Here is a 69,862-nt window from a genome sequence, read left to right as displayed (position 1 = left end):
CTGAGGCCGAGAGTCACCTTCAGCAGCCTCGACGCTCGCTCAGTTGCTTCATTTATCACCTTATTTCACACTGAAGGAGGCGCGCAGGTCGGTGGGAAATGTTCCCTTTAGGAAGTCGTTGCGTGGTGGATATGACATCACTTCCTGTGCAGCAGAGGAAGTTCTCCGGTAACACCTGGTTAAATCGGAGCCAGAGAATGTTTAAACGTGGCGGATTATATTCCACAACATGTGTTCTAAAAGGAACATGCTGGCTAGATTAAGCACTTGGTCCTTCCTGGGGCTGGGCTCTGCTCTTCAAGCATCCTGCCGTCCTGTGGCGCCAAGGCTCGGCCCGGTGACGTGCGTGCGCGCTCTGTCTGATGCGCCCGCTGTTGGGACTGAGCCATCTGACGGGGAGTGACTGCCAACAAGAGCAGAATGTCATTATGAGCGGAGGCTGCTGCGGGCCTGCCACCATCAGAGGGAATTCATCACCACAAGTGATGATGATAATGGACTTTGCTGCAAATGACTTTGGATGAGCAGCGATTTTGGCATGCTTTTGGGGGGGGGGGGGTCTGTACCTCAGGAACAGGGAAGGAGGCTTGTCCCAGCTGTTCTGTGGACAACCCTGCTGGAGCAGCCTGTGGTTGAACCACTGACAGCGTGTAAATATGTCTGTTGCAGCTACTCGGGGTGCATGAGGCACTTCCTCCACTTTTGGCCTGACAAGAAGAAGCAGTTAATCAGAATTCTTCTGCCGCTAAGTTTGGTTTCAGTCGCTGAGTGTGTGATGAGGTCAGCGCAAAACGGTCCAGCGATAATTAGCCGGAAGGGTCGTCTCCACTTAGTCGCCAGTGAATCGATTCCTCTGCCTGTGTGTGTGTGTGTGTGTGTGTGCACGGACAAGGACAGCAGCGTGATGGAGGGGTCCAAACGAGCTCGTCTAAATGAGAAGCTCGTCTGGACGCTGTGTTGACCTGTCAGTCAGACGCGGGTGAATAAATTGCGCGTATGCGTTACTGTAGCAAACTGTTTCTGTGACCTTAACTACATCAGTGCTCGCGCATTCATAAACATTCTGTGTTTGCACTAATGACATTTCCGACACCGTTTTTACATTTTAATAACACCTCCATAATTGGCTGCTACCCTCTTGTGTACTCCTCTGAAAGCCCAAGGGCTACGACATAATTGTTCAACTTTGAGGGAGCAAATTTCGCCCAGCGCTAACTTTAGCTCGTTTCGTAGCACCGCTGCAGACGCGCAAACCCTGGACACGTGTGATAACAAGGTGCTCATTATGCAGACAAAGTTTAGTCCGATTCATTAAGGCAGCTCCCTTAAAAGCTCAACAAAAAGATCTGAATGCAGGTTTCCGACGTGAGGAGTTACTGTTGACCACGTAATTAGAAGCTGTAACTCCTTTTTAGTTCCATAAACGCAGCATTCTGTCATGCTTATTCAGATTACGTGCCCCGCCATTTTAATTAGCTTCAACTGACGAGAGAGAGGAGAGAGACGGCGGCTCTTTTTGTTGACTCCCTGGCCGCGCTTGAAAGAGCCGTCAGTCTGCCTGTCATGCAGAACATCTTTGGGGTTTGTTTACCAGGCAGGGGAGCGAGCGCTCTCTGGCAGCTAATGTGACAGTTGCACTCTGGCTTTCAGTTCAGTGGACATGTTGTTTTGGAGAGAAAGCAGGAGGATGGTACCCAACTTATCTGATTACCGATGATGTACATCACACATCCGCGACCCGACTCTGCTGCGAGACAGCCGGGCGGAAGCGAGAGGATGTTGGTTATCCGTAAACAGGGCTTGACTGACGTGATGGCAGACAATTTGTGAGGCTCAGCTGAAGAGCCATGCCACATGCATGCCGCTGAGCAGGAAAACATTACAGTCCTGGTCATCGCAGTTTCTTTATTTATTAAAGCATTAAAAACCCAAATGATGCTTCATCTTCTGTCGCAGGTAAACACAATATCCTCAGTCACCTGAATCCCTCTTGTTTTTCTCATATCGCAGATTTGCTGCCTTTTCCTGCGATGTTGAGCCGGAAGCTTCTCCTCCCTGTTGTCCTTTCATCCACGACACACACTCCTATTTTTGCTCTGGCTAAATAAAGCCACGGGGACCGACGCTAACTGTAACCAGCCACAATCTCAATTTGCAATGCATATGTTCCGGAATAGAGCCCCTGAGTTTGTACACAACCCCCCCCCCCCCCTCCCCCCATGAGCACAGAGGCGGTGACGGGTGTTGCAGAGGTCCATTAATATGCATAACTCTGCTAAAAGCTCCAAAGTGACCTACATGACAAGGTTCAGTATACACTCCGACTGTGTGCTACTCTTTTGGGACACGCCACACGTGTTACCTTAATTAGCGTCTCCTCGCCGCAGATGACATTTTTCTGGAAGGGCTATTGAACTTACCTCCATACAAGTATGCTGGGGTCACCGAAGGTCACGCCGAGTGGTTGGCCCTCGACAGTTAGGGCGGCTCTTCACAGCCAACAAAATGGTTGCTATTAACCTTTGGAGGACGGTTGCTAAGATGCTAAGGTGCACTCGATACTCCTCCAGTGGTGCCCAGCCATTAGGCGACAGCCCTCCCGCTCTTTCAGGTAGTCCTGAGGGCCTCCAGCAGCAGGAACTATCACTTAACAGATTTGTTTGCTTTCCTCTCCCTCACCTCATTTGCATTAGCAGCAGCTAATGCGTTGCTCAAGTTCAAGAGCGCTGTTGACACCATATTTATATTTTTCCTCCACACTCAAAAACAGGCAGCAGGCGAGCAAAAAAAGGAAAAAGCTTCCACACTCTTTCCAACTCAGCTGCTGTGTTGATCTAAAAGTATCCCAGAGAAGCGGTTCACACAGAAAGTTACAAGATGTTAGCAACCACTTCAGGGCAAAGCGTTGTTGACACTCATTCCCGTTCAGTCTTTGTCAAAGGGGAACTTAGCATTTGCGATGCTAAAGGACAGCTGTTGCTGGCAGGGCTCTGCCTCACTGGCGGAGGCATCACTGTTTAGGGCAGTAATCTGTCGGGGCGGTGGCACAGCCAATGTGCTCTAGCCCTAAGTGGAGGCAGAGAAATGTGGCTCAGAGCTCTTTGCATAGCAATGAGGCCAGACAGATGTAAAAATCCACTGTGGTTTTACAGCCCCGGCGCTCGCCTGGATCCTGTCCAACCACATTCATTCCCATCATGCAACAGCAGTGCAAGGACACAGCCCCTCGGTGTTCTGCAGAATTTTCCCGACAATGTTTTCGGTTGTTTGAACAATGAAAAAAAATCCAGATTCTATTGACTTTACCTCCGATTTTTTTCTTTTTCGATCATTACTGCTGCTGTCACACCGATTTTAAACCATCTAAACATTTGAAGGGCTTCCTTTAGACGCCTGCTACATGTTTGATGGTTATGGAAAGAAAAAACAAGCTCTTAAAACATGAATACATCCAAACGCACTGCTCAGAAATACAAATCAACACTCCCTGCCTGTAAGGTGCATCCTCATGATTACACTGTGATATTAAAGCAGACAAACTATATTTATTTAGCCTCCGTCTGTGCATTTTAAATGTTTTATTAGCAAGTAATAGGACTATAAGGTGACCACAACAAATAGATCGCAGCAGCAGATTATGAGATTAATTTCTACAACCATTAATACCCCCGTTATAAAGTGTTTAACTGTATCTATTAACACATTGTTTATAGCTACACTTTAATTACATACTGTCGATGCTCTTAAAGATGTCGATAGGAATAATTGTTGTAATTACTTTCAGAATAAAAGCACATCTCTGGCTCCCCCAGATAATTATCAGGCCCATTTTCCTACTGTTTTCATGATTGGCTGTTAAAGTTCAGCCCTGGTTAATGAGCCTCCCACACACACACACACACACACCACACACACACACACACACACACACTTGCTTCCTTGCTGCAGTCAGCAGGGAACCAGAGCGCTCAGGTCCTATAGATGTAGATCCGTCAATCAAACTGAAGGAGCAGCCTGATTAATGTAAAGAAAAGAGAGAGAGGGAGCGAGAGACCACTAACCCATCAGGCAAAGCTGCAACCATGGGGGCTCTTTGATGGCTTAATTTGGCTAAATATGCTAAGGTCCTCTTAATTATTACCACCTTAATTACTATAAATTCTTCCGCGTCCAGAAAATCAGTCAATTGTACAAGTTTCCTGTGTTTTACTAATCAGAGAAAGCAGACTGAATTCACAATAAAGTTCCCATTTAATATCCAAAATCCACGATATACGCCCAGATCTCTGCATTTTAGGGGACCTGAATGTCGCTCAATGTTTGATTTTTCAGTTCCTCGAGGTTCTGGCTTCATCCCGAGTCAACTCCGAGATTTGGTGAAAGTCACACGTGGTATGTTTTCATGCCTCTTATCAACACTTCGGATTAGCAGGCCTGCAGTTCACACGTTTTAGGACTCGGCCTGTTAGGATGCGCTCAAACATGGTCCTTTGGACGTGGTCACACTGCCAACAGATGGTGGGAGCATCTTAAGGCTCAGTGGTTGGAGAAAGACGCTCGATCGAACGCTGCTTCAAGACGGGCAACATAAACTTGCACTCCCCAGAGATGTAATTAAAGGTCCTAAACTTATGAGAGCACTGAGTGGCGCCTTCGAGGCTGATAAAAGTGAAACTTTAATAGTCGACTTTGACCTCTCACCAGAAGTTACTGCGGAACATTGCTGCAGCTAACACGTAGCTACTGTTAACAAACATAGTTTGTCACCCCAACCTAAAGGTCCTCGTGCCTGTGTGCAAAGCTCCGCCCCCCCGTTTTGTAGTGGAAGTTAGCTGAAGACGAGCGGCTCGCGTTGTGTCTAATGAGGCGTCGGGATGAAGAAGTTTGTTGTCTCTCCTAAGCAGATGGATGTAGGCTGTGATTAAAACCAATTAGCTCTCCCCCAGATCTAAATAACTTTTCTGTCATTAATGCACATATTTTACACCTCATTAGAGGCACAGTGATTGGAGGGAGGGAAAGAACACGGTAAGGAGCCGGGAAATGGTGCAATTTGCATTTTAGAGTCACAATATGCTCGGGATGAGAAAAACAGACACTCGGAGGGAGAAGAGAGAAAGACAAGTCGCTTTAAACACTCCAGGCCACATCTGTGTGTCCTGAACAGGCTTCAGGAGGCGACTTCCTTTAATTAACTATAAGCTTTTATAGCTGCAAATATACGCGAAGGGCTGCCGCGGTCACCCCCCCCCCCATCCCCCACAAACTGAACTGTGCATCGTGTGGTGAGACGGGCAAGATGTTGACTAATTTTATTTTTAATCTTGCCTTTGCCGCCGAGCGTGTCGTTCGGGCATCGTGTCTTCTGAAATTTCCTCGCCTCTTTCATGGAAACATATTGGGGCAGAATTCGCCAGCTGTCGGCCTCCTCTCCCTTCTGCTGCCATTATCCTCAGGCCCCACCCTGCCTTATGGCCGGCCAGCCTGCCAGGATCAGGGCCCGTCCAAAATCAAAAGGTGTCTCTTTTCAATCCAGGCCATTGTCACCCAGCCCTGCACCCCCACCACCCCCACCCCTAGATACACACCCTATCATCCACCCTTGACATCTCACATACATGCGTTGCGTGTTTGTTGCCACATTACATATCATACACAGGGCGGGGCCGTGGCTCGAGCTCCTGGTCGTGCCTCACATGTGACCATATGCCAGCACCCCCGCCCCACCCCCCAACCCCAACCACCCCGGCCCTTCCCCTCCTATACACTCTCTCTGCATTAGGATGCAGACAAGCTGAAGAAGGTTTAGGTGAAGCCCCACATGTCCGACTTTAAACATAAATGACGGCAGGAGGAGGAAGATTTTCCTCCTCTTCATCAATTTCTTTACAATCAATCAATTATTGCTGCCCTGATTATTGCTGCTGGCTAGTTAAAGGTTAGCAGTGCAGTCCCAGCACTCTCATTAACACACACATCGCCATATTACTAGCTTTGTGGGGACTTTTATAGATATACTGCATTAACCCCCCACACACACACACAATGAGCCCTGGCCCTAATCTAACCTTAACCTTAAAACCAATAATGTCCTCACTTTGCTTGTAGAAGAAGGATTTGGGTACTTAATCTATAGCACTAAATAGACCCTCTCCTCACTACAAGTGTGTCTCATGTGCTGCATGTCCAGTGGATTATGTAAGGCTGAGTTACCTCCTCTGCCCCGAGGCTGTGTGTCATATGCTGCTTTAGGACCGAGGGGACCCTCCGTCCCCGTTGTTCTCTAATGGAATCCACCTCTCAGAGTCGTCTGCGTCTTGCCCCGTCTCCCTGCAGGACTGGCTGATGTCAAAGACAAGCATCTCCGAGGGTCTCTGGGGTGTTCACTCATTCACCCAACATGAATGTGAATGACAAGCTTGTTCCAGATGAGCATCCATCGATGGTGAGAATCCTGCCCCAACTGCACGACAGCTGTCTCAGGTCGTAGTTTGTCCCAGAAAATGTCAGGAACAACCTCAAACATCTGAATATGCTAACATCAGTGTGGGGCAGGTCGGTTTTCCGCGGGTTGGGAGCCTTTTTGCAGCCGTGCGATGTGGCAGGAATGAGGGAACATGGCTGGCGTTTCCTCATTAGGGCGTCGGTTAGCCTCATTTTGCCGCTGTCACAGCTAATCTTCATGATCTCTCCGCGCCTCCTACATAAACCCACCTGAACATCTCAATAAATGCTTTCTCCTCTGTTAAAGGGGTCATGAGCAGAATGGGACTGTAGAAAAGAGGCTCAGATGGGGGTTTTAGCACGCGTGAATGAATTACTCCACCAAAACATTTATTTCCACTTGTGACAATGCTTCAGTTACAATCTAAACTGGAAAGCTTTCTGGACGTAGGTGTGTGGGTTAAAAACAATGCATTCATGCGTGCCGACATATGTTATAAAAACACGGTGAGGTTTGCGCACGTGTGTGTCTTTTAACTGGGCTGCTTATTTATTGACGTGCATGCGTCCAGCAGCCTCTGGAAGGTACTCATTAGGTCTGATGACTCCTCAGACTTGTTCCGCTGGACCCTGACCTTTCTCCGTGCGCGGCCCCCGCCAGGACCGTCGCTGTTTGATGCCTCTGTTAATTGGGCTGATTTGAGCTGTTTCTTCTGCTTTTGTCGGCGGTCCGTTTCAGCACGGAGAGAGCGGCAAATGTCACGGCTACGTTGGCGTGTCATGTTTTTTGCTTCCCCATCGCAAATTATGTATGAACATCGCTGGAGTGGATCTTCCTCATTAATGGGGTGGCATCCTTAGAGCAGGGTTAGGGTTAGCATCATGCGGAAGTGTCCCAGTCACCAAACAGGAGTATTTCAGTCATTAGCCTTTAGCCTCCATCCTTAAACATTGCTAATGGATAATAGCGATTTGTGGGGGAGGTGAAAATTAGAAAGTAACAGGACGATCAGATCTAATTAAGCTTGTCCACCTCAAACAGCATGACATTTGGCTGAAAGGTCAAGAGAAATCCCCTGTGTTAATCCTGTGAACCTCTTGGACGGTAGAAGAATGGCAGCCGCCCAGAAAGGAAACCGAGCCTTAACCTCGGAGAGGAAGGAGCAATACTTTGCTTTGTCTGACTGAAGGCAGCAGCTTCATTAAAAATCTCTGTCATCTCAAGCGTTTCGTTAATTTGGCACCTGTGATGTGCGGAACGCTTTTCTCTTGGGGCTTTTATTGCGGCCTAATCGGCTGTGTTGACAAAATTACAGGTATTTGAAGACGCATGAATGCTTAAATCCACGTTTAAATGATCTAATAATAATTATCTGCGTCCTCTCGGCCTCCTCATCAGCTTCTCTCCTAATCTGTTGCATCCAATTGTGTTTTGCTCACAAACATGAAGAACAACAGGCATCAGATTGCAGCCGTTCATTGGCGCACACACACGCACACACACACACACACACGGCTGATCTTGCTCTCCGTTCACTCTGTTTGGAGGATGGAGTCAGACCATTTTCCAAATGCTATATTCACCCATCATGTGCTAAAAACACAGTCTGTCATAAAACTGATTATGTTTTTGCTCCTAATGTGCATTGTGGGGGGAGGAAGGTTGTGCAGCCAGCGAGTTGGAGGGGCTGACGGGGAGAAGCTTGATTAAAAGTAGGATGCGTGCGGCCCTGTGAATCAGAAAACATAAATCAAGGGTTAATGTAGCAGTATGGATGTCAGCAGGCAGCCAGTAAACAGCCCATTAGATTTTCCTGAGCTTCATCACCCTCCAGAGCTTCGCGCTTCCTCCTGCAGAAGCTTCTTTTTCTGCAGCCGCGCTCCTTAATGCTTCACCAAACTGATGTCTGCTTTTAGAAATATGTAACCCTAATTATGCTGCGTTACTGAGTTTCCTGGGGGGGAAGCAAAATGTGCGTTTGGGTGGTGTAAACAGTCTGACAGCCTGTGCAGAGGCCCCCTCTGTGTTGGGTGTCTCTTAGTGACTCGTCTCCTTCAACGTGATTCACCAGAATAATAATGGGGCACTTAGGCCTCCAGTTTCCGCTTCCTCCCTCAACATCACGTATGGACTTTGTCGTTCCTGTCACGCGTCGGGCGGCGGAGGTCCGGCCAAGATGCAGCAGCTGGATGATAGCAGATGCGCTTCTTTAATCGTGGAAAAAAAAAATCGGAGGAGGCGCGGTCAGGGCCGGGACAGTCTCCACCGCTCCGGCCTGCGTGCCACCCTCTCTGCTCCTCACAGGCAGCAGCTGAGCCAGTCACACTGGGCTCTGTGCACCACCCGCTCCACTCAGCCTGGCGTCCGCCGGCTCGGGGGTTGACATTTCCAGAGGTGCAAAGTCACTCGGCATCTTGTTACTCCCTCTGACAAGTCAGGCCGCATCATCGCCAGGCGCCGGCGGACTTGATCCGAGGCCAGGAGGAGAGGCCTCTTTCACACAAGTCACTGATCTTCCCTGCTGGAGGTGCTGAGATCCCAAGGTGTTTACAGAAGATCGGACGAGGCGTCAATCATTCCTTTGGTTCAGCACGCCGCCGCCGGTGCCAGTCAGGTGTGAGGAGCAGTGTGAGGGCAGCGCGGGGGATCGGTTGATGGAGGGGAAGGGCATCGCAGTGACAGCTCCGTGGTGTCAGCGGTCAGATTGCCCAAAACCAAACTTCATGGCTGATTTTCTTGGGCGCAGCGGTGGAGAGTGACACAAGTTCTCCGCCCTGAGGTCAGAACAGAAGCCGGATCCGCAGAGTGCGGCGGCAGCGCACCATGAAGGCGTCCAGCCGCCGCTCCGCCTGTCAACCGCAGACTTATCGGAGTGTTTAGGGGAAAAAAGGTCACCGTGCTGCCGCAATAGCTGTTCAGAGTCTTTGCGTTGCTGCTCTACATCACACGTGGAGCTCGTTCCTGCCATTACTGCTGAGACAGGATGTAAATGTCACATCCTAAAGTTTATTATTATTAAAGATTCAGTCTGGGTCACATGATTAATGTGACTGTACCAGAACAACTGTAACAAGGTAAGAGAACAGATGTAATTTGATGGCTCCCTCTTTAATTCCTCTTAAGTGAGCCAGCCTGGGGAGGGGGGGGCAGAGAACCAGTTCTATTATGCATGTCTCGCCATTACCCGGTGAAGAGCTCGGACCTGACAAGGTGGCGTAGCCCTCCGTGAATTAATCACACTGCATTATTCATCAGAGGTGACTTTGAAATTCGGAACAAGCAGACAGGGTTTTTTTTGAGGCCGCGTTTATTTACCCCGGCTCACAGGCAGAGATTCTCCCGGCCGACACGCCTCCTTTTGGAAACTACTCAAGGATTTTGTGGGGATGCTCCACTCAGATCGCCGTGGTGGTGCCTGAAGGTTGCGCACGCAGGCATCAAACTGAACCTGCAGCTTCAGTTTTGCCTCTTTTCCCCATAAAGACGGTTTATTGTTGCCTTTCTGGTCCGGCCGGTGCTGCTGCGCTTTGCTGCTGTGCTCAGGCGTGGCGTCCACCACTATGGAGAAAGTTTAGAGGAACAAAAGGGTCCAGCAGCCCTCCCTGCTGCCCTCTGTTGTCTCCCGACGTTCGCCTCGTCTTCGTCTCTCTCCTCACATCCACTCTGCCTGGTAAAGGGGTTCAGCCGTTTGGGGAGGACGTGAGGAACAGCTGGGCTCCATCACTTCTCATCGTGGGCCTGGGAGAGACGTCGCTGACAGAGTGATGCACAGAGCCCGTCCTTGCTAATGACTGCGCCATTCTCCATCATTATCACCATCATTAGAAAATTAGGGGGACAGAAGGTATTTACTGTAAACCTGCCACCTCCCAAGGAGAGATAAATAGAAACTGATAAATGCGACCGTGTGACGCCGCCTGTCTATTAACCTTCCCATTTTCCAGCTCAAACATATGCACCGTTAACCGTCATCAATATCGTCTAAGTGGGACACCGTTGTATTGAGAAAAATGCTCCCGTCATAAATACTCTGCTGTTACTGTTGGAGCAGGGGGGCGGTGAGACTGTGGCAAGAATGAGCCGCAGTAGGAGACTCACATCTGTAGTTCCTCCGCACATCTGGTGACATGATGTCACAATGCTACCTGGTCGAATCCCAAACATCCGACATTTTAACTGCAATTTCAACAAATAACGAAATTCAACCTAAAAATAAAAATTAAACACTAGAAACATGTTAATGATTTTTGTGGAGTGTCCAAGTGACCTTCTTCCTGTCCCAAAGCGAGCTGTTCTGTGTCACGCTGCCATGATGTCACGCTGCTATGATGTCACGCTGCTATGATGTCATGCATATGTAGCTGATCCTGGTTTAGGTTAAAATTGACAGTTCTAACCAGATTTATGAGATGTAATTTATCTGCTTGATTCCTGATGACGATTCATTTCTGATTTGGGTGAAATAATAGAGGTTCAAAAATGCGGCCAAGGACTCATCCTTTAAACATGCATGTATGCAAACAATTTCTATTAGTCTGAGGGACGTTTTGCTGGTTCAGCATGTACAGAGTGTGCGTGTGTGTATCTGAGTGGTTGTATGACACACGCTCACACGCGGAGTGACATAGACACAACCCCAGATTTGGCTGGGGGGAAGGTTTCTCTGTCAGTTGTAGGATAACGTAGACTCACAACAGTTTAGCTTCTGTGTTTGCAGAATGACAGCTAACCTGTTTTTCCTCTTGTGACTCCACAACAGACAGAAAACGGAATGTTTCAGGAACACTTGTCACAGCCTTGTTTCTTTTTTTATTATTGTGTCACAGTTTGTGTGGCAGCTTCAATGGAAAACACCGAGTTGCAGGTGTTGGCCCTGAACGGTCGATATTGCCACTAAATGTCTGTAAAGTGACACAGAGGATCGACTAAATGCGCGAAAACTTCGCTCCAAATCCCCTGACGTGGCCTTCGTGGACGCCGCCGTCGCAGCTGATTGAATTAGATAATGGAAGTGTAATTTTATAATGAAAAGCAGAAACCTTGATGTGCATTTGATGCAGCAATTAGAGGAGTTGCTAATGATGATAATTTGAGCTTTAATTCTGAACCCAGTAGTGGCTGGCAGAGTCTATCAATTACTGCATTAGAATAGACCCCAGCTGCAGCCGCCTCCTAAATTGGCGTCTAAACTGCTGTTTCCGCTCCCATCGCTCACTGGCGTAATTGCAGCTTAACCAGTTCATCATAATCACAGAACACTTTCCCTCCTGGTGCAGGGATTGGATTTTCTTTTCACTTCAGAGGACATACAAGTGGGTTTGTGTGTACAGATGGCTGTTTGAAGACTTATAAAAGCGTGTTTGTGTGCGGCTAACGCTGTATTGAATCAAAATGATCGTGTTTATATTCTACATTTAAAGAGGAATTAGACAACTTTTATGCTTTAATATAACATTACAAAGTCAATAACATTGGTTATGTGTAAGCCCAACACTCTCACAGCTACTCCTGCCACAAAATGGTTGCTTTTGTCACAGAAAATACTACCAGAACCCAGAAGGGGACGCCTCCATGACCCTCCGGATGGTGATATTAAGTGTTAAAAAGCACTCTGGCTATATACACACCCCAAACCTGTTAAAAAAGGACAAAATATGAGTCACATCCTTCACACATGATTTAAATATCAGTTCATCATTATAGACACATTCACAACGCACATATCATTCAAATATAGAACATCATATCTGGTTTCCATTCGTTTGGATTCTCCCCCCCCCACCCCCCCGTTCACTTGTCTGATTTTTCTATCTGAAAAAGCACATTTTTTCAGGTCGATCTGCTGTAGCGTGTTCGTCTGCAGAAGATTCACGTGATCATTGGTGAGCTGTGAGATGAAGCTCATTCTGCTGAATGCTGTGCTGCTCATCGGGGGGGGCAAAGGTACTGCTGCAGTGTTCCTGTGAGGAGGGACAGCAGTAGTGCTGCCTGGATCACCCTGCTGCTAACAGTTAGCATGGCTGCTTTTGAGATACTTTTATTTCTAAGGCATCCATCTATCTCTTCTCACCCAGCTCAACACACACGCCTCTTTGTCTTCCCCGCAGGCCCGAGAGGCTCGACTGACGATGTTGAGCTCTGGTCCAAATCTTTCCAGAAGAACAGATGAAGAAAGAAGAGGCTGGATCAGCTGGCTTGTGATCTCCAGTGCGAGCCAAGCTGTCTCATTGGCTGGAGGGCTGGAGGGCCATCTTGCCTCCCTGGCAGGCAAGTGGCTCAAGCAATTTGGTGGTGGAGGTGTGTGTGTGTGTGTGTGTGTGTGTGTGTGTGTGTGTGTGTGTGTGTGTGTGTGTGTGTGTGTGGGCGGGCAGGCGATTGGGGAGTCAGATCTTGGAGAAGCAGAGGGTGAAACTGTGTGGGTGTTGGAGTGTTGGGAGACGAGGGCCTATAACTAACAACTGTGTGAAGATGTCAGAGAGACATTTTTTCATTACCAGTGCGTTGTAGCATATGTGTGTGTGTGTGTGTGTGTGTGTGTGTGTGTGTGTGTGTTTTATGTCAGTCATTTTACTCTTCTGGGCCTGAGGTAACGAGGTGATGGTGACATGCTGAAAACACACATGTGTGTTTGTATTTTCCGACCAAGATGCACTTAAAGCTAACGTTAGCTTGTCTTTAATGGTGTAGTCGCCCCACCCACACTTCCCAGTGAACCCATTCAGAGGTCTGACACCAACATTCTCCTGCGGCTGAAACTGATAAAGTTATCTGTTGTTCCCTTGGCAACAGCGTGTTTTAGCGGTATCCAGATCAGAACCCCCCACCCCCCACGTCTGCCTTTAACAGTTGTTTCCAGGTTTATTCCCTGAGTGTGGTTTGGCATCATGCAGTTTGGGACTTTGTTGCCCTGACACCCGTGGCCTTCTGAAGCCCAGACGCCCCCCGTGGAGACCAGAGAGACGTGTCACCTTGATCACGGTGTAGCCAGGAGACTGTCACGCTACACACGCACTCACCAGAGAATTCCTACTACAGAACTACAGTTGTTGTGAGGATTTGTACTACCTGAATGAAATACCACGTCTGTGAGGAACTGGCAGTTAAATGAACGTGTTGGCGGTCTTTCCCACACACGCACGTCGAGCTGGTCAAGATGATTTCGCAGCCCTCAAATCAATTAGGAGCCAGGAGACCGTGTGGATGCCGGCTGGCCGGCGGCTACAGCCTCCTGCTGGGAAAACCTTCATCTTCTCTCCGAGCACGACTTCCAAGGACGGTGTAATGTCTGGCGAGCGGAGGGGTGACGGATGCGGGGGTGTAGGTGGCAGCGATGGGTGCTCTCCAGAGCGGCCAGCGTCTCTCTGGTGACAGGTGATAAAGTTTGAAATGCCAGCCTGGCACTCTGCAGCCGCAGGTGTGGAGCCAACGTCCAGGATTTGCCAAGTCCTCCATTCACAGGTCTCAAGGCACCCCCCCCCCCCATCCCCCTGGAGACTGGAGACAATGATACGTGTCACCTTGGTTTCTGTCTTCTCCTCCTGCACTACTACTCGTTTCAGCTTCCGTCTCAGGGTACCAGGTTAACCAGTCCCTGCTGGTACGGCTGGGGCTCGACGGTGCTGACGGGGGGGGTGCAGGGAGGCCGGGCGCGGCTGCAGCTGTTGGCCCGTGTAACTCTGCCCCACTTCTTTGTTTTCCTCTCCCGGTTCGGGCCCGTCTGTCCTGACTCTCACATTAGCCCTCTGACCACGGTCTCTCCGCGGCCGCGGAGCTTCAAGATGTTTTCAAATCTTCGCTGCTAATGTCTTGCTGGGGGTGGCCATCTGTTTCTGCATCTCCCACCAAAGCTGCGTCGGGGTCGGGCTCCCCGCTCCCCCCCGTCACCGGGGTTTCTTCAGGGGGTAATAATGTGCGGCGGTTCTGGCGTCCGTGAGTTCGTCCTTTACGGCCGCTCATCCTTGTCCCAGTCACGGCGCTGGGGGCGCGGAGCCGTGCCGTGATGGAGTGGACTTGTGGGGGCTGCTTTTCACGGCTGGGAGCAGATTCTAGATGGCCGAAGTGGAGCTCTGCTCTCCACGTCCAGCCGTGACCTCGGCCCGGCGTCTCATCGTGAACAGTTATGCTCAGATGTGACTTAAATCACATTTGTTGGATTTTTAACTTTAAATATTTGTCCCCTCTCAGTTAGGTGTAACATTCTGAATCATTCCAAACTGGATGGATGTAGGAAAACGTTCATCTTTACTTTGTTTTATGGCTTTATCAACCTCTATTATTCTAATAGACCGGCCCATTATGACAAAAGTTATGGTGTTATTAAATGACTGCACCATTTTTATTCCGCTCTTTATTGAACTTTACCAGGATTAACTATTTGATTTGTCCTTAACTTTCAGCTTTGTCAGACATTCATAAAACAAAGTATTTTTCAAGTCAATCCGAGGAGCAAAGTCGGGCCCCCCTCTCGGGCCCTCGCCTGCTGAAATGTGCTGATTTTGACGGTGGGCCATTAAAGGGGTGACTCCAGCCATAGATCAGGGTAATTGTGGCATTAGGCTGCAAATTGGAACTAAAATAACCAGATGCGGGGTCAGATCGCCACGTCCCCACTCCACTGACACTCTGGCCAAGTTCAAGGAGAGTTCAAGCATAGAGGAGCCACTTTAACCCGGCCGGGCCCCAGCACGCGCTCTCCGGCAGGAATTATCCTCACAAATATACGATTTCCAAAGGGTGTAATTGTCTTCATGCTTATGGTCATTCGTGCCTCATTTCATTTTCCATAAGTCTAGATTTTCCTTGGACTATTACAAGGGTATGTCGCACCTAAGGCCTGACCGTCCTCCTCCTCCTCTGGCTTTGGGAAGCCTTCCTCTAAAAACTCCTGCCTGTGTGGATTGTGAGCAATGGCGCTCGTGTGTTCTTTTATGATGGCCATAAAGAACGGCAGCGCCGCTCAGCACCGCTCAGCACCCCGCCTGACCCCGGTTTTCCCTCCAATTCCACGTCCTTGCTCTCCAGCCAAGAGATGAAAACATGCGATCTGACACTGGCCATTAGGGTTCCAGCCGTTTTCCTCCATAGCACCAGTTTACACTGTTGATTTCCAAGGCTGGGTCATGTGACCACATCAGAACACGCCAGGCACAGACGATAGACGTAGGCTGGATTATTGTTAGCTTGTGGCACGACGTAAATTCCGTTTTATTTAACTGAGAGCTGCAACCTGCTGAATTACTTTAAAGATGGGAAGAATCATCATGACTCCATTAATGTCTACAACGGGACCATGAGCGTAATTACCCAGAGGCCTCGTTTCTCTTTATCTCCCCATGACTGCGGGGGCTGGACTCCCGCCAGAACGCATCGGCGTGCTGATTGGCTACCGTCCTGATCTTCGTTGGTCCGGTGAGGTGGCAGAGTGGTCGGAAAAACATTTGTTTTTGCCAATTAAATTAAATTTGAGCATAAAATGTTGATTAGAGGTTAAAGGTCACAGAATAATCTTTCGAAATTTAGTGCAAGGAGCTGGAAAAGAATTCAAATAGAAATCAACAGAAAATAAGAAGAAAGAAGAAAAGGAAGACCAGGAGAAATGAACAAGGGAAAACCACCTTTAAAGCTTTCCACAAAGCGAAGGGTAAATCAGGAGCCAAAGCCGACAAATATAAACAACAATCCAAAAAGAGAAGAACAACAGGGAATGAAAGATAAACAGAGGAGCAATGATGGACTGATGAGAGGAAGATGATCAGGAGCAAACACTCATCAAGCAGCCTGTGTTTGGTCATTTGGAAACTCTTCCTCTTCTTGGATAACGTTCCCTTGAACCCAGTGTGACAGCACGCACACACACGCACACACACACACACACACACACACACACACACACACACACACACACACACACACTGGTGTGCGTCTCGCCTGCCAACATCAGAAATGAAGTGGTCAGCAGACAGCTTGGCTTGTCACAGGAAGCAGTAGGCAGCCGTGCCACATGTAGCTCAAAGGACAGGCCAAGGAGGGGTAGGCGGGGCAGGGAGGATAAAGGGGGTGGTGGGGGGGCATCTTCAGACACCCCCTAACCTGATCTCATCACGCCACATCTGTTCAGCAGTGAACCCTTGTGGTGCAGGTGCTGGCGGTGGCTAGTTGTTATCCATATTTGATGAGGGATTCAGGTTTTCAGGTTTTGCTTTTTACAACACTCTCACACACACTCAAACACAGACACACACACTGCACACACACACAAACACTTTGTTCCGACCTTTGTTAACTTTGACTGTAGTTGTTTGAAACCATTCTTATGCTAATGGCTGCCGCCATTTGTAGCATTCGAGCAGTTGAAGCAGATTGAATTTAAACCGAAAGCCAAACTTGAGCTCCATGCTTTATTATGTAACAGCAGCAGGCGATCAATGAGGTAATCTGCACTGATTATTGATGGGATTATTGATTTAGCGGCTGATCTTAGAGCGGCGTAGCAGCCGGTCCTGGCCGGGCACCTGAGGTGGCGTTTTGGCTCCTGATAAAGAAGAACAAGGGAGAGTTTTACAGTCCCACATCAGCAGGGCTCCATCAGCCATGAAGCATAACGGGCCCAGTGATTTTTTTTCCAGCAGAAGGATGGGGGGTGGGGGGGATGGGGGGTGGGGTGGGGGGGATGGGGGGGGTGGGGGGGCTGCCAGAGACGGGGAGGAATCATCCAGAAAGGTCATCCTCAATTTCTGTCCAGAAATGATCTTTTCCCTCTCCGCAATAAACATTTATCTGATCCCTTTATTGGCTTTATTAGATGTGACAGTTTAGTTAAGCCATTTCCATCCGCCGCCGCTGCCGCCGCCGCTGCAGGTCGTGACAGTTAACGTGGCACAGAAAAGTTCCATTGGCGGGGACTGGAGGGGAGGACGGCGGGTCCGGGCCTGGAGCCGCTCAGGCGTGGTTGAATGGAAGCGTGCAGCCGCCGCATTTTTCATTTCCATAAAAATCTGCAGCTATAAAAAGACGTGTAAAACAATCAGTCCGGGTTCTTCTGCCTGCCCTTTGCTTCTGAAGTCCTTTGTTACGGCGCATTAGAGCGCAGATTTCAACAGAGGCAAAAAGAGCATGAAAAGCGGGCTACAAATCCTTCCTAAACGCTGATAAATGTTGCTTTAAGACTCTCTGCTGTCCTTTCGTGATGACAGCCAATCCTGCTGTTGATGCCTCCATCAGTATGCGGCGATAATGGCGCCGTTGCGGAAGCAGTTGGGGTTGTAAACAACGTCTGTCATTCAGTTTAATAGACTTGGGGGCGTCCTAATGGCTTCTGCACCGCGCTCACATCCGCCGCACCAAATGTGTGAAATAAAAAGCCCTGAGATCATTTTACCTTGAGACTAGATTAAATAAACCTTTCATCTCTTTCATAACTCCATCTTCAAGGACAACCCCACCCCGATGACACCCCCCCCCCCCCCCCGTACCTTCCTCGTTGCAGCTGATGTAAATTTCATCTCTGTTTCCATCATTTGCGTGGCTGAATGACAAAAAGGCTTTCAAATCCATTCTTATTTGTCTGCTTGGATGTTCCTGTTTCCGCAGCTGTCAGTGGAGGAAGTGCTGCCCCCCCCCATTTGATAAGGACACCGAATACAGTAAATTCAATTGTCTTCCACATAATGACCAGCCTGTGTGCTCGTGTCCCTCCTATTTGATAAGTGCTTCTTATTAGTGAGATTTATGAGGCCCCCACGTCCGGGCTCTGGTGGTGGCCCCACCACCTCAGAATTAGTCATCGGCATCCCAAGGTTAATTAGGTTGATCGTGTCTTTAAATAGCAGGATCATCATTGCTCTTCCTCTTTCGCCTGCCCCCCCCCCCCCCCCCCCCACCCCCGCCCCGGTTTGATCTGCTGGATTGCAACAAGACTGCTCATCGGCTGGGCTCCCATTCAGGACCTGTCGGGTTTCTGGGGGGGGGGTTAACGAAAAGCTGGCTCCCAACGCGGGGCAGGCGGGCTAAGTTAGCGCGAAAGTGAAGTTGTCACTCAGAGACAGAGGAGGTGCGGTGTGGTGTGGGCCGGAGGAGCTAACGGTTTGCCTGCGCCTCGCCTCCAATCCAGACCATCTGTGGCCCCAGCTGGAGTGCCAGCGATGGTCTGGCACTTGTACCGCGCCATATTTACAGATCTAAACACAAATGGCTACTGCCTGATTGTTTCACGATTCATTAGTCAGACAAGCTCGGCTCTCGCGCCAGCCCAGCTGTTACAGAGTAAACCTTTGTCACTTAATAGGGCTGCTTATAGCCTCGCCATCAAATGTATTGATCTGTGGCCTCCTCCTTAAAGGCGAGAGGACGGCGGGCATAGGGGGAGGCGGGAGGAGGAGCGTTCCACCTGGAGGGGGAGCGAGCGGTTCGCTGTAGCGGCCCCCGCTAGAATCAAAGCTGTCTTTGGACGTATTGAGCCACGAGGGGGTGAAAACTCCCAAAAGGCAGTTCAGAGGTCAAGTGTTCAACACTGCTTAGTGGAGGGGGGCGTATTGATTTCACATTAGGAGCGGCATCCAGCCGAGCTCCCTGCCATCAAAGTTATTCACTGATCCGGGACCAGGGGGAAAAGCTCCACTATCGGCTTTCTGCCATTCCCCATGAACAACCGCTGTTCCCACTAAACGCCGGCATCCATTACTGTGGAGAAACGCCTCGATCTTGAGAAAGGAAGGGCGCTCGTGCGGGGGTGGGGTAGGTGGGGGTCAGAAGTCGGCAATGATGAGCGCTGCGTTTGTGGACCTCAAACGCCAGATTAAGTCAACGTGTTATTAGCCAATTAACTGATGCTGATTAATGCTCTGTTAATTCTCCTCTGACCCAAATTAATTCTTGACACTGAAGCAGTAAATGGTGAGTTAACGGTGTCGGTTCTGGAGGAGTGATCAGCACTCTGGAATTAAGAGCTGTTGTTTGTTTTTTTTTAATTATTGTAATGAGCCTCCGGTCGTTAAGGAATACTGGTGTTTTAATGCAGTTGCAGTAAAAGAGTGCTCCTAGAACACAGATCATTTAAATCTGTGTTCTGGTGAATAATACAGCCAAATAACAACCTGTGTTAGCTCGACGGAGGCTAATCTCGGGAATTTAGGACCAAAATCTACTGTTTGATCTGTCTCTAATCTGCCAGGATATTGATTACAAAGCACTATAAACGCTATATTTGTACTCCCAACCCTGGGACGCACAGGTGTGTGTGTGTGTGTGTGTGTGTGTGAGAGTTGCACGCGCACACACAGTCAGTTCAGACTATGTGCAGCTGCTGCCCCTCAGAGAGGCGTGTTGGGGGCAGCGCGAGCCTCCAGTGCATCGATCATGGCGCTGACAGCGCCGCCGTCCCCACACACTGTTCAGACTGAGATCTTCAGTATGGCTGCTTAGCAAATAATTGATGGGGTGCTTCCCGCTTTTCACGCAGGGTGGCGGATCGATGGCGGGCTGGCGAAGAGCGCTTTTTAAGTGGCGTGTGAGTCATTCCATTTCACGACCCATAAAGTCACCTGGAACAACAACGTACCAGGCTGCTTTTTGGGTCTCTGCTCTGTTTTGGACAGTTGAGGGAGTTTTTCTTGTTTAAATGCTAATGCTAATGCTGTTAGCCACTTATTTTATCTGATTTGTACTCTACTCTCCTTTTACCCTGGCTTGAACAATGACGCGTGATGCCTTCAATGTCACATCGTCCTGCACCTTCTCAGCAGATGGACAGCAAATATGGCCTCTGAGTTATCTGGCCACCAAATAACTGCGAGAAAACAACACTCCGCCAAACGTGGCGGCGGCGGATGATGCTAATATATTGGTGAAAATGTATTCGTAAGCGACGATGATTGGGATGGAAACCCCCCGGTGTCTGGAAGGACAAGTAGATAAAAACTGACAGTCATCTGTTATGTGGACAGCACTGGTGGGAACAGATGGGGGGGCAGAGGCGCTGATTGATCACACCAAAGTGGGTGAGCGTTAAAATGTTACGCAATAAGCTTTTATTTGCTTCGCTTCCGCCATCACGTTGCACAGGACGGCTCCGTTGTGCGACGAGGACTTTGTGGAGTCTATTTTTGGACGCCGCAGCTCGGATCCTGAAACCTTGCGGGTCTTTTTGGGTGCCTCTGGCGTGGTTCCTCAGCTGCACCAGCATCAACCGCCACGTTGGGGCGAGACTCAGCCAGGGACAAATGTCAGCCAGGTCTGCGGGTAGATGTTTGTGCTGGTGCTTTCCTCCCCGGAGGCTTTCCTCCAGGCCGGCTTCACTAGTTTCACTAACTTTGTTGTCGGCGCCTCCACAGCTTCCTGTCTGTCGGACGGAGTCTGGCAGCAGGTTTTAGTGCTGTTGTAGGCTTGATATCAGCAGCGTTTGGCCCGGTCAGCACCCCTGCTGCTCGGCGCCGGTGTTGGCAGGCCCACCTGGACGCAGCACCTGCTTCTGTCACCGGACGTGGCAGGGTGACGAGTCGCCTCCCCCCAAGAGCTTTGCGGGGACCGCTGAAGCCAATAACACCAACTTTTATCGAGCCGGTCTGAGAGAAACCATCTTTTTGAAGGGGTGGAGCTGTTTTTAGCTTTTTCTCCTGAGTTTTCTACTTTATTTTACTGTGGCTAATTTAAACACCCGGCAGACGAAGAACGAGGCTCATTTGGAATTGTATTTCTGGCCACCTGGTGTATTTAAATCCAATAATCACTATTTTCTCCCCTCTATTTCAGTCTCTGCGAACACAACATTGATGTTTGTGGTGCCTTGACTTTGCCAATTCAGCACTTTTCACCGTGTGAACAAACACTAGCTGCTTCAAGTGCACGGGCCAACATCTTAGTTTATATTTATTCAGAAAATTCTTTTGTTTTATAGTTAAACAAAGGCGATGGGTTTAATTTGTGCCATCCCAAATGGGCCTCAGGATGTGTTCTTATCTCTGCATTATATCACGCCGCACCTTCTGTGCTTTGGTGCGAGAAAAGATCTCAAATATTGATGCATTTGGGTCACTGATTGATGCTTTTGTTCCATTTTACTTCCACAGAGGAAAAAGAGTTTAAGCAAACTGTGCTGGAGTGTGATGGGGGGGTGGGGGGGTTGGCAGCGCTGTCTGAGCCCTTCAGTAAGGTCAGCTCACTCGGCCCGCTCCAAAATATGCCTGAAAGTGACAAAGAAAAAGAGAGAGAGAGAGACAGAAAACGAGAGAGAGAGAGAGAGAGAGAGAGAGAGAGAGAGAGAGAGGAGAGAGAGAGAGACATCACAGCTAGTGTCAGGGAGAACTGGGGGGGTCCAGCCAGGAATTGGGGGGGCAGGAGTAGATGGAGAACCTGATAATGAAGCTGGTTTGTCTGACAGGCTACATTTAGATGCACACACACACACACACCACACACCTTAAGAGGAATGATGGGAACTTTTACAACTCGCTCTCTTGTCATCCACCTGTTGGCAGCCGGCTGTTGTTGTGTCAGCAGCAGGACGGTGTTGTTACACTCGTATTAACATCCCCGCCGTAGAGCAACATGAACAAAGATGAATATTTAATTTTCAAGTGTTGGCATTCATTATTCATAAAACCAGCACTTTGCAATGTGATTAAATTATTTATGTTGATAGGATTAGATTAGATTTGGGGGTTAATATAATAATGTTTGTATTATATCAGCCATAATAAATTCTGAGCCATCTTCTATTAATTGGATTGATGACAGTTCAAAGCCCCGGGGTCGTTTGTGCATCATGGAGGGTTTACATTAGTCAGGTTGGATGAAGTGTGTGCATGACTTTTATAAAGCAGGCGCCTGAGAGAGAAGGCCCGACTCTGACTGGGGGGGGCATCAAAAGCACACAGCAGCAGCAGCAGCCATAAAACAAATTCTCCTTCATTTGTTGATTTAACAGATTAATTGGGGACTTTCACTGATGTGCACAGTTGAATTAATGGATCACTTTGTCCTCCGAGCGTCTCGGTTGTGGCAGCAGAGAACATCTAAAACCTTGAACAACCAGATCACTGCTCACAATCGGACTCATTATTTAGGATTTCTCTGGTTTTTCCCTCTTCAGTGAGCCAGGAAACCCTCATCAGTCTCTCTTGTTTCCAGTGGTCTCTCTCTCCTTCCTCAACAACTTCCTCGCCTTTAAAAGGGTATTAAATTTGCTGGGTATCATCAGAGGCCCCCCCTCGCTCAGTATGGCCTCTCCTCTGACTGATATTGGCTCATCATACTTAATCTAGGGTGAAATTTCCTAGTCTGTGCTAAATGACTTGCAGCCTTCAGGAGAGAGCAGATATTTATTTTTCTCAGGGCTAATGACCTGTCCCTCGGACCCACCCACTGATGGTTATTTACTAGGGCCCAGATGCTTGGGCTCAAAATGACTGGTAATGTCAGCGGGCGCCATCCTTCATCGGACCGCCTCTGATTGAATCCGAGTGATCCCATTGACATTGACTCTGTGACTTTTAAGGCCATTACCTTCCACCGCCCACGATGATCACCTCATCATCGTTTCTGAGCTGACAGCTGATTAGCAACAAATTACTGACAGGAGAAGGCTCTGACACCGGCGCCAGAGGTTGGTGTGTGTATGTGTGCAGGCGGAAGCTGGGCGAGAGGCGGTGGCTGAGGAGTCGCGGCCCCCTCCCCCTCCTCATGGGCTCTCAAAGCAGCGGCCACGTCCATTCCGCGGCGGTTCAGGTGGTTGCCCTCACGAGCAGCTGCTCCTCATCGGTGGACGAGGTTTGTTCTGAGATCAGCTGCTGTGAAACCTCAGATGAGGACGAAGATTATGGTGGTTTCACTGAGTTCTTGAGTCGCGAAAGCCACGAAACTGTCGCAGTGATGCTACAACATCCACACAATATCTGCTTATATTCGTTAGCATTAGCCACCACGTATGCATCATTGCTTATAATAAACAAAAAGATAATGTTGCTTTTACCTTATCGATCTTTCAAATTCAAAATCAGGCTCAAGGAGCAGCCTTGAGTCCTTCGCTCACTTTGCCACTAACATGATCTGGTTGGAATACTTCAGGGCTATAAAGACCCCTGTAAATTCCACCTTCGTCCCAGCGTAAAAGGACTCATCCCGATACTGGGAATGACCTGGGCCCTTCACAGACATAGAGAGGTGAGGGTCGACGGTCTGATCTGAAGGCTTTGCTCTGTAAATATACACTTTATGCTTTATATAATGAGGTCATGTTTTCAGTTGACCTCCTGGTCAGGGTCACACACACACACACACATACACACACATACACAGGGCATCTCTGGTCTCCAATTAACCTAATGTGCATGTTGTTGGCAAACAGCCAACTACATAAGCAGGAGTTAAACATGGAAGCGTGTTGCTATGAACCGCCGCACTGTTCCTGGACACTTGTCCGTGAGTGGGACTGGACCACGGGAGCCCCGTGGCGGTCAGGGAAGCCAGTCCATTGGTGTGTGTGGTGTTGCTGAGTGTGTGTTCAGCAGCACACATCATCCTCCGTCTTCCTCTTTGTCTGCCTCCTCCCTCACGCCCGCCGTAACCGATGCTTCACGGCCGCTGTTTGATCCACTACGGTGGGGTGCGTCCCTCCCCAGCTTCATTCTCTGGTTTGACAGCATCAGAACGTTGAAGACAGTGATGGAACCTTCCCTCTGGTGGATTGGGTCACACTGGAGTGTCTGTCACTTAGCCCGCCTGACTCTCCTCTCTCTCCCTCTCAGTCTGCCTGTCAGGATAGCAGATGACAGCGGGGGCCGCTGGGGGATCACTGGCTCCCAGTGAAGCTCCATTTGCTACCCTCCATGGAGAACACCCCCCCCACACACACACACACACGCACATGCGACCAGCTGTATTTCAAGAGCGTGGTAGTGCTGTCATGGCGAAGACTACAGCAACACGGCAAGGCCTCTCCCATAAAACATCAAACGCACCCGTTGCAATGAAAACACCACTGGCGGGGGGGGGGGGTTGTCAGTCTTTACAGCTCTTCTAAGTGACTGCGGCCCACTGCCACGGCACACAGCCGCTGCGCTGTTCATTCATCTTTCATGGCTCACCGTCGGCGATCCAGAATGTGCCATCCATTCTGCGGCTGACAGGTCCAAATGTTCGGCTTAACGTACAACGATGCGCATAACGGAGCTGCCTCTGCAAAGGTTTATGGTATGGAAATATGCCCTGATGGAGACACCGTGGGGGGTCAGAGACCAGCCTTGCTTTACTCCCGAACTCTTATTTATTATATGCCCCCCCCCCCCACACCTTGACGAGTCTGGAACGCTCTCTTGACTCTGCGGGTATAAACTAAGCAGAAATGCTCAACTGTTGATTCTGGGGATCCACCTGATTCATGGCCCCCCCTCCCACACACACATACACACACACCACCACAAACACACACTCCAAGTGCAAGTGTACGAGGAGTCCGAGCTATTTTTAATTCTTTTTAACTGGAACCGAGCATCAAGCTTCAATCCTCTTCAAGCAAAAAGATCCTCAGACCAGGTCTGCTAGCCCCCACCCCCCCCCCCCCCCGCCACACACACACAACACATGCACACACACACACACACGCACACACACGTGCACACACAGACACCACCCCCAAAGAGATGAATCCTGTATGCATTACGTCCAGACTGACATGTAAAGAGGCCCAAGATTAACGGCTCCCCCTCCAGACTTTTTATCCCCTCCGTTCCAGAGGCCACGCTCATTTACATAAACAGATAATACTTGATAAAAATTTCCATTAGACAAAGGTGAAATGGATCAATTTCTGCTGCCAAGATAAATCTCACGTTTTACACCGACAGGGTCATTACACAAGCCACATTTCAGGAATAATGTATTTAAAAAGTCCGCCGATAGCGGCCATTTCGCGCTTTCCAATTACCTTAAAGAAAAGCTTATTCTGTGGACAATAAAGCACATTACGGCACAATATGATACAGTCCATAAAGATCAGCGTGTTTGATGAGAGGTTAGCGAAAGCTCAGCATATTTCGGAGGGGATGTCACAACCCCGTGGTTATCGCTGACACCTCGCTGTGCTCGCCATGCAAATGTCCTATTACACCCAGTCCAAATAGATTAAGAGGCCTGTTCAGAAATAAACAGTTTTTTCCTGCCTCCCTCCCTCCCCCTGTCTCCGTGGTGTGGGTGGGGGTGAAGAAATATGGGAGGATGGGGGTGAGGTGGATTGACAGGATAGCAAGGTGATGCCAGCGGGCCAGGGCAGAGAGAGAGAATAGAAAAACTCATTACTTCGCTTCCACCCCAATTCGCCGCTCTGCCTGTGACCTTGAGACATCCGCACTCCCCTCCGTACCATCCCACACACCCCCACCATGCACACACACACTCACACACACACCCATACTAACCCCAGCCGCTATTGCAGATCAAACTATAGGCTTGACTGAGACTTTCTCACACATATTTCTTTTAGTTGTTGGGATTGATAATTTGCTTATTTAGCTGTTAGCCTAGCGTGGCACACGTGTGTGTGTGTGTGTGTGTGTGTGTGCGTGTGTGTGTGTGTGTGTGTGTGTGTGTGTGTGTTTCCCTCAGATCTAAATTTTTCCCATCGTCACTGCAAAGTGTTGCAACATGTTGGAACTGGAGAGTGGCACAAAGACTGCAGGGAGCGCTGTGAAGAGGAGAGACCTGCTTGCATTGCCGTGATCCCATGATCATGTGACCTGGGCGGTACTCCAAGGTCACATGATCACAATAGTCCAGCACCGGTTTTTTTTTTTTTAGAAAAGCTAAAACATGGGGAAAGCTAAAGAGAAAAAAGTCAGGTGAGCGTTTCCATGGTTGCTTGTTTAGTTGACACCTGTGATGCCTGACTGGATACAGGGAGCATCTGACCTCTGACCTCTCCCCTTGGCCCCCGCCCTGTAGCCCCTCAGCTTCTGAGGTTTGCTTAAGACAAGCTTCCACTGTGGAATCACAGGCTGAAGATGCCTGCAGAAAGGAAAAGGAAACAAAAGGAATCAGCTGCACGGATCTGCTCCCCCCCCCCCCCCCCCCCCCCCCCGCCTATAACGCCAGGAGACATGAAACCCATTATCTTGATGGGATCAGGCAGCATCCATCTTAATGCCGGACTACATATGATGACAATGATGATGCTCAGAGTAACACGCCACCAGCTCGGCTGCTTCCTGCCGGCAGGTTTGGAGCAAATCCCAGGAGACAAATCTCTCTGCACCCCCCCCCCCCCCACCCCCCCCACCCCCAACAGCCCCTCAGCCCCTTACAAAAATGCTCAGCTTGTATCTCAATCTGGTTCCATCTAACAGCGACTCAATTATTAACCAAACAGATTTGCTCCATCCATCCATCCACCCACCCATCCCTGCATCCCTCCATCCCTGAATCAATCCATCCATCCATCCATCCATCCCTCCCTCCATCCATCCAACCATCCCTCCATCCATCCATCCATCCTCCCTCCATCCCTCCCTCCTCCATCCATCCATCCATCCATCCATCCATCCTTGCATCCATCCATTAATCCATCTTTCCATCCTTCTATCCATCCATCCATCCATCCCTCCCTCCCTCCATCCATCCATCCATCCATCCATCCATTCATCATTCATCCATCCTTCCATCCATCCATCCATCCATTCCTCCATTCATCCATCCTTCCATCCATCCATCCTTCCATCCCTCCATTCCTCCATCCATCCTTCCATCCATCCATCTATCCCTCCCTCCATCCCTCCCTCCATTCCTCCATCCATCTGATGCCCCAACTTTTAATAAATCCTTCCAGTGAACACATCATCCAACTGCTGTATTTATTATTGGTCTGATGCAGGAATTTAACGTATCTGGGGGACAGACGCAGGTGTCATAGCGCCACCTCCTGTCTGGAGGAGGAAGTGGGGACTTGAGAGAGATTCTTCTCAATCTCCAGCTGTGTCTCGACTGTTTTAGCCACAAAGTGAGAAACGGAGACTAACTTCTCTTTCAGCGTGTGATTGATGTTTTATTTTAAGTGGTTTGAATATTGTTTTCCTTGGATTCAGTTGTTGAAAAGGAGAAAAATAAGTGACAATTATCATCCACATTTTTGCATATTACTATATGCAACACGAACCGATGCTCCTAAACATATCAGGTAGGATACAAATATCTTATTGGAACATTCAGTGAGGATATTTTGGCTGCAAAACAAAAAATGCTTGGACATTTGTTTTAAATCCTTATCTGAACTGAGATGCTGAAGATATAGTTTGTTTTTGCATCCATGTGTCCGCAGTCACGCAGATCTCGTCAGCTGTTCTGTGTCCACAGCAGGTACATAGCGCCCTCCGCAGGACACAAGCGGAACTGCATCTTAGCGTTAGTACTGTATGAGCTCGTTTAATTTAATTTCCGTTTCTTTTCTTTTTTTAAATCTAATTGCAGCTACACGGCCATAATCACGGGGATGGTATCGCGGAAAACAACTTGTGCATTTTAAAGAAAAGATGGAGTGACTCCAGATGAGAGTCTGTTCAGAAGAACAAGTGTGTCTCTGAGGAGCTCCATTAGTTTAATTTTACTTGCAAGTCAGATTTACGCAGCAATTAACGTCAGCAGATTTGATACATTTCACCAAAGAGGCTGCTGCTCAGCGGGTTTGATTCCCCTACTCATAACTAATATTGAAAATTAATTCTCTGGTCTTGCAGACCGGCGATAAATAAGAGTCGTTCCAGATTACTGCAGCATTTCCTCTTCAAGTGTGAACAGCCAACAGCGATGGTAATATCAGTGAATTTCCAACTGGGTCTTTTTTTAATTCGATGCTCCTGGAATCTGAAACTGGAGCGTTGTGTCACAAGAATGAGCGTTCAGCTGATGTTGAACCATTTTAGGGTCGAAGTTTTCGCACAATATTGCTGATTATCTTGTGCGTAATTTTCAGAAATATTATTGGAATGATCAGGCACATTCTTTTGATCCTGCTGACAATTTAACCAAATACCTCATGGTGGAAACGGAAGGTGCAATAAACAAAGGCGGAACACAGATAAATCTACACTTTGAGTTCTGAAAAGTGCTGAATTTAGTATAGTGTTTTTTCAGCGTGTTTACATCCGAGAGCTGTAAAATCCCCGTCAGATTGAGCTGTTTCAGCTACACAAACCTCTCCTCCCCACAAGTCTCTCCTTGTCTACACCTATTTGTCACAAGGCTCTTCATTTATCAAACTATTTGTTTAACAAACTCCTCTGTAAAACATGAAAAATTGTTGGAAACGTGTCTGGAAAAAGTAACTCCAATAATCAAACAAATAAGAGAAGGAAAAATGATGGATGTCTAAGAAACCTCTTAAAAGGGGACAATAAATGAACATCAGTGTAATTTATCTGTTTACTCTTCATCATTTAATACAAGATGAGCAGGAGTCAAACCTCCCATCCAGTAGTTCTGGGTGACCTTCTCCCAGTTTCACCTCCAGACCTTTGATTGTTTCACCATGTGGCTCCAAACCTGGAGCCCGTTTCAGGTGAGGAGGTGGACGGGTACATGCAATAATCTGGAAAAGGCTCTTTGACTTATGAAAAATGTGCAATTACATCATTTTAAAAATCCAAATCTTCTTTGAAAAACCCAAGAAAACCAATCTGAGCTCCATGTAACCCCAGAAAGAGGATAACTGCCAGAGCGCATATGCAGCTCTAATCTACACTGGGCCCTGCGTTAAAGGGCTTATTTTGCTATTGTTCTGAAAATAAAAAGTGCCCCTCGTACACGCTCCTCCTGCCAAAAAGCTTAACGAGTTTGTCGGAGAGATGAGCTTACACGTTCTGATCCATTAAGGATTACCAGCAAGTGCAGCTGCAAAAAGTGCAACACATCGTCACAGTTGTTGCTGTTGGGAGGTTTTAATCTCATTGGCAGCAGCAGCAGCAGCAAAGTGTCCTCAAACAGCCACCCTGCCTTCCTCCTTAATCCTTCCACCGTTGTAAAAAAAAAATTGTTTTCGCTTTTCTTTGGAATCCGAGCAGGAATTACAAGACTGAGGACCAGATGTACTTTCTAAGTCTAAAAAAAGTGGGGAAAAAAGAAAAAAAGGGGGGAGATTAAGACTAATGCTTTTCAATATTGTTATACAGATGAAACTTTCCAGGAAAAATAGGAAAAGAAAACAATTTAATTCCCAGAGATGATCTCAGTAGCTGTGAGAAGGATCCCTAACAAGGAGAAATACATATTCCAGAATATTCTGTGGTGCTTTTCTTATTTTCACACGTCTGGATGGAATTGGCACGTCAGAGGTTGGAGATCCGACTTTTTTTTAGATTGTTTAAATCAGAGAAGAAGCACTGGAGTAGAATTTAGAGCCTAAACTGGATGCATGTGCATGTAATTGATAAAAACAGAAAAAAAAATCCAACCCTAGGATTTGGAGATGGAATTGGCTTCCAAAACTTCCCCAAAAAATCAGCTCTGGCTCTCGCTCGGCTCCTTCCTGCGGGAATATGACTGAGAAGGTCTGCATGTGTGAATAGCAAACACAATTAATTTTCTTTTTAAAAAAAAAGAAAACGTGAATTACTCGGATGCAAACATCACGCTTCAACAAAAACATTTGGAATTCTGTCATTTTCCCACGAGGTTCGTTTTGTTCTTTTAAAACCGCTCCATGTGAAGCGACAAAGCTCCTTTCACACATGAGCCTGATAATCTGTAGAACCACAAGAATTGATCGAGATTCTTTTGCTGTTTGTCTAAATTTTTATTGATCTAATTATTTAAGACTACTCGCTTTCTCCTCCTGACTCGCTCTGAGCTGCATGTGTGAATACAGCAGGCGGAGGCGCATGTCTCAAACCTTCGGGTGAAGAGAGAAGAGTGACAATAACACAACTACATATCTTTAACTTGACAGATGAAGGAGCCCAAGAGCTACTGCTGCTGCCGCCGCCTGCCAAGGGAATAGTGCAACAGATGCAGGCATTCGCTCATGTGCGGGGTCCTCTGGAGTCCATGTGTGCATGAGTCACGGCGTCTACGATTATTTTTACGTCCTCTGTCCACAGTCTGTAAAGCAGAAAAACCAGGTTTTGCAGGATCTCTGGTATTTTTGGTTCTTTTCAGGAACAGAGCATTTTCACACCCCCCTCCCCTCCGAGGGAGCCAAAGAGCTGTCCGCGGCGCTTTGTGTCAAGGCCTGAAGCGTGGTCAGCCGGAGACGTCCAGACGTCCTCTGCGTGGAGGGACGAAGGCGTGGGGGGAGGAAGAGCAACTCTGCGTGATGCTGAGGCAGGGGTAAAGGGAAAAGGCGAGGCCCCATCAGACGACTGCTGGACTGCATCTAAGTGTCAGCTCCCAAAATAGTTTGCCAGCATCGACCAGACTGAAGACACCAAACAAACAACAGCTCTCGGAGCGAGTAAACAGCAGCGAGCACGCGAGACACGACCAACTGTGAAGTCTTCCTCTGTCTTCCGGTGTCGTCCATCAGAGCCGCGTGGAGAGAAATCGGAGGGGACACCCGTCTCGTTAGCGGAGGCTGTAGCCGCCTCTGACCAAGGTCCTCGCAAACACTTTGCCTTTGAAAAAATGTTGACAAGCTCCCTCTGTGCGGTGCTGCGTGGACGCAGAGGACAGAGTCTCATCTCCAGCAGATGTCTTGTGGCGCTGACTATAAATAAAGCCAATGAGACCAGCCGGCCGCTGACGAGCACAAGCCGCCGCGAGGCCGCGTTAGCTTTGCAAAGGGCCTGTCTGGTCCTGGCACGGCAGTCAGCCCAGTATTTGGCAGGCCTCGAGTCGAAGCCCGCCACGCCTGGGAGCTTTGGGTTGGTTTTAATGGCGAAATGATGATCCTCCTGCTAATTTGAGGATTCTTCTGAAATCTTTAGCGTGCCTCAAGCAGGCGAGGACAACGGTGGACGCCGCGGTGCCAGCAGAGACAAAAACATGGGTGCAGTGAAAAACATGTCACGCCTCGTTAGCTTCTCCTCCGTGCAGTAACACGTACAGTCAATTTAGCATGTGTTTAACATCAGTGAGTACAGCAGTGAACATTTGGAACGGTCAGAGGAGAGTGCATCACTGTTTCTGGGGTGATCCCAAAGGACTTTGGTAGCCTGGGGTCCTGTCTGTCTCCATTTAAACCAGTCTAACAACGTCTGGTTTGGAAAGGAGACCTCAACTGTCCAACGCCAGTGTAGACACCCCAATTAGGATCTACTGCTGACCCATTTTATTGCAAGTGTCGCAGACGGCTCCGCAAGAGAGGAACTGCCTCAATCCTGCCGTAATGTAGCATCAGCATAAATGTGATATTTCAACGCCGATAAAGTGGCAAATGTACAAATCACCTCCTGCTTTTATAAGAAACAGCCACACTTCAATTTCATGTTCCATTAGATGCCTCCCGAACGCATCAGAGACTCTTTACTTCTAACAGGGGACACAGAGGACAAATAACAGGGAAAGAATTGTAAAACGGGCTGATGACGGACTGTCGAGGTGAATCCGAGAGGAGTCAGAAACAAGGTGGCGAAGGTTCATTCTGAGCCTCTGCTGGCTGCTGCTCCTCGGAGAACAATAACAGCAGCTCGGCCCCTAAAAAGGCTTCCAACGGCCAGGTGTTGGATTCGTGAGTGGAAAAAACGGGTTTTAAGTCACTGTTTTAAGTCGATTTTTCATTGTTGGAATGCTGAGAAAATAGATGACTAACCTTCAGTTGTTGTTGTAATCTCAGCTTCTGTTACTACCAAAAATCAGTTTGTGATAAATCTCTGCCAACTTTATGCTTTAAAAAAATCAATTAATTCACGTGAGAGAGAACGGGAGAGACAGAGAGAGAAGAGACTCTTGTCGTTTGCCTTCGCACACTTGAGTGACTGTCTTAACTTGGCAGCTGACACTTTGCCAAGTGGATGTGCTGAGAGGTGCATTAGAAGTGATAATGAAGAACACACTTCCAGTTGAGAATGAGGCATCTAAAGAGGGGTGTAAAAAGCAGAGGGAGGACTGGGTGTGACTTCTCTCCTGGGGGAGTCCTCCAACATTTCTCACACCTGAAAGGTCTGTGGGTAAATGCTCGCTCTGATGAGTATTCCTGATGACACGGAGCAATGGGATGATGATGTTTTTTGCAGAGACAAAAGATGTCCTATATGTCTGTTCTACACCTTTCAGAAGTGTATTTGCCTAATCTGGGAAACATTTTCTTTTCTTATTTTAAAATAATAGGAAAAAGAGAGCACATATTTGTATTTTCTGGTATTCTTTGCACACTTCAGGGTCATTTATATGCTGTCTTGGCATACCCATGTATAAATTTGCTTTGTTATTATTATATTTTAAATAATTGGACAAATGTCTCTCCCATGCATATCCTTTTTAATATAATGCAAGAGTGGCTGCCCCGTAAAATTATTACATTTTGATTAAAATGTTTATAGATTTATATTCTTATTTCCAATTAAAAATAAAATTGTTGCATAAATGATTCCTTGAACGCAACAGTCGGAAACTCTTTTTTTAATCAGGCACTCGTTGGTTACTCTGGAGGGGTCCTTCCGTTGTGACGTCCGTGTTAAAGAAAATGTGTTGATATATTTTTGCATCGTTTAATTCTAAAACATTATTACAAATGAGAAGTGCGTATTTTAAACCACACAATGGCACAAAGTGCACATACACCAAGTTAAAAGGTGGGTTTTCATCAGTTCCTTTCGAACAAAGCAACTTTTAGCTACCTAGCCTGTTCAGCCTCCTAGCCTCTAGCTAGCCGGCAGACCTCTGGAGCTACCGGTGAATGTGATTTAAGTTGGCCTTATTTCCATTAGAAGACCAAACACAGTTTTCTGTTGGCTCTTTTATGCTGTCGGCTGGCAAAGATGCCCACGGCCTTAACGTTTATTCCAACCAACCAGGTCTTTTCTTTAATAGAACGAAGCTTCCAGCGTATATTCCCTGCCATGTTTTTGTCGAAACTTGACTCAACCTTTATTCTAGTTCAGGCTGCTTGGATTTTTGTGTTTGATTTGATCGTAGAATCAGCTGGTTTGAGTATCAGCTGGTTAGAGCCCTGAGGTAGCGTTTGGACTAACCTTGTTAGTTAGCTTAGCTGCTACCTTCCTAATAACCAGTGTTTGTAGTCAGTACATCTGACAAGCATCTCAAAATGCTTTAAAACTGGTGATTCGGAACTTTAACATTCATTAAACATGCAGCTTAATCTTTTAAACCGGTTCACTCGGCAGCCCATCATCAATCAATCTTTATTTATATAGCGTCTTTTACAATCAAAATTGTGTTATGTTGTCATGTCAGATATCCAGAAGTGTCTCTGTAAATGTCTCCAGCTCCCAACTGCAGCACAGCGATGCCCCAGAAACAGCAGAAGAGCGCCCAGACGTCCCACTACATCGAGCTGGGAGGGTACCAGTACTGGCCGGTGCTGGTGCCCCGGGGCATCAGGCTGTACACCTATGAACAGATCCCGGTGTTCCTGAGGGAGAACCCGTACATCACAGATGGATACAGAGCCTATCTGCCCTCCAGACTGTGCATCAAAAGGTGACAACACCTTTTTTTACTGTTGTTACTGTAGCTGGGTACAGGTGCATCAGAGAGGCCACACATGAGCAGCTTCACCTATTTTAGGTTGTATTTTTCTTGTGTGGTTCAATTTTGATATTGAGATATCGTTTTAGCGTGGTTCTATTAAATGTTTTTGTCTCGTGTGCAGCCTCTTCATACTGTCCAACGAGACGGTGAACATCTGGAGTCATCTGTTGGGCTTCCTCCTCTTCTTCTGTGTCGGTGTTTACAACATGGCGTCCGTTCTGCCCGCCGTCGGCGCCTCCAGGGAAGACTACGTCATATACTCCATCGCGCTTTTCTGCTTCCAGGTACAGAACTTTTCACATCTAGCTTTGGTGGATCTTTCCAGCCGCTCATATTCTCAGAAGTGGGCTTTTTAATAAAGGGGAAAACCTCAGTAATGATTAAACTTGACCCTTTAATCAAGTATAATCCAGCTATGCTCGTGTAGCCACTTCTCTTCCATGGCTTGGTAGAAATAATGTGCCTCGGTTTCTGTAACAAGGTTCCTTCCTGTTTTGATCGGAATGGGTCCCAAATTTCCCAAATATTGGCAGTTATTGTAATCACATTGAAAATGAGATGGTGCAGGAATTTGGAATAAATATTTTCTACCCATTTGCTCACATCTTGGGCTGCCTGACTGGTGTGTTTCTCCTTCAGCTGTGTATGCTGTGCTCGGTGGGTTATCACCTGTTCTGCTGCCATCGCTCAGAGAAGACCAGCCGCCGCTGGATGGCTCTGGATTACGCCGGTGTTTCCATCGGCATCTTGGGCTGCTACGTCCCCGGAGTCTTCTACACCTTCTACTGCAACAATGTAAGTTCAGCCCGGCGTTTTACAGTCAGACCTTCTTTAGTTCTGTTCTTGTCTAACAAAGGGCTCAGCAGGAAAATATTGAGGATTCTTTCCCGTACGATCCGAGCAAACTACTGAAATAAATAATGAAAACCATAATTAAGATTAGCCAGAATCCATCAGCCGCCCTGGCTGAACGCAGCTTTAAATCTTTTCACCATATTTCATGTTACAGCAGCACAGGTGGGTGAGAACGGAAGCTGGTTGGATGGATTTCCAGTTGAGTTCTGGTGGATCCTCTGAGCAGACTTTCCTCTGAAGTCTCTGGTTCCAGATTAAATGAAGCCTAGTCAAACTCTGCCGATTGACTCATTGTTCCTGGTGATTAAGCATCCCGACACCTTTGCTGCGCTCGCCGTTTGGAAGACAGCCTTGATGACACAAGCCTGTTCGCTTCCTTATTCCAGCCGCCCACCACCGTGTTATTTTCTTCCCTCTCCTGATTGCTTCTCTCTCCGCTTTTATTCATTGATTTTTTTTTTTTTTTTAACTCTTCAAGTATTTGGCCCCGCTCCTGACTGTTCGCTTTCCCCCGCATATTGGAAGCGCCGGGTTATTTTGCCCCCAGAACGCAGCTGAAATCTGCTCCAGCCCAAACCAGATGGCTGCGTTCACGGAGCGGTCCATCACTCCTGTTCCCCACCATATGACGTTCGCAAGTCTGGGAGCCTCCGCTGCGCAGGGGCCCCCCTCCTCCTCCATCATGCCAAGATGAGGGCTCCGCGTCTGGGTGCCTCCTCTTGTGTGACAAGCCAAGTTCTTTAAGGAGGGAAAAAAAAAAAAAAAAGGTTTTTATATTTAGATGCTGAAACTCGTGTCTCATCCGAGCGTTTTAGAGGTGCAGATTTGGAGAGAACACAGAGTCTGTTAGCAGAGCAGCTAAGAGGAATTGGCTGGAGCCGAGCGGGGCCTTTTTTCCTGGTGCAAATTTATTCACTGTGAAATTCAGCAGGACTCGTTACATGAGGACGTGTGACTGGACGGAGGCCTAAAATGGACAGAAGGAACCGAGACGAGGCTGTCCAGGCTGCACACAGCCGCTTCTACAAGTTTGGAGAAACAGCCAGGACTCCGGGTGTCGTTTCATACTCATAAAAATGCTTTTATGTTCAGATTTTACAGCATTTTTTTTTTTTTAAATTTCAAAACCAAATCAAAACATCATTGCAAATGTGAGGAAGCGGATATTTAGAAATTGTGGAGTGATTTGGATCACAGCAGGTTGTTCATAAAATGATCTGTTTTCATAAAACATGTCTGCTTCATGTTTTCAGGCTTTCCAGATGTTTCGAAACACATTTTTACTTCTAACTTTGTGAGGACTTTGATTGTCATAATGCAGTCCCTGGTGTCCCGAGCCAGTCCTCCAGCGCTCTGGTCCATCCAGGTTTTCCATCCTACCAGCTTGACCAGCCTTTCAGCTGGGGTCCCACTTCCCTTGAAGGAGCGTTTTCTGCCTGGTAGGACACAAAACCTGGCTGGATTGACGGCCTTGAGAACTGGATTCAGACATCTAAACCCTTGAACATTTAAGGGTTGGATTTTGTAGCTTCAGAGTTGTAAAAACCAGTCAAGATGTCCCCACTTTGCCACTGAAATTTGTGTTCCGGTCCTCACTGTGTAGCATGTACACACACACACACACACACACACACAGACTTTGTGACTTTAGTTTTTTATATGACAAATGTGAGAAAAGGTTTAATATTTTGAGAGATGCTTTCTTTTATTTCTATTTCTGTAATTGTGGACTTTTGTGCGCGTGTGAAGTGTGTGTGTGTGTGTACACACAAACGCAGTAACCATTCAGGACTTCCTGTCTGCAGTACTGGAGGCAGGTGTACCTGGTGACTGTTCTGGCCATGATCCTCGCCGTCTTCTTCGCTCAGATACACCCACACTACCTCAGCAAGCAGTGGAAGCAGCTGCGCTCGCTCATCTTCTGCTCAGTGGTGGGATACGGCCTGGTCCCCACGGCCCACTGGATCTTCATCACTGGGGGCTTCTCCTCAGAGCTCGTACAGGTGAGACAGGTGACCAGACTTGAGATGACCGGCTTTGATGCCTCGGGATAACATTTGATCTGCTCTTTCGTCTCTGCTGCTTCAGGCTTTTGTTCCTCGAGTCCTGGTGATGTACCTCATCGCCGCGTTGGCGCTAATCTTCTACGTTTCAAAAGTTCCTGAACGCTACTTCCCAGGTAGGACGAGGTGGATTTGTGGTGGTTACAGGCGGAACGGCCATATTTTCAGAAACGCGTGTAAACGTTCTGTCCGACCTCTAACCGCCGGAGCTGTGTCCCTGCAGGTCAGCTGAACTACCTGGGCTCCAGCCACCAGCTGTGGCACCTGCTGCTGGTGCTGATGTTTTACTGGTGGCATCAGGCGTCGGGCTTCATCATGGCGTACAGACACAGCCAGCCCTGCCCTGGGGCCCCCCAGCACCCTTAGGAGTCTGCTCTGTGACGCAGGGACCCTTTTAACAGTATGATGTCATTTTATTTATTTTAAACCTGAATTCTTCAGCCTACCACTAATCAAAATATTTCTGAACACTGGGTTTATTGTCGCCCTCTGCTGGAACAGACTAAGCCCCTCCTCCTAAACTATTGGTTTCTTTTAGGATGCTGAGATCTGCTCATTTTGGGGGGGGGGCATCTGAGCTGTTAGTCTCTGAACAAGATTCTGACCTTTTGACCTCCAGAACCTGATGCGCTGTGTGTGACCGATCACCTGTAAACCAGAGGAACTTTTATCATCCTAGGAAACATTAAAGCCTAAAAGGGTTTTTTTTATGGATCAGGTTTTTGTAAGTTGATGCCTTAGATTTTGGCTAAAGTAGCATTATTGAAGCGACGGCAGGCACCCGTCACAAACCTTCACACACAGCCACGATTTGTGGAACTACATTAGTTTGTGTTCAGAACTGAGGCTGTTTTGCTGGTGTGTTCCTGTAGTTTCCCTCAGTTTGGACCAGTTTGTATTCTAAAAGTTCTCCATGGACGTTTCGGATGTACCGTAGCAGCTGCGCCTACAGGGGTCGCTCTGGCGGTCCTGTCCAATTCAAGGACTTTGATCCTGCTTGTGCTGGGAATGAAACCAGTAGCGACAGATGAAACTACGAGCTGACTCTGGATCAGTTCCAAGGTTTCAAGCTGTACAAAAGTCAGTGGAGTTCAGGAACGTTACATATTTTTAATGTTCAGTATTTTTCGTGTTTCTTTTTCTGACCAATGTCGCACTGAGCTCAGATTCCCACACGTGTATAAGCCTGTGAGATCTTTATGCAGCTGTTTCAGTCTGGATGTGCACGCCACACAACTGAGCATCTCTACTACGTCATTTAGCTGCAGTTAAAATAAAGCTGTTAAACAAATGACAACTTTTAAGTGTTGATACAACCAGTTTTCTAGATAATCCCCTGTTTTGCCTGATTTGGGGTAATGTGCAATCATCAACCAGCTATTATTTTATCAAATGCAACTTTTGACTATGAGGAAAACCATTAACTTATTTATGTCTTAAATCTGTTACAGACAATAATAATACGCTCTGATACCTTTGTTGTAGCTTTAAGGCAACTTCAAGCAGCAGTTTTATATACTTTTTTTTGCCACTTTTGGCTCTAAATAAAACCAACTGTGTCCTAAATTGTGTGAATTTTGTTCTTTTTAAGCAGCACAAAGCACTGTTAATGGGTCCTACAGCAGAGACGGGAAGAAACCAGTGTTAACTGGTTTACAAGAAGACTTAATCATTGGTTGTTTGCAGCATTGCACTCGTAAAATGATCCCCGATGCCTTCGAGGATTCAGCAACATTCTACACTAATGTGGGAGAAATCAGGTTTTTATAGCAATCGAGAACAAAGATGTCACATCAAAGCCTTTTATAGCTCTAATCCGGTCGAAGGCGCTCGACCAGTGCCCCCATTCTCGAGCATGAATTATAATCCCAAACACAAACTAACTCTAATGTGGCTTTATGTTTTATTTTCTCAGTTCTCCTAACAGAAGGTGGAGGGCTGGCATGTGATACAAAATAAAAACAGCATTTCAGAAGTTTGCTGCAAAAACCTAAAAGGGTTAAGAGCCCCGATCCCAGCCCGGCCCCCACGACCAATCCTGTAGATAAAAAAAATGCACATCTGGCTGCTCGGAGGCTGCTGTGAGATTATGCATAGAGACGGTCTTAAAAAATAAAAACAACAAAAAAAAGTGGTTAAGGTCAAATCCCAAGGGCGTCCTACGTGAGCAGCGCCGCCTGTGGAGGATCTTGAGGTACTCGCTGCGAGGCGGACAGCTTGGGTAAGGCTTCGTGGTGCTGAGAAAACGGAGCGGTGACGTTCCGAAGGCAGGCCGTAGGCGTAAAGCTCATGATCACAGCGCGGTTTTCCAATTTTCCCAGGGTGACGTCTTACAGGCGGTAAGATGCAGCATCAAAGGCTTCTCAGCACGCGTGCAGCCCCGTGCACAAGCTGGCGGCGGCAGGGAGAGTCACTGTTTGAAGGGGAAAGGCGCCGCTCCGAAAGGGTCGAGCTCCCCCGGCTGAGCGGGCTGCGGCGGCGGCGGCTGCTGCCCGCCCTGGACGACCATGTCCGTGAAGGGCACCGCCCCGAAATCATCCATCTCCCCGAGAGCGCTGTGCAAAGGCGCCGCCCAGGACTTCCCATTGGCCGCGTCGCCCTTGCCGTCGGCGAGACCTTGGTACTGTCCGTGCCGGCCGCCGTCCTGAGGATGGAACGGCCTGGCTCCAAAGGCGTCGACGTGGGCCTCGTCCCCCGGAAGAGGAGCTCCTCTGTCTTTGCCTTCGGCCATGGTGATGTCCACGCTGATGTTCTCTTTGGAGTCAGACGTGTTCAGGAACTCGTTGCTGCTCTGAGAGTCTCGCCGGCCGACCTTCTTGTGCCTCCGGACGCGCTCGGGCGTGCGGTAAGTTGGCTTGTTTGTCTTCCGGCCTCCGGTCGGCGTGCCGTGGTGGCGTTTTCCATTGCTGGCACCGGCGGCGGCCTCCTGCTTGGTTTTTCTCTGGCGCGATGAGAGTTTCTGGAGGCTGCGCTGCTTCAGCCGCTGCTGCTGAGGGCTGCTCGCCTCCTCCAGCGCCGTTCGGAAGATGTCTTCGGCGCTTCTGGAGGTGGAAGGGGGCGGGGCGGTGGTGCCGGCGTCGAAGGGGGAGAAGCCGAAAATGTCGATGCCGTCTGGAGATACCGGCGGCGTTTGGCCCATGGGAACGTCGCCGGTGCTCTTGCTCGGTTTGGAGAGGTTCCGGTTGAACGGCGCCTTGGTGAAGACGTCAAACTCGTCCACCGTCTTGTGCTCCTGGCTGACCTGGCGAAACGGCGCTTTTGCAAAGATGTCCGAGCATTCCAGAGGCCCGGTGGGCGCGCCCCCGCCCCCGCCCCCGCCCCCGCCCCCGCCCAGGAACGGGACCGCGCCGAAAGCATCCACGTCGTCCTCGGTTCTGGCTCTGCTTGGCGAGTTTGGGGGGGTGATCAGAGTCATGCCAGGATCTCTGTGAGGGCTCCCCCCGGTGGCGGCAGCTGGAGCCGCTTTAATGGCGGCAGGTTTCTTGGGGCGGCTTCTGACCCTGCTGGGGTCACAGTCCGAGTCTGAGCTGTGCTTGTCTTCGTCCTCCTCCCCCTCCTCCTCAGAGTCCATCAGGAGGGGCCTCTGTCCGATGTTCTCCGGCTCGGTGTCCTCGCCATGCTCGCTGTTCAGGCCTTCTTCCTCCTCCGGCTCCTCGTCCTCGCTGCTCTTCGGCGAAGGCGGATCGGACTCGAAGTCGCTGTCTGACTCCTCGCCCGGTCTGCAGTTGCTCTTCCTGCTTGGCTTCTGCTCCTTGAGGTGAATCTCCGGTTGCGCGGCGAGTTCCTCCCTCGTTTGCCCAGATCTGAGCAGATCAGCACCTGCAGAAGCAACAAACGCACAAGTCAAGAAGCAGCATTTTATTTTCGAAGTCTCCCTTTCTGGGACATGTTTCTTTGAGTCTCAAATCTGGATCACTCCGCTTAGGCCCGGGAAATCCGCAAAATGCAAATCCCAACAGTTTGTCCAAGATTGAAGCAGAAGGAAGAGCTAAGACGAAACCGGAGGCTTCAATATGGCCTGAAAGCTGCTCCGACTTTCCTCTTCAGACCCGGCAATAAGAGTGGGCTTAGCGGAAATGAAACGGCAGACCGGTTAATATCGGCGCCACTTTTAACTTCAAATCTCCCGTGAGGAGATTTAAGCCTTCAATCACAAACGAAGCTTTGTCCTGCTCGGCTCCTCACGCACGTTTGGGCATCTGCTGGAAACTTCGCTGCCGGTGTAAATTTGTTTTCAAGAGATTTGCATAACCCAGAAATGAGCCCAATTAGCAAGTGGATGTTCTCCAAATGTATTTAAAACAAACTGCAGCATTCAAGATGAGCCAATTTTATTGTTCCTATTAGAGGAAGAGGAGAACGGACCCCCTGCGGTGAGCACCAAAGCGGAAAACGCTCCGGTTTTAACAGGAACGATCGGAATTGGCCAAAAACGGATTTCTGACAAACGGAACCAGACCTGAGCGACAGAGAGGCTGCGGTGTGGCCGTTGTTCTCCTCAGAAGGAGAGCCGAGGAGACCATCTGACGCGCAGACTTGTTCCATTTCGGAGGGTAAAGGCAGAAGGATTACAGCCTTCTCTTTAAGATGAAGACGCAGAAACAGACACGTGACGCTTCTCACTTCTGACGGACCAGAAAAATCTGCCGGAGAGTCGTGACAGCAGGCGGCAGCTCAGAACAGCCGTCCAAAACCAGACAGCGCAACAAAAACCTGTCTGCTTATTAACAAGTTACTCATCTGAGTCACACTTTAATCCCAGAAAACTAAGAACTTTTTTCTTTTAGACTTTCCCATTTGGGTCAATAAGTGGAGAGTTAAACAAAAAAAAGAAATGTTAAGATTTTTGCTCATTATCATTTACAAACTGAATTTGTTACCGAATGTTCAAGTTATCCCACTATTACCATTTAAAATTTGATCTTTAAACAAATACGGTGCATTAAATGTTTTGAAAACAGCAGTTGTTTCTACTTAGCACCACCTAGTGGTGAGGATGCAGAATACAAAGATGTCACTTAAATAGAAGCATTAACCTTCAGAACTTTTGGCGTTTGCTGAAGAAAAAACATTTCTTTTCTGCATCCAGAAGCAGATTTATCAGGAAATTAGCTGTGGAGAATCAAGAGAGCCTCTGAGGAAGAGAGGTTGGTCCTGAGCTGACGGCAGAGCAGCAGTTCCATAAATCTGCTGCTACGTGAACAAAACAGCAGCGTCGAGTAAAGCTGCTTCCGTTTTGAGTGACACCTTTTGATTGAGTAACGTCTTGTGATTGCGACACGCGGTGATCGTTGGACCTTCTCAAAGACAGCCATGTTACCAGGAACATCTTGCATAGGGTGTAATGGTGGACGGGCTACACTCTTAGCTATAAAAAAGGAACCAACGTGAACATTGATTTGAATGTTTCCTTTTATTTATCAGTAACATTCTAGAAAGAAATACATTCACACAGAATCATACAGGATCTTTTACAGTCTGCTGCAAAAACAAAATGTAAAAAGACAATTTAACCCTCTGAGTTTGCTGTTGACAACGCGCACGTGTCAAAGCGCTCCAATCAGAAGTCCCCAGGACCCGACGTAAATCTTGAGACCCCGAAAAAGAAGCGAAAACACAGAAAACATAAAAACCAACACGCCCTCTAACTATTTGGATCATTCCTGGATGATATTTCACATTTTGCTGAACTGAAAAACATAAAAAGGAAACGAAAGTGCAGATAATGGCTCTGGTCCCTTTACTTTGATTTGTTTTTGGCTCTGATGGGACGTGTTGTCACTATCCACCAGTACACATGAACAAGATGTTTCTGAATATGGCTGTCTCGCTGAAATGGAGCAACGATCAGGAGCTAAAGCAGGCGTTAAATTTAAAAATAAATGAATAAAGCAGGCGGTGATGTATGCGGAGACATAAAAATGGCACCAAAAACAAACTTACCTTCAGATCAGGTAACATGTTTGTTCTAAAACAGGATGGATCGAGGGCGAGCCGCTCCCAGTCGCTGCCGTGAGGCGGAATAACGGCAGCAGAGGGAGGATCCCGTCATACAGCCCTTTAGGATTGTATGGATTATTAAGAAAACCTGTTTCAGGGACCGTGCCGCCCTCAGGCAGGTCCTGCCCATCTAAAAACATTTAATACTAATTTTCACTGCAAACTATAAAATCTCAGCTGCATTTAAAGAACATGAGAATAAACATCTGAGATTAAATATGGGGATGCTGCAGGAAATAAAAGGCACTTGGGTCGAGATGGAAAAAGTGAACACGTAGGTTCAAGTCTAACGAGGATTTTTTTAACAACTGAGGGCGAGAGCAGAGCGGAGCGGAGCCGGAGGCGGAGCCGCAGTCACAACCTCAGTGACCCGGAAGCTCAACAGGCTCATCTGAGGCCGGATAATCCTGGACCATCCGTTAGAGCAACTCTGACTGGGCTCGGTCTGACAAGACTGGGTCTGAATCAGGATGGAAACTGTAAATGAAGCCAAGCGACAAGTGATGGAAGCTGAAGCAGACTAAAACAAATGGTTACACTTGTGTTTCTTTCCAACTCCCCCCAAAAAAGTTGGTTAATTTGACCTTTTGGTTCAAAAATCATCCGATTGGCATCTTTAAAGTATTTCCACATCTACATTCAAGTGCTTAGAGGGTAATATTGCATTAGTTGGGTTCTACTCTATGTCTGTAGCCAGAAGACGTTGCACCAATGCAGCTTTTGTAACGACTGGAGATGAAAGTGGATCTTCTCCTCTAGAAAACCACCTTTTAGGCGTCAATGGCGTTACTCTAAACTGCCCACCAATATTAAAGAAGCAGGAAGAGCGCAAAGGCTCATAAGCTTATTGCTGCCGACAAGGTCACACACACATACACACACACAAAGTCACACAGACGATGATTTAACAACCGTCCTGATGGTTAGTGGAGCCGGACAAGAGCGGAACCGGGTGGTGACACCAGTCGAGGTGAGGATGTGTCAAACAGAAAAGACAGGATTTCATGTAAACGAGCGGCCGAGAGCCACAACTCAAGAAGTTCAAGTGTCGTCATTTCCCACCGACATGATGACAGGGCTGAGTGATGTTTTCAGCCATTCGCAGCCTTTTGAGTGACCTTTGACTGGACGAGCCTGTGTAAAGCTGCAGCATGACTGTAGGGGGCAGCACTGACACCACTCAGCCCTGATTAGTACCACAAACGTATGTTACACAGCAAGTTTTGTCTCGCTCAAGAAAGGACCGAAATCAAGATTGCATCACTGAGGCCCCCACAGATCTGGAACCGACTCGTCCGACCTCGAAGGGGACGTAACGCCACTTCAGCCAGAGTCACGCGCGTCCTCTGGCTCAAGTGGATCTAGTTTTGACAGACTGGTTTTAACTGTTTCCAGTAAAGGCTTGACATTGTCTCACGAGACTGACCAGCTGACTAATACTCTCACTCATCATTTCACATCATTTTTACTGGGGGATCTGTGGGGGGGGGTTGGCAGAGAAGCTGGACAGAGGGGGTGAAGGGATGGAGGAGGGAGGGACGGGCGGCTCCACAGTGTTGGGTCCTCATGGTAGAGACTCCTCTAAGACTTGCCTGCGCTGGCCACGAAGGGGACTGAACCAAACAAGTCCTCTGGTGGGAGGGGCTTGGTGGCAGTGGGCTGTGACTGGTCCTTGTCCACACTGGTCCTTCTCTCCTCTGGCTTTTCTGTGTTTAAAAAAAAGAAGTAAATACAATTAAGCAGGTTTATAAAATCCCCGACGCAACTGAGGATCAGCGAAAGGGACACTTGCTGGCTCTGAGCAGGTCAAACTCGCGGTCGAGTAGCTCCTCCTCCGTCAGCTTGGAGAAGTTGTCCTCCCCAAACGGGTTCCAGCCTGACATGTCGGGGGGGTTGGCTGGAGATGTGACCCCATCTGGAGCGAGCAGAGGGTTCCTGCCGCGGGGAAAGGTGAGCAGGAGTTAGCCGACCTTTGCCTGCTTCTATTTTAATGCACGTCTTTTAGGAGGTTACCTCGCATTTGCATATGAGGAATCCACAGGTGAGGGCCCCCCCATCTGACCTGGTCCAGCCCCTGCAGGGGGCGTAGTGGCATTATAGGAACCCAGCGGAATCTGGAACTCAAGAGGGGAGGAAATGTAGGGAAGATGCTGCTGCTGCTGCTGCTGCTGGACAAAAGCCGGTTGGTACTGCTGCAGCTGTCAGGGGAGGAAGAGGGGGAGAAGAGGGGGAGGGAATGAGGGACGGACCTTCCATTTTACGGTGAACAATGGTGGCAACAAGATGTAATGTTAGAAACCAGTTCTGGATTTGAAAAGCTGGGAACACGTGGAGGAAGGGGAGGAATGAGGGAATGAAAGTTGACTTAAAACTAGGTATAACCAACAAATGCAGATGTCCTTAAAAACCAGCTATTTATTTTTTTTAATCATGACTCTTTACGTAAAATAGCACCGAGCCATTGCCACGTGGCTGCTCTGCTACAGGAAGCAGGTCTTTCACAGCGAGTGTCTCAGGGGACGTGTATTCAGAGGTGTTTTCCTCTCCTGCATGTGAAATGCTTCATATGTCGGGCAGCAACGTGGCAGAAACTGCTTGATTTCACCCTCTGTTCCATCCCCTCGTGGCTCCGCTCAGACCAGATTGCCTCTGAAATAAAACAGATGGTACGCGCTCGTCGGGAAACAGACTAAAAATTGCGCCGCCCTGACAGTGCGCGTTTGGAGGACCTGTGTTTGTGTGTTTGATTCTGTGGCTGCGTAAATAGTAGTTGTTGGAATATTTGGACATAATCAGTAGGAAGTTTAAGCGTCTGCTTCCAATGGTGCTTGGCACCAGTGCGATGCTTCCTGACTGAAGAGGACTGGCTGCCAGTGCTGGGAACAGAGAGAGCAGTTTCAGGGCATCCTGACATTAAATGAAATGTTCCTCTGTGTTGTTTCATGCTGTGTCTCCATGTGTTTCACTGTCATTTGCTCAAACTATTTATTCCACTTTTGGATAGATTCTCCTGCTCTGAACTTCTTTCAGGCTTCTGATTGAAAAAGCCGTCCTGAAGAACTGAATCAGACTGGATGTCAATAGAAGTCATCCTGGCACTTTTGGCAACAGGCCCTGACCTCTGACAAGAACAGGACTCACCATGGCAGCATACTGGGCCTGGGCTTGAGCCTGGGCTTGAGCCTGGGCGACCTGCTGCTGGTACATTGGCTGCATCATCATCTGCTGCTGCTGTTGTTGGAGGAGGAGGGCCTGCTGCTGCTGCTGAAGCTGAAGGGACTGCTGCACAGCCTGTTGGTACTGGAAAAGGATGTACACGCATAGAAAAAATAAAATCACGACTCGAATAAATGCGAGAAAAGTTGTTAGAGTCAGAGTAGTGGGTGTACCTGGAGGTACTGGAGATGCTGTGCGCTGATATGCTGTTGCTGCACCGCCTGTTGTTGGTGGTGGTGATGCTGCTGCTGCTGCAGCTGCTGCAGGCGCAGGTCACCTGGTTGTAGCTGCTGCAGGACTCGGTGTTGCTGACTGCTCGGCGGAGGCTGCGCGGATGTCTGCCCTGGGGCAGGAGTGGGAGCTGACGGCACACATCAAGTTAGCAGAAAGGTAGTTTTATCCTAACGTATGAACACCCCAGCTGTTAAAAGGAAGAGAAAAGGTAGAACAAACCTTTCTGGCCATTGCTGACAGGCGCTGAAGGCACAGTCATCTTGACGGGAGTGACGGTGGTGAGGGGCAGGACGTTAGTGTTGGCTGCTTTTGGCCTCTGTCTGGGAGCTATTGAGGTTTCAGTCGGCCCCACTGAATCCGTTATTCTAGAAATGAGATGATGAAGCTATGAACCATGTTTCAGTTATCAGTATCGATATCTAAGGAATTCCAGAAAATACATTATATTGCTTCTTATACTTCATCTTACCTGGCTTTTGTCATGCTTTTCTTGGCAGCCACCTCACTGGCTGTTAGAGGTTCTGGGAGCGACGTGGGGATGGGGGATTTCTGGAGGAACGAGCAGGAGAACAGTGTTACCGAGCGTATCATCGAAAAACTAGAACTGCCTCGTGTTTGTGACTTACAAGGAGATTTGGCACTGGACAATCTTTTCCAGCTAATTTGAAGGCAAAGTAGGACACTTGGTAAATGTCTGGTCTCTTCTCTTGGTCTGGTTCGAGCATGTATCCTGGAAAATCCACACAGGTCATGAATGTTGGACACAGGGCAGCTCATTTCTTTGCCCACTAGGTGGCGATGTTGGTCCATTACAACGCATTAAGAAAGCGAAATAACATCAAAAGCAAACAAGGCTGCCATGACGGATCGGCCGTGACGAGTTCTTACATGCTTAAGTGGTGTAAAAGCAAAACAGTAAAAAGTAAAAACAGGACAAACACAGAAGTTATTCTGTCTGTGTAACACTAAAACAAGCCTGGGGCTACAAATTAGAGCACATAATAGGCTACAAATTAAATATTAATAAGATTAGTTCCCATGTGAAGCCCTCACTGTTTGCATTTTCAAACTCTGCACAGCGGCCAGTTGAACCGGCTCATTAACTAATTTTACACAGTTCAATTACAGTAAAATAGAAAATGAAAAGGATGTGGTAAAAGCAGTGACAGAGCAACAATTAATAGCTCAATTTGTCAGGTTACTCTCCAAATAGCTGCCAAGATTTTCAAACATAAATGTCCATTACAGAACTCATATTATGGTATCAAAACTTTTCAAGCGCAAACTTACTGATCAAAGAGTGCAACTTGAAGGAGAATTTGGAATTATCTGGAACGATAAAGGTTCCATCACATATGGCAACTTGACTCTCCCCAAATGGAAGTGTGAAGAAACACAGCTTGTACAACAAGCATCCAAGTGCCTGTGGAGAAAACAGAAAAAAAACAGAAGAACGCATGAACCAAGTTAACATGGGAAAAATGCCATTTCTCCCATAACTGGCGCTGCAAGTTTCTAAATTTTACAGTAAAACAGAACAGTTGGTCCTGTGGTTGGCCTGAACACCGACGGGCTGGATGATACCCACCGTTACCATTACTGGGACATGAGTGTGACTTACACAGAACAGAGCAGGACACCCACAGGTGATATTTGAATAACTGCTCTGCCGTGGCACCGCGTGTCCTGGCAGCTATGCGCTCTGTCATGGCTTTGGCATGTTTTGTAAACATTGTAACCATAAAAAATAGATGTATTTATACATCCACTTTACATGGCAAACACGCTCCATTTTTGGAAATGAAGCACTGATGCTAACAACACAGTTAGCATTTTCTCTACACAAACATCTCATGTAGCTGATGTCACAGGCTTAAAAAAGGAGGAATCGAGTCAAGACTGTCCAAAAACCAGCAGCACCTTGAAGAGAATACAACCCTAAATTACCGTAATTCCCGGACTATAAGCAGCTACTTTTTTACCTACACTTTAAACACTGTGGCTTATTCTACGGTGCGGCTTATTTATGGGTTTTTTCGTGGCGCACTATCACAAATATTGTGAATCAGTCATTTTTACTAACCCTCATCAACAAAGAAAATACTAGAAGAAAAGTATATGATGCGGCTTTTAAGTTAAAGGCGATCACTCTGGCGGTTGAAGAAGGAAATCGAGCTGCCGCGCGTAATCTTGGCATTACGGTAATCAATGGGGAGAAGGTGGAGACGCCAGCATAAAGAACTGATCCAAAGCAAAAGGACGACAAAAGCTTTTAGACGTAAACATCGCAGGTGGACCGAGCATGAAAACGTTCTGGAAGACTGGGTCAACACACAGAGAGCAGGCGGCCGCGGTGTTTCCGCTGGACAAATCAGACGGAAGGCAAAAGCAATCGCCAGCAGGTGCGCTCTGTAGTCCAGAAATTACGGCATGTCGTTTTTTCCCCAACCTCCAGACTACCCCGACATGCAGATGGACATTTTAACTTAACCTATATGACAGCTGTGCATTGGGCACCACACAAAAACAAGTGATTAAACATAGAACAGGAAGCCAGAATGTAGGTGGTAGTCCACAGGATGTAGCCCAGTTCCGATTTTGCTGCCTTCCTTCAACCAGAGGCCTGTTTTCGGTTCCTTCCTCATCGGTCACACATATATCATTATTTACCTCAGCACTGATTTTGTAGCAGCATGAATCAAGATCACAGAGCGTCAAATTTTATATTAGCGTATCGATGTTGTAAGCCTGGGCCAATATCTGCTGTCAAACTGGCCTGTGACATAGAAAACAGAAGAAAGGTGGAGGAAGAGGAGGGGTTGATCATTTGGCTGCCCGAGGCAAAGCAGGGGACGGAGAAAGATCAACAGAAACAAGAAGGGCAACCAGTCAGGGCAGGTGGCGCTGAGAATAGTACCAGGACAAACCAGCTCCACAGGTTATTACACCCCACAAACACCCATACACACACAGAGAGATCTTACCCATATATCAGCCTTAGTGGTGATGGCTTTCCCTGCATACAGGTTAATCATCTCTGGTGCACGATAGGAGAGGGTTGTGTACCTACGATGTGAAAGGTGCACTGGTAAAGACTGACAGGACAAAGTTCATATCAGAATGTACCACAAACATTATTTTTTAACTTCACCTGGAGCAGGAACCAAACAGAACTTCTTTAGCTTCAACTGAGTGTTATTTAAGAAATGAAGGCTGCACTCTTTTTGTGGCCTTTAACCATTGCGCAATCAGTCATTTGTTTAAAAGAAAAATCAGGTCAATTAATTACGTGTCAAACAAATATCAAGAAGCAGCGTCGGTCAGCGTTAAAGCCGGTTTCACACACTGCTGATAAGAGCCACACCTTCCACCATCAACATCCCTTAATAGCAGCAATAAACATGTGAAAAGTTAATCTGCTGCTCTGATTGGACAAATACACAGTGTACACAAGGCTGAGGTAATAATACGGAACAGAGCAGCAGGGTTAGGGTTAGGGTTAGCTCTAACCCTAACCCAGTGACAGAAAAGCTACTTACTTTTTGATTTCATCTTCCACAGCAGTCACTCCGTCTTTATGTGGTACCAAGATCTTGTGAGTGGCACTGCCGAAGTCGCACAGGACATAATTTCCCTGGTCATTCAGCAGGATGTTTTCAACCTGCCAACAGAGGAGTCGGACTCAATTTAGATCTCTTAGTGTCACGAAACAAGAAAGGAAATCAGAAAGGTGTTAAAAAAACAAACAGTAAGAGGATGTTTCGGCACAGTTCAGATTCAACGGCCCAAGGAAGAAAATAAGGAGGAGGAGTGTGTGAGGAACAACAGGGAAAATTATACCAAGTGCACAAGGAAAACTGAGCTAATGGAAGCACCAAAACGTGTCTCAATGCTGTTGACAGCTCAGGGTTAAGGGGCGTTTTTTGCACTCTCACTTCCCCTGGCAATGCGTGACTGGGCCTTTGTGGTCTTTTGTGTCCCTTCAATGTTATGTAAGCTGTGTAGGCTGGACAGATAGATGCAGACGGGAAACAGAGGACAGAACTGTGGAGCAGAAGGGACTGCACTGTTTAAAGCCCTGTCCAACTGGACGCAGTACAGCGGCCCACTGACAGGGCACAGAGGAGGATTCAGTCACGGTGGGAACCGCCAGCCCCCAAACATCAGCCGAATGGGAGGATCTCTGAAAACCTCTTGCAAAAGTCAAGTTAAGCGAGGAATTTCAGAAAGCACCAATTGTCGTGGCCTGTGTGGGGAAAAGGAGCAGAAAGAGGAAAAGATGGTAGATAACTAACAATAAGAAACCCATCTGGCGCAGGAAGTGGGGGAGCGGGAAAGGAAGCAGAGGAGCACTGAAGTAAATCCGGTGTGTCCTTCCTTCTGCTGAGCACAGTAGAGTTCCATCACTCAGGCCCAGACACAGCTGACGTTCAGTGTAAGGGATAAACGTCAGAAATGTTTAGGTATGATGGGACAAGAAGGATGAGCCCCTCTTCACCTTGAGGTCTCTGTGGATGATGGGAGTCTTGCACTGGTGCAGGCGGGCCACGGCCTCACACGCGTCACAGAAGATGTGGAGGACCTCGGCCTCACTGAAGCCCACGTTCAGCCTCTGGTTCATCTGCTTCACCACCTGACCTGCTGCAGAGCGAGAGGTGAAGGTCAGCTTCAGGGTTCTACACCAGTCATGGATCCAGGCTGGGACACCAGCATGTCTGTCTAACCCAGATACCTGCCAGGTGACCCCCACCAGATGCTCTAAGCGACTGTTGATTCATGAACGATCCCCATTTATAAGAATCATCACTAAGATTAAAACATGAAGGTCAGAGTTTTAGATGACCTTTACCTTTACAGTACTCCATGAGGATCAGGACCTCCCACACGCTGTCCGACACCACGTTGATGGTGGAATCCAGATAGTTAACGATGTTTTTATGACCCGACAGCTCTTTCTGCATCATAGGATGAAAAAAAAAAAAGGAACTCGTGAGTGCCAGAAAATCCAGATGAGCGCACTACATTTAATACAAACATATGCATTTAATGTAAAGTTTTTCTGTTACTGCGCAGAAAGTTTAATTGCATTTCTCTTGTGCCGTCTGATCACTTTATCGGCTCAATCATCGGTGATGGCAGCTTGAAAAGAGACACCGCTGCATGTTGTGGAAACGGACACACCTAAGGCAACGACTGTGACAGTGGCAGAGGTCATCCACGGAATAGAACAACAAAACAAAAATAAGCTCATAATGAACCCTAATCACACTTCCACGCCCATATCTGTGTAATGGAAACCAAGGCACCAATACACAGACAAAGAAGCGCCTCTCACCATAATGGTTATCTCTCTTTTGTAGATGTTTAAGTCTGGCACGTTGTTGACGTACATCCTCTTCAAAGCACAGCGCACTCCGCTGTGTGTGCGAGCCAGGAACACCACCGAAAAACCTCCTGGAAAACAAGAAAAAAAAACACATTCTAAATTTTTATGCTTGTTTTCTTATACTGCATGTAAATTAGCGTCTTGAGACTGAAAAGTAGATGCAACCTACATGGATCTCTATAAGGAACAATTCGGAAAACAGATGGGTTCTTTAAGGTTTACGGTGATTTTTTTGGGATGTTTCTCTGAAACTGTGTTCAGTTACTCAAGCTTGGAGTCAATGAAGGAACTATGCTTGTGGGGTGAATATAGAGCGCTGGGAGCAACTGGGAGTTTCAGCTGGCTGCCGTTATCTGTTGTTACTGCCTAGTATGCATGAATGACGGTGGTGGGATGGTCCCCTGGCCTGGTTGGTCCATTTGGTCTCAGCAGGTATTAGTTAGGTATAAGCAAGATGGGAGGAGAAAGGAAGCAGAGCGTGAATGCAAAACCCATTTAGAATATTTCTATCTATTTTCTATCTAGTTGAAGCATATTGAATTTAACCATCCTTCAGTCTAATCAGGCCGGTCTGCGTCTCGGCAAACAGCCGACACAGGCGCTGGAGCCATTAGAGAGACATTAAATCTGGAGAGAATCACATTTCTGTGGCACCTCTGAGGAATCAAAATAAGGGTAACAAAGTACATCTGTATTTGTCATGGACATAAATATATGAGCTTCAGATATGGATCAAAGGCAGTTTTTCTGGCATTTCAACAACGGTCGACAGATACAACAACAGATACTCCTCCAAAGTGCACGAGTCAAAATGTTTCACCCTCCCGTCTTTGTGTGTATTGATTTACCTTATTTTGTCCTGTGCACTTAGGTTGACATAATGGTCTTTCCAGGCTGCAGCCCAGACTTTAATTCATTTTCTGTGATGAAGCAGCATGAATGAATGCAGAGGTCCCCCCCAGAGACTTAAGAGCAGGAGGTATTTATTTATTTATTCTTGTTAAAGATCTACTGTATGGAAGAAGGTATGCAAGAAGCAAAGATGAATTTTAAGGGAGACGAGATTCCTGTGTGCACCCCTCTGGATTTATTAAAGCAAACTGCATTAACTAACGAGGCTGTTACATGATAAAGGGGCAAAACCAACTGGACACCCTAACCCCAAGTCTCCAGGAAGACTTGGTCATGATGAGCTGGAAGTGTGGGATAAGAGGGATCACCTGCATTAGAAGAGCCGCTCTGGTTACATGATTATAAAGATATCTACACCTGGACTGGATAACCAGTCTACCTCTGACTCAGATGGGGGTTTGCTACCAGTATTGTCCACAGACAATATTTCAACAACTTGACGGAATCATGGAGATAATCAGACAGCTGTCAGCTCTCAGTTACCGTTCTAACACTACTCCAGTCCTCCCCCTCAGTTCAGGGACGCTGGAGGGGCCCCGGCACCATATTCTCACTGAATCCTCATGCTGTGGCTCCAGCTGCCTCTCACGTCTACGCCAGCCACGGAAGTGGAAGTTATGGAGGGTGTTGTTCCCCTGAGTGGCCCTCAGTGGAACCATTTGTTTTAGAAGAGCTGTGAGCCCAGAAGGAAACAACAGTTCCCTCAGCGTCAAGGAGACAGAATTCAACCGATGATGGAATAATAGGATTAGCAGAAACACCAACCACAATACAATGACACTGCAAAAACCATCATATTACCAGAGACTTGCACAAAAACAACATTAGAGTGTAATTGATTGATACAAACTGGCAATGAAAGAGTCAAAAGCATAGAATTACAACAACAGAGTGTCTGATATTGACCTTGAACAAAAAGTGTTTGAACGGCACATTCAAATATTTATTTTTAAAGGTTGGAAAACAGTCAATTCTGGCGTTTTTCCTGGAGCTAATGCATCAAACTGCTGTTCAGAGCAGCTAAACACCAACTACGTATATCTGCATCGGTGGAGCAAAGAGTAAATCCCTTATTCAGATGTTGATATCACAGCTTTTTAACTGCTGAACGGTGATAACTGCAAGACACCCCCCCCCCACCACCACTAACTGTAACTGTGGTTACTGGAAGTTGTCACCGGGGACTCTGATATCACTGTTGCATGCAGTGCAAACAGCACTGAAGCAGACCTGAGAGAAGATCCACAGCCTTGGGCCACAGATGACAGTGACAGAGATGATACCGTCCATCTGCAGATGTTCTTCTCATAAGGGATGATGTCATCTATGAAAACAGACTGCTCTCCATTTCAGCTTCTTTAAAAACTACCAAGATTTAGGTTTCATTCCCTCAGCAGTGGAGCTGCTTTTACAAGAGAGGCACTTCAGACCATCTTAAGGCTTTACAAGTCTTCACACTAGCTTAGGGCTTAAGTGTGTCCCATGTTTGCACTTTAAACATAGCTCTCATCTTGCTTCAGTTAGCATTAGCCAACATATTAAATGGTAAGGATGGTTTTGTAGTTATTAAATGATCGTCATCTTTCCGCAGGACAGGAATTATTAATTCAAAATAAATTGTGTCTAATGTAGAACTTTCCATGGGTTAGCATTAGGGCAACATCTGCAGCCTGACAGCAGATAGCTGGAAAACCCCGGTGACTGCTGGCTGTTCCACGAGACAATGGGCGACGCCGCTGTGATGGCGTCACTCGTGTTCTAACTGGGGTTCCGTCCCCTGATGCATCAGGCCCCATTATCAACATGGTTGATAATGCTGCTGCTTCTGCACAAAGCAGAGCCAACAAATTCAGCTTCGCTCAGCACATTTCCATTTGGTCAACAAGGGCCGGTGGTGGGCGGACAAAAGTTTGTTTTCTGACCGTCACATGAGAAAAGCAGAACAATCTGGCGTCTTTTCATATACCGCTACGTCTTCCTGTATCAGTTCCACGCTGCAGAACTAATTAGAATCTGTGCGATTTGCTGATCATGTCAGCCCACAACCTACTTTAGATTAGATTGAAATGAATAATTCAGTCCCAGTTCAAGCAGCAATACTCAAATCTGTCCTTGTAACCCACTTTGAGACCAGTGTCATTTAACACTTCTTTGGTCCTTCTATCGTCACTATAATGACACTTTGAAAAGTACTACTGGCATGATTTGTCAGCGCAAAAATAGAGAAGTTCTGGTTTTCAGCATGCAGCTGTGAAATTCTGCACTCCGAAGTTTTCTCTGAAAGAACACAACACCACCATCTCACATTTCCTAGACCTTTTAAAGGTCTTTTTCCCTACACTGAAGCGGCGAACCAACGACCGATTTAGATTTAATACACAGCTTTATCATCTCTCAGCACCGTTGACACAAAGACAAGTCTGATAGTTGTTCAGGCGGTGTCAGGTTGGCAGGGTGAGGAGATAATCATGGTAGCTGCAGGTCAGACCTCTCCTTTCTGACAAATGAACCCCCAAAGTGAACAGTGAGATAGTGGAGTTAACATGAATAAAATATGAAAGATATGTCCCGTCAGGGGGAGGGACGGAGCAGCTGAGAGCTTTAGCTGGGCAGTTGTTCTAATCTCCGGGTGAGCGATTTGGTTACGCGGCACCCGGAACCTATAGAACTCAGCAGAGAACCAAATCTGGAGCCTAGTGACAACTGCTGACTCAGGCCACAGCTTCCCTCACCTTCTTATCTGCACGCCATCTAATTTGCACCGTGACTCAGGTGCACGACATAAAACACTTTCAAAGACGGGTTCGAGTGTGTGAACCATTTGTAATAGCCAGGCCATAAAAGGAAATTTGTGTCAGGCAGCCTTTTTTTTTTTTAAATTATTCTGGTTTAGGCTTTCACGTCAGCGCTCATACATCTAAACTCAACAACAATACAGCAGATAGCTGTCAAAAAGTGAAACCAAATGACAGCAAGGCCGATTGCGAGGGGGAGTCAAATCTGTGTGCTGGCAAACATGCACAAAGGCTAAAGGCTGCCTGGTTTTTGACAGAAAACCGTTTGCCTTCCTCCTTTTAGGTGATACGGTCTGCGGTTTCAAAAGGAGGACCGGACGGTAACAGAGGGGCACAGAGAAGGCGTGAATGAGCCAGCACAAAGGCAGCAACCAGCAATCGCACGACCAAGTGCTGCACCGTACCAGCATTTGATTTACAGTGCTAGAATAAGAAACACAAAAGGACACAAAGTGCCTATTCATCAGCGGGAGCGTGTTATAATAATGTTGATGAGATGCATTCTCTTCATTCTTTCCAGCAAACAGGAAAATGGGTCACAAAAAAACAGAATTAAACAGTGTTCCTGTCTGCAGTGCCATGAGAAATCAAGCTGTACAGACTAAACTCAAACTGGAAGGAATGCCTGCGGCAGAAGTGGTATCAAAATCGGTGTCAGTTTAAGAGTGATAACACGCGCGTGCAGAGTGAAAGCAGCAGCTTGTCCTGGTCATGTGCAAAATCTGAACTTTGCCTTATTATGAACTGCAGGGGAAACATTTGCTCGAGTGAGGAAGTTGTGTAGTCAGCATGTTTAGAAAAAAGAAGCTTTTCTATGTGTTGTGACTGACGTGTGACTCCAGAGTGCATGCTGGTCCTCAAAGGAGCAGTCAGCCTTCTGCTGAGCTTTACTCATCTCAACATATGAAGGCAACTCAAATTACAGCAAAATGGTGCCTTAATACATGGGGAAATGAAGGTTGCTCAATACGGATGCATATATAGTTTTGTAACCGATTAGTATCAGTGACAATGGCCCTGGAGGAAGCAAATCAGAAAAGCCATCACATTTTTCATCGCCAATAATCCGCACCTCTATGCCATTATTCAGAACCAGGAGCCTTTTGCTCTGATGCACACATCCCATAGTTTAGTTCATTTTCTATATTGTGAGGAAAAAGAAAAACCCAGGCGCACTGAGCCCAAATCTTCCTCTTTAAGAGGGGAAAAACTGGTGTTTTACAAGGACTAACTGGCATGTAAACATGAAGTGTTTACCTTTTACCTGCAGGAACAGCAGCCACACGACAGATGTGCGCTGTGAAAAAGAAATGACAGGAGGGCCGCTACGTGTGATAAGGTGACAGCAGGCCCTGCTGGAGGGGGTCATTAACTGATAATGAGTGGGGCTGGTTTTTAAAATGCGTTTAATTTTCCAAAGTATAACCCAGAAATTGAATACAAAAGGCCTGTAATAACAGGACTGTGCACCGACAGGTTCATCACTGCACAGAGTGCATTTATACGAGTGTTACGCTCACTTTCTGGCAATCTCAATATGAATATGACCTTCACATCACATCCTCCTTTATAACCTTGAAGATGGCAGCATGTTAGTGCTGGGCGGGTGTAATCCTTCACTGAAACACAGCTAAAACTGGATGGTGTTCAATAGTCTCGACTCCTTTCCTCTGCATGTTCCACCATCATTACACGGCTGGTCTCAGGCTTGTTCAGACCATTTGCTACGATTTTGCCACTGATACTGATCAGAAAATATGGCTCCAGGGATGAGATAAATCCACATCACTAAGATTTTAATTTTCAATTTAATTCAACAATATATTCCTTGCTTTGGTTATTGGGTTTAATATTAATAGAACAGCAATGGTTATATATATATGACAGTTGTGGCCAAACACAGATAGGGTTTAAATTTAAAGAAAGCAGAAGTACTGCCTGACAGGACGTGTCCGGTTCTGATGTGTCATTTTTTGTGTTCCTCTCGGTGACAGGAGCAAAGATAGAGCTGCAGAGAAACCACAGATCCTAACGAGTGAGGGGAAATGATAATAATCCAGCTCAGAGTAGGAACAGAGCGACTCAGCAGAGCGTTGAAACCAAGACAATCATATTTTTGCAGTAATGTAACACTTCACACTGGTCTGAACATCATTTAAACTGCGGTTTCCTCGGCCCAATCCCACAATGTTTCCAATTTTCTCCGAGCAAAGTAGATTTAAGCCTTTGTTTGGTTTGAATGGGGTCATGTTTGTTACAGCAGCAACACAAGTGAGAGAAGATGATAAGACATGCTAAGCCTTTGAGATGCGTGTCAAACCTCTCATATCTCAAACCTGCGCTCGTGTGCAGACTGAACAGTAACGGGACAAAAGCAACGACCAGCACACGCGTCTGTGTTTCTACCTGTCTGACAGACAATAACTCATTTGTGTGGACACAAGGATAAACCACACCAGGTCATCAGATCATTACACGCCTTATTAAGCATCTCTGTTAATCCTATTGCGTCACCGATGGGGAATCAAGAATAAGTCTGGAAGATGGCCGTTTGCTTTGCTTACACCTGACAGATGAACTTTAACAGCAGCCTGAGGCACGCTTGTTGGTTAAGCGTCTGTTTTTAACGGCGGAGCGTGCCAGTGAAGGGCATGGTTACAGCCGGAACAATACAGCAGACGGCTGGTTCTCACCCGAACGATGAGCAACGGTCACCACAACCTTGTGCTTCTGCTCCGAACACCAACTGCAGCCACGTCACATGACTTTAAGACAACAACACAAACTCGTGACCGGCCGCTCGTTATAGTTTGAGAAATCTAATGATATCGTCGTTTGACCTTTGAAGACAATCAAGTCGACTGTGCATTTTCAGTTCAGATTACTCTAAAATATTTTAGTCATTAGCAAAATTTATTTCAGGTATTTTCACTTTATATTTCATTTGAAGGTTACGGTGAAATGCTGCCAATTTCAGTTTTCCAAGTTTATATTCTTTAGCTGACCTTGGTGTGAACATATTCCCAAGGAGACAGATTTTCAATAATCATTTAGTTGATTTGTATGCGCAATATGTCAGAACTATCCGACAGAAGCCATCATCAATCCTCAAAGAGACCAGTAAAGTTCTTTACAGCTCAATGTATTAGTGACACATTGTGCTGGTGAAAACCTACGATGAAACGGTGCCAGGAATGCTTTCTTTAAAGTCACCCGTCAGCGTGAAACCTGGGTTTCCTCGTGTTCTCCCTCTCTGAAGGCTCGCAGGTAAATATCTTCCAAACCTGCTGCTTTGTCGAGCTAGAAAGGATTATTATTTTTTTACATTTAAAAGGAAACTGCAGCATCTATGAAGAGGAGAGGCAGTGATGAGACGGATATTTCACAACCCACCCTTTATGTTGCTTAATGCCCTTTTAACCAGGAAGTTTCATCATTACTCCATCTAATCTCATACCTGCGGGAGGACAACTATTACTTCCATGAAGGAATCGAGCACAGTTTTCTGTTCCGTGCCACATTGTTGACACAGGAGGTTAGGACCCTTCTTATCCTGGAAGCAAACCCCCCCCCCCAGTGAAACTGGGTGGAAACCACAGCCTATGCTATATGCTGCCAGCATTATCTCCTACTTTTCAAAGTTTATCAAGCAACAAGAAGATATTCCAATCACCTTTGCGGTATTTAATGGAAAATTAGGAGACATTCTTGGGTGGAGGGGTTTCTCTTAGCAACTAAAACTAATTACCGACCCATGAATGGATCAAAGCTGGACCAGTTGCTTCATTGTCTGAGTTACTGTCTAAATAGGGGCTGACGGGTGTGTCCCGGAACATTTAATGGCCTTCGTGCACCAAAAATGACTCCAAGACTTTGGTTTTATGCTCACATGAACATACATACCCTCTGCGACGAGCTCTTCCACGGTGACTTGATACCGTCCGACCGCGAACACTTTCCCGAAGTAGCTGCTGACCCCAGAGCTGGACCCGGACCCGGACACACCTCCGAGCCCGCCGCTCTCGGACTTCGGCATTCTGGAAAACTTCTTCATCGTTTCGCCTTTTTTTCTGCCGCCAAAAGCAGTCTTCGTTCAGTGGAACATTAACCACGATCTGTAGAGTAGCTTAGTGGTGTCCGATGTATCCTATCTACTTATCTGGAATCGGTTCTTCTGCGTGTCCCGCATCTGGTGATTCTGGAGGGACTACTGGCTGACGGGTAAAACATGGAAGCCAGTCAGTGGATGGTGGCGCCCCGTCGTTGTTCGACTATTCGTACCCGTGTCAACATCCACTCACAAATGACCGAGAACTGTCATAAGTCGATTAATCGAGGGGAACATCATTCTAGTTGGTGGCAGCGGATAATAGCTTCTACTGTCACAACCCTCCGTGGACAGAAAGGCAGTAGAGAATCACACGTTAGCTGGCAGTGGCGTTGATAACGCCTGGTCCGGAGACTACGAACCCCTCCGAGGAATATGTCCAACTTATCGGACCGCCGAATGCAGCTTTCTCGTTGTCAGCGTCACACACGGCGGCTGGTTCGCTTCACTCGAGGCTGGTTAGCTCGGTAGTTAGCTGCTAGCGATTTTTATTTGCTAGCCGCCACAGCGGTTCCTCTTTAAGACGAGCAAGCCCGAGTGCAGGTGGGCTGACAAAGTAGCGAGCCCGAACCTCACCCGAGTCTGCCTCTATTTCTCCACAGAAAACCACTCAAACGAAGTCGTTTAAAAAGGCTTTGCCCGCCTCATCTCCACTCACCTCAGTGTCATTTTTGTGGAGCGTCACTAACTTCTCGTGACTGAACAATATTAGCTATAAAACAAGTGGGTGGTTGTTATTTACCCAAAGAGCGTGACAACCTAGCCTGACGTGACTCCGCCCATCCTCTTATTCTGATTGGTGGAGATATGAATAGTATGGAAGCCCATGAGTGACAAAACGATTAAAATAAATGAATGGGCGCTTGAAATGTCTTCCGGCTTGGTTTAGAGAAATTCTAGCTTGACTTTTTTCCAGCAACGTTAACAGTTTTATGAATCGTTTTTACACAATACACCGTGTACAAATATTAACATTGTTTTACACGGTAACTTTTTAGTGATGTAGTCCTGGGGGCAGCGGGCTGCCACGAGTTAGCATGTATATATTTATTCAGGGGTTTGTTTCCTTTTTGCTTTTTTTCCCCTTTGGTTTTTGTCCCGTGCAGAACAACTGTTGTCAGCAGATGCGGCCAGAGAGGAAGTGCTCTGACAGCTGCTCCGGGGTTCTTAACCGAAACATTGAATTCACCTCAGAAAAGTCTTTAAAAATGAACGCGTACTGTTCTCTTTTGCATTGTCGCCAAAAAAATAGCGTTGGTAAATGGCAAAATTCCTATTTTCTGTGGGTAATTGGTCCCTATTATCTTATTTGGGTCAGGAGCTGCACGTGGCTGCACTGGTGATTACATAAGAGCAGGATCACATGACTGTGCGTAAACCCCCCCGCATCCTGGGTACATCCTGCTCCTGCAGGGGGACCTCTCCTCTCTGACATGCTTATTGCTTGTCTGGATGCGTGTGCGTGTGGTGGGTGCGCGCGCAGGTGGTACCGCTGGCTGTAGAAGCGATTCACACATCCCAGCCTTTCCTGTCCAGCAGGCCTGCTGGAGGGTCCGACTGGCCTCGTCACAATTAGACACTTAATGAGCAATTAGTCAGTAGTTTAGTCTTTAGCTTCAAAAAGAAAAGGAGCCTCCAGATTTTGAGGAAGAGGCCACTTTCTACATCATCCTTTTTTAAGGCTTTTGTTAAATATTAAGATTATTTTGTCACTAATTAGTAAAGCAGCTCACGACAGGTTAAAATATTAGTCTAAAAACTCCAGTGCGCTGCAGCTCAGTTGAACTGCTCACTTATTTTGTTTATTGATCTGCTCAGAGTCTATTCTTGACTAAAAATGTATCAGATGTCCTTTAGGGGATTTTTTTGTGGCTAACAAACTTAACAAAATGGAAACACCATAGTAGAGCATTTAAGTCTGGAGTGAAAAATAAAATTGAAAAATAACAGGAAAGGAACACATCTATGCTGCCTCCTGTTGGCGGGGCTTAATTACAACACCATTCTTACAAAAATTGACATAATTAGTGGGAAACTAAGAATCTTTAATCGCCACTTCATAAGTCACAAAGACACAAGGTTAAAAAAAAAAAACAAAAAATAGCAAAACTATTAAAATGATTTTGACCAAATGTAAATAAATTTAAGAAATAAACATTTTTTTAAATGTTAATTTTTGTTGTTGGCTGCAACATTTTTGTAGTTTATTCATTTGAATCCATGACAGAAAAAAACTGGAATTTTACCAAAGGATTGAGTTCACACACTAGTTTATTATACTATCTCTGTAATAAATTAGAAAATCTTTCATTAAAGAGATTTGTGGAGATAAACTGACTGATGAAGCGTGATAACGAGCACGCTGGTGTACAGATTAATCCTTGTCTCCACAGATCTTTAGAAGTGTCTTTTTATAATCCCCACTGCAATCAGACTGGAAAAAAACAAAAATTCTGATTAAAAATTTCAATATTTTCATGTTTAAAATAAAGTGAGTTACTTTTTAAGGGTCTTTTGCTGACAGAAATTCTGAGATTAACTACAGGCTGTTGGTTAGTTTTGTAGATGAGATTTCAGGAGCAGAGTGGAAATGACAGAAGGCTGACGGGTGCGGCTGAAGGGGATGGTGGGTTTCTCCTCTGTCCTGATTTAGTCAGTCGTCTCCTCCACAGATGGCCATCACGCACCCCCTGTAGTCGCCCCCCAGCTCTGACTGGAGGAGACAGCAACACAAACCAGGAGAAAAGATTTCCCATCACCCCCAGTAGAGATTACACCAGATTAGAAGACAGCAACCAGCACATCTGTCCCACTAGTTCTCACTCATCTTCATGCTTTCCACATATGAAAAAACCTATAATTTAAGCTTCAAATCGCACAGAAATGTGAAAAATATTTCTGCACAATTCAGGTTTTATATTTAAAAAGATTGTAAAGTTCCATTTTATTATAAAAAGCTCTTTAAGGTGAGTGAGAAAAGCTTGTGGAGCAGCAGCAGCAGCTTCATCAGAGGTGACTGACCCCAAAGTCCAAATCTAGTTTCATATTATCAATGTGAACAAAGCAGTTTCATTCCAATCAGTTAGTCAGGATCCACCTTATAAACTGTGGTTAGAACCAAGGAAATGGCAGCACAGAGTTGTAGGTCTTTTTCAAAGGCCTCCTCACCTTGATGGCGGAGTACAGAGAGGACTCGTAAAGCTTCTTATACTCCGCTCTGATGTCCAGCAGGTCAACCTCAGACCGACTCACCATGATTCTGGTCAGAGTCAACTCGTCGGTTCCGCAGCCCTGAAAACATCACGTGCACGTTTTAACTTCACTTTAAACACTGAAGCCCTAAAAATCTGCACATTCACCTTCATGCTCTTATACAGGAGCTCTGCAAAGAAGGCAGGGACACTGTTCACACATTTCACTGAAAAAGGGGAGCGCAGGTAAAATATCACATTTCTCTTCAGTCAAACAGTTTTTCCAGTTTTGGTTGCACCTTCTTGGCCTGTCTGGTATGTTCTGACTCACCGATGGCGAGCAGCAGCCGCTCCAGCTCCCCCGACATCTCACTTTCAATGCTCTGCTGCAGAGTTTTCCCACTGATGCTTGTGTACTCCACCAGAGCTGCCCATAAAGAGAGAACCCTGGTCAGAGTGGATCCACACCGGCAGCAGTTTGTTCACCACGACCTACTTTGTTTGAGCTGAGCGATGCTCCTGTTGCAGAGGATGTCTATGAATTTCTTTTCATCGGTGCCCCATTTCTTCTCACCGGCATTGTAAAGGGTCTAAGGGAAAAACGGAGACTCAAAATGTGCTCAGCCATAAAAAGAAAGGCTTCCTGATGCTCATTCTGCACCTTAGCGTCTTCTTTTGCCTTCCCCTGATCTACTGCGGTGCTCTCCTCCCGTTTGCCCTTATAGAACCAGGAAAATCCTGTCAGGTTCATTTATTTTGCAACATTCCTGAGGTCTGTAACCAGTTTTCTGCTCTGGATTTGTGTCACAGAGCAGATGTGATGGAAACATCAGTCTCTTACAGACCTCAGCGAGGAGGAGCAGAGCTTTGGAAAAGTCTCCGGAGAGTTCCTTCTTCAGGTCAGAGGTCAACTTCTTCTCCTTCTCTGTGGCAGAAGCATGCAGGAAAGTGAATTCAGACTACAAATAAACAGTTTGCAAATACTTTTGCCCGCAGTTCACCTTGTGAATAGGCTTCGTTTAGCGCTGAGATTTGCGCGTTTGATCTGGAGGCAAAGATTTCAATCAAAAGGTCTTCGTTTGTCCCAGGTCCCTGCAACAGCACATGGGGCGTCCACCACAATGAGTAGTCATTCTGAACTACATTGTTAAGAGCGACAACATCTCTATCCAAACACTGACCTTCATGGCCCGCATCACTTCATGGCAGTCAAACAACGCAGGGGGGGTGATCAGAGCCACCAGCAGTGCTTCAAAGCTTCCATGGGTGTCCCCTTTTATGTCCTCCAGTAGAGTCTGCAGCCACAGGAACACAGCAAAGTTGTTCAAACGGAAGCTGGTGGACACAAACCACACCTGTGCCCAGATTTGGACGAAACAGCTGGAAAATAATCAGGAACCCTCTTGTCTCACTCTGCCGGTGGCTTCCTGATAGGCTGCACAGATAAGCTGCCTCTGAGAGCTGCTCCTGGTTGTCAGAATTTCAATCAGAACCTTCTCTTTGGTGCCTGCAATCAGACAGATGATAGGATATGAGACTGAAGTAAATCCCAAATAAACCAGCAGTCAGTAAGAATGGGCTAAACGACAAAATTAAAAACTCTTTTATGAAATACTTAATTAAAGACCTGCTGTGGACATCTAGTGGTGAGACATTATACCAGCAGTTGTTTTTTTTGTAAATTCTACAGTCCTGAAAACTGGCTGTTGAGGTGAAACCCACTGACACACATCGAACGCCCGACGGCGTTGAGCAAACGCCCTAACATAGATCAGTACCGAGTCCTTCCAGGGCCTTCCTCAGGGCCACGGCGTCCTCTTTAGCATCAAAGTTTGCTTTGGGCTTGATGGTTCCTCTTTCTCCAGTCTAGTCAGGATGACACAGAACCATCAGTCTGCGCTTCTGCAGTTGTTGTAATCAGAGATGTAAAACAGAAACACTTATCTCACCAATAAAGATGCCATGATGACAACAGAAAGTTCCCCTGCAGAATAAAAGCCAAAGACTTCTGTTTTCTTGCCAATATTGAAAAGGAGTCACCTGTTGACACACACACACATAATCTATACTGTAACTTCTGGTTAGTAGCATTGAGCAGTGTGTCACATTACAGAGCCTTAGTGTAAATTCCTAAAGATTCCATACCCTCTAGTTATTTGTATATATTACTTTAAGACAAATGTCGCATTGTTAAACAATGATAAGGACACAGCTTCCGTTGTTCTGAATCGTATTTACTATAAAATAGGGTGTATATTATAGCTGATATCTGACAATAAGCGTTATCACAGGTCCACAGAGCCGTGCAGCCAGTCAGAAAGGCCCCATAGTTGTCACTCATTAAGCAGTTATACATATTATTACACGTCCTCAAATCAAATATAATTTCAGTTTCTTAAAGTTCTGTAAATATTAACATTATATTAACTACACCAGTGGTTTTTTTCTTTTTGTAGTTTTCTTTAAATGATTGATCTTCCATGCATCCGCCCTGCAGTACTCATGTTTGTTCAGCAGAGTAAATACTTCACGAGTCTCTGTCAAAGAAAAGGTTTATTCTAATATTGGTGCTGAATTCTGACACCGGATTACAAAATTACATCAGTCTACATCTACAACAATGAAGAAAGGACTTTAACATTAAAAGACTAGTGGAATCCTTTGATTTCCGTTTTAAATAACAAAAGAAAATAAGAGTAAACAAAATGTAAGAAATTCCAGAAAGTCTCACCTGAAGTTTCACTTAATCCGGAAACGAGTTCCGCCGCACCTTTGGATCCGTCAGTTGACCACGCCCACTCTCAGGTACGTGATGCCTTCATGGATGGCTCGTAAATATCAGGTGTCAGTTAAATAGGCTTTTTCAAATTTAATCAGGTGCTGAAAAGCAATGATGTGTGTTATAAACATTATTTTGTTAAGAAGTTGTTAAATGCTGCATTATGTAACTTCTGTATAGAGTTAATGTTAATTTGAAATCCACAGATAAAGCAGGTTGTTCAAAGAAAACAAACACAAGATAATTATGGTTTTAACATGTGTTTTTATTATTAAAAAAGGCACCAAATACAGGCATCATGTTGATAGTTGTTTTCCACAAAACAATAGCACCAAAACTATTTTCCACCATTTCCCGTTCCCATGTAGTTTTGATAGGCACCAGGCAGAAACAAATCAGGAAGTGGGAGACAAATGACATGAAACCATGGGACAAATTCATGATGAGGAAAAAGAAGCACTTTCTCAGCAGTGCTGTTCACCCAGTGTCATACATATCATGATAAGTACAGTGACTTTAACATCAGTAGCATAGGAGCCTAACATAATATAGAAACAAGAAAGAAATATATATATTTCAGTCAGAAATGAAGCATTGTCAATAAAAAGTAAGTGATGGATTTTGTGTCTTTGGACAACAGACTGCAGGTCCACATGAACCTGTCAGCAAATACAGAGTGTTTAAAGTGATTTTACTCCATCAGAACTGCGGTAAGGCTAAAGCACTGGGTCATTAGGACGGGATCAGAACAACTGTGCAAACGCTGGCATTTGATTTATTACAATCACATGAAAATTCATCTGGGGCGTGAAGAAAACCAACTTTGGATGATTTTAAGCACATGAGGAAAAATACTGCATGGCACTTAATATCAGCAGCTGTCAGAGTACAAACAACAAGAAGGAGAATTTGTGTTGAAACAACAATGATCTGTTTGTTTATGGTGATGGTACAAATGTCTCTAAGGCCTGAAATGAGGGTTTTTTTGTTATCAAATGAAATTCATGCTCGCTAGCAAAGGATTAACTAAAGTTATAGCATAATTGCACTTAAATAGGTGTCATTATGTATTGGGGTTTTTTGCGCTCTTTAATGTGCTTAATATGTCGCCAGCGGTAACTGACGCAGTCACTCCAGAGGTGAAGATCGTGTACGATAAGGTGGCGGTCCTCGGCACTGGCTACCACGCTACAGCAGTGAAACGACTCAAACGCAGCAAAAATAGGTGTGTTCGCCAAAACAATCAACAGCGTCTGAGCTACGACTCAGCCTCTAGGGGCTAAAAGGTCCGTGAATCTCAAGTTAAAGAGAAAGGAAAGGATCCATCTCCTTAGACGGCGTTTGAATGAGCGGAGGCGTATGTTTGAGTCATTCGTGGATCCTTGAGGTAGCCCAGTTGCGAAATGGTTGAAATGTTGCGTAGCGTGACACACACTTCCCTTTTTTAAAGTGGTACAAAAAAATACATTAACAAACATCTCTTTCCTCAAGTACAAACTTTCTTTTAGAAAATACCCTTTTTAAAAAATCTACCTCTCTTCCCTCCCCCCCTCATTCTTCTCATCCATCAGTGTTTCAGACCTCTGTGCCGTCGTTGAGGTTGTTGTGGAGTTTGACTTCCAGGTTGACCTGTTTGACCTTCGCTTTGCTGTTGGACTCCTGGTTGCGGTTGAGGACGTTGACATTCCTCACGGTGCAGTGTTTGGAGCTGAAGTTCTTCTCCACACACTTGTCCATGCACACCTCCACCTTGGTGTTGAGCGGATACTCCTCATAGGCTTTCTGAGCCTTCTTGCTCTTCTTCTTAGCTGACCGTCGGCAACGGCGGAACAGGAAGCAGGAGGCCAGCAGAACCAGCACCAGCAGAGTGAGAACCGCAATCCCCCCCCCCACCGAGCTGCCCACGTGGGCATTGAAGGTGGCGGAGGGCTCCGTCTCCAGATGGAGCGACTTCATGTTGGTGCCGTTCTTCACCTGGCTGCCCTCGTTGTCATAGATCAGGGACTCGTCCAGCATCAGACGTCCGTTCCTGTCTACCAGGTCCCGTTTGGTGCGGCTCAGCTCATAGGTCGCCGAACGTTGGATCCTGGGGCTGGATCGCGACTCCGGGCTGATGACATAAATGACCTGGAGGTACCACTGATGCCCCGCCTCAACCTGTCAATCAGCAAAGGGAGAATAAATGATATCGATGACGACTAAGGTCAAAATTCAGCGTAATGGAGAATTTTCACGGCGTGAAAGCGACACAGAGGAAGCACCCTGGCTGCACACACCTTATACAGAGCGTCGACCTTCATGGTGAAGCCATCGACCCCAGTCATGGCCAACATGGGCTGCAGCTCCGGCATGTCTGAGGCAAAGTGGGCTTCAAAGGGAACATCGTGGAAGAATTTTTCACACACGTCCGGCTGCTTACGGTCCTGCAGAGACACAGGGGAAGTTTTAAGCTTAGCGACCAAACAAAACAAGGTCTCAGTTATATGAAGAAGCTATTCTGATTCTCCTCTCTACCAATAATTTCCACAGTGTAGGTGATTTGTTTAAGCCACAGATTTCAGGCTGGGACTGGTGCAGCAGATCAGAAATAAGACCTGAAGGGATGTTTTACCAGGCTTATTTGCATTTTATTCAAATGGAACTTAGCATGGATGCCCAGCACATAAAGAATCAGTAATTTACCAGCAGCAGGAAGCGATACTTCAGGTTCTTGTTGGGCTGGATGCAGCCGTACTGTGGCCCCTCGTTGTACAGCGTCCCGGTGGGGTCAAAGAAGGGAACGTAGCCATCTCTGCCGGTGCAGAGGTAAACCTTCTCCAGCTGCAGTCTATAGCCTGCATTCAGGTTCTGCTCAGGGTTCCACAAAACCCTGCCATACAGAGTCTGACCTGCAGGGGGAAGCAGAGACACGAATATATCAGTATATCAATTTGAAAAATGTCAATAAATGCCAGAGTAAATTTAAATTTGAAAGCATCACATTGTGCTGCGGTGTCTCTGCAGGCTTACCCATGGAGAACGCTCCCTTGTAGTCCATGTCAGACATAGAAACATCGGCGGTCGCAGGATCCATCATGAAAACCTTCTCATTGTTACAAAGCTGGAACTCTGTGTTGAGGGAGTAAACCACTGGAACAGGACGGTTGGTCTGCTGGAAAGCGATGGGGACCAGGAACCTTTTGGAGAACAATAGAGGTGATGTTCAAAGTCCGCAACATGAAACTCAAGAATCAAACCAGATGACAAAATCTCCAGAGGACGTACTTCTCTGGAGCGTGAGCTGTACAGGACAGAGATTTGTCACCAGGGTCAATCCAAGGCTGAGTCGGTTGGACCGTGCAGGGGATCAGGAAGACGGTGTACTCCCCAGAATAGTCCTTTCTGTTTCCGATAAATGAAGACCACATTGAGGGATTCAAACTCATCACTGCTGGTGCACTGAGTGATTATTAGAGATCATCATCAACAAGCTAATGCTAATCCCCCTAGACCCCTTCAAACCCTGCAAATATGGGTCCGTTCTGTGTTCAGTCTACTGTGTATCTGCTCGGTTCAGTTTTAATTGATACTTATCACAGTTTCAGTCAGCCGTGTGGTGGGAGCGGATGGACTGACTGACCTGCTGTAGGAGCTGGTGGCCCTCCACAGCTGGTACGGAGAGTCAAAACTCTGAGCACTCCACAGCAGCTGAATGTCAAACTCGATGCCTCCGAGGTGGTCTGGGGGCATCAGGTGGGACTTGTGGCCTGGCAGAGTGTGGTGCTCAAGGACAAACTGGCCTTATGGAGAGAAAAGCAGAAGAATAAGAATGAAGATAACCTGTCTGTATAGATTTCTCCTGGGGTCTGAGCGATGTAAGTGGAGGTCCGCGCTGACCTCTGAATTTGGCATGGGTTTTGAACTCGATCACCAGTCGACCATCTTCTCTGATGTAGATCCTGATGATCTGCAGCCTGGCTGAGAGAACGCTGTCGGTCTGGATGCCTGCAGTAAACAAACAGCAAAACACGTCATTGGGACGGTCACTTCAAGTGAGGTGTTTATGGATGTAGGCTTAAATGTAACAGGAAAGTAAAATAAAACATAATACACCATTTAATGGATGTAAATATCACTGCAGTGGCACAAATGAAAGCATATTTCATAAATGTAGCACATTCACATGATTTAGGTCTGTTACATCCCAAAGAATATCTTTAAAAACAGCATATAAAGAGTAAAGTGAACCACTTAGGCCTACAGCGCCTCCTACAGCAT

At 46.9% G+C, this 69,862-nt stretch overlaps 4 protein-coding genes across 7 annotated transcripts in view; 1 reads left to right on the top strand and 3 right to left on the bottom strand.

The window, feature by feature from the left end:
* Positions 1–32,986: 32,986 nt before the first annotated feature.
* Positions 32,987–38,550, top strand: paqr3a (progestin and adipoQ receptor family member IIIa). The gene is made up of 7 exons (XM_057032282.1): positions 32,987–33,147; positions 33,802–34,015; positions 34,188–34,350; positions 34,706–34,861; positions 36,727–36,924; positions 37,010–37,100; positions 37,208–38,550. Exons 1-7 carry the CDS (start codon positions 33,087–33,089, stop codon positions 37,348–37,350), a joined length of 1,026 nt encoding a protein of 341 aa, XP_056888262.1. The 5' UTR covers positions 32,987–33,086; the 3' UTR covers positions 37,351–38,550.
* A 314-nt stretch (positions 38,551–38,864) lies between these two features.
* Positions 38,865–60,410, bottom strand: bmp2k (BMP2 inducible kinase). 3 transcript variants are annotated; one of them, XM_057032279.1, is made up of 16 exons: positions 59,431–60,410; positions 51,770–51,888; positions 51,284–51,389; positions 50,933–51,075; positions 49,974–50,095; positions 49,419–49,500; positions 47,725–47,857; positions 47,061–47,164; positions 46,904–46,983; positions 46,654–46,799; positions 46,374–46,561; positions 46,126–46,284; positions 44,998–45,182; positions 44,777–44,919; positions 44,577–44,690; positions 38,865–40,803 (listed from the first exon to the last, which is right to left on the bottom strand). In XM_057032279.1, exons 1-16 carry the CDS (start codon positions 59,579–59,581, stop codon positions 39,395–39,397), a joined length of 3,384 nt encoding a protein of 1,127 aa, XP_056888259.1. In that variant the 5' UTR covers positions 59,582–60,410; the 3' UTR covers positions 38,865–39,394. The 3 variants fall into 3 exon arrangements, with proteins under 3 accessions (XP_056888259.1, XP_056888260.1, XP_056888261.1); XM_057032280.1 differs by lacking the exon at positions 59,431–60,410 and adding an exon at positions 51,990–52,148; XM_057032281.1 differs by lacking the exons at positions 51,284–51,389; positions 51,770–51,888; positions 59,431–60,410 and having other exon boundaries at positions 49,419–49,529; positions 50,933–51,010.
* A 1,478-nt stretch (positions 60,411–61,888) lies between these two features.
* anxa3a (annexin A3a) lies at positions 61,889–65,622 on the bottom strand. 2 transcript variants are annotated; one of them, XM_057033905.1, is made up of 13 exons: positions 65,558–65,622; positions 64,776–64,866; positions 64,605–64,692; positions 64,239–64,333; positions 64,008–64,121; positions 63,828–63,918; positions 63,672–63,751; positions 63,488–63,544; positions 63,323–63,416; positions 63,158–63,253; positions 62,995–63,053; positions 62,804–62,926; positions 61,889–62,348 (listed from the first exon to the last, which is right to left on the bottom strand). In XM_057033905.1, exons 2-13 carry the CDS (start codon positions 64,788–64,790, stop codon positions 62,289–62,291), a joined length of 972 nt encoding a protein of 323 aa, XP_056889885.1. In that variant the 5' UTR covers positions 64,791–64,866; positions 65,558–65,622; the 3' UTR covers positions 61,889–62,288. The 2 variants fall into 2 exon arrangements, with proteins under 2 accessions (XP_056889885.1, XP_056889884.1); XM_057033904.1 differs by having other exon boundaries at positions 61,889–62,069; positions 65,558–65,621.
* Positions 65,623–65,849: 227 nt separating this feature from the next.
* The window catches only part of fras1 (Fraser extracellular matrix complex subunit 1), a 107,126-nt gene continuing 103,113 nt past the window's right edge, over positions 65,850–69,862 (bottom strand). The window contains exons 67-73 of the mRNA XM_057032136.1: positions 69,482–69,589; positions 69,225–69,384; positions 68,870–68,986; positions 68,615–68,781; positions 68,288–68,493; positions 67,882–68,028; positions 65,850–67,762 (exon numbers count right to left, since the gene is read on the bottom strand). Of these exons, the coding sequence (XP_056888116.1) occupies positions 67,181–67,762; positions 67,882–68,028; positions 68,288–68,493; positions 68,615–68,781; positions 68,870–68,986; positions 69,225–69,384; positions 69,482–69,589 (1,487 nt within the window). The 3' untranslated portion in view covers positions 65,850–67,180. The remainder of the gene's footprint in view (positions 67,763–67,881; positions 68,029–68,287; positions 68,494–68,614; positions 68,782–68,869; positions 68,987–69,224; positions 69,385–69,481; positions 69,590–69,862) is intronic.

Source organism: Takifugu flavidus, chromosome 5 (genome assembly GCF_003711565.1).
Source record: "Takifugu flavidus isolate HTHZ2018 chromosome 5, ASM371156v2, whole genome shotgun sequence".
NCBI lineage: Eukaryota > Metazoa > Chordata > Actinopteri > Tetraodontiformes > Tetraodontidae > Takifugu > Takifugu flavidus.
This window is presented reverse-complemented; position numbering and strand designations above follow the sequence as displayed.

Coding starts and splice junctions, on each gene's coding strand:
- paqr3a (XM_057032282.1), top strand. CDS start 33,087: ATGAGAAGTGCGTATTTTAAACCACACAATGGCACAAAGTGCACATAC. Junction 36,925..37,009: donor TCTCCTCAGAGCTCGTACAG/GTGAGACAGGTG, acceptor CTGCTGCTTCAG/GCTTTTGTTCCTCGAGTCCT. Junction 37,101..37,207: donor TCCTGAACGCTACTTCCCAG/GTAGGACGAGGT, acceptor GTGTCCCTGCAG/GTCAGCTGAACTACCTGGGC.
- bmp2k (XM_057032279.1), bottom strand. CDS start 59,581: ATGAAGAAGTTTTCCAGAATGCCGAAGTCCGAGAGCGGCGGGCTCGGA. Junction 44,920..44,997: donor TCCTCATATGCAAATGCGAG/GTAACCTCCTAA, acceptor TCCCCGCGGCAG/GAACCCTCTGCTCGCTCCAG. Junction 40,804..44,576: donor CCCCTTCGTGGCCAGCGCAG/GCAAGTCTTAGA, acceptor TTGCTTCTGCAG/GTGCTGATCTGCTCAGATCT.
- anxa3a (XM_057033905.1), bottom strand. Junction 64,334..64,604: donor GAAGGCCCTGGAAGGACTCG/GTACTGATCTAT, acceptor GTCTGATTGCAG/GCACCAAAGAGAAGGTTCTG. Junction 63,752..63,827: donor AAACGAAGCCTATTCACAAG/GTGAACTGCGGG, acceptor CTTCTGCCACAG/AGAAGGAGAAGAAGTTGACC.